Source organism: Nyctibius grandis, chromosome 2 (genome assembly GCF_013368605.1).
Source record: "Nyctibius grandis isolate bNycGra1 chromosome 2, bNycGra1.pri, whole genome shotgun sequence".
Lineage (NCBI taxonomy): Eukaryota > Metazoa > Chordata > Aves > Nyctibiiformes > Nyctibiidae > Nyctibius > Nyctibius grandis.
Window position 1 is genome coordinate 18,480,798 of NC_090659.1, and position 72,089 is coordinate 18,552,886.

At 39.8% G+C, this 72,089-nt stretch overlaps 1 protein-coding gene across 5 annotated transcripts; it reads left to right on the plus strand.

Moving 5' to 3' along the window:
* Window positions 1-8,526: 8,526 nt before the first annotated feature.
* On the plus strand, window positions 8,527-40,364 carry BACH1 (BTB domain and CNC homolog 1). 5 transcript variants are annotated; one of them, XM_068425014.1, is made up of 6 exons: window positions 8,527-8,658; window positions 17,098-17,149; window positions 24,337-24,634; window positions 28,415-29,806; window positions 31,554-31,760; window positions 36,790-40,364. In XM_068425014.1, the coding sequence occupies exons 3-6, from the start codon at window positions 24,395-24,397 to the stop codon at window positions 37,249-37,251; spliced, it is 2,301 nt and encodes a 766-aa protein (XP_068281115.1). In that variant the 5' UTR covers window positions 8,527-8,658; window positions 17,098-17,149; window positions 24,337-24,394; the 3' UTR covers window positions 37,252-40,364. The 5 variants fall into 5 exon arrangements, with proteins under 5 accessions (XP_068281115.1, XP_068281113.1, XP_068281117.1 ...); XM_068425013.1 differs by lacking the exon at window positions 8,527-8,658 and adding an exon at window positions 16,397-16,546; XM_068425012.1 differs by lacking the exon at window positions 17,098-17,149.
* The last annotated feature ends 31,725 nt before the right edge of the window (window positions 40,365-72,089 follow it).

Sequence of the window (72,089 nt, forward strand, 5' to 3'; positions counted from 1 at the left end):
ATATGTCGACAGTCAAACTGTCTTCCTGGCAAGTTTCTGTGTGATCAATACAGAAGTAGTAGGTTACAACGAGAACCTTATGCTGTGAAATTAAAACCTAGCCAAGTATTTGAATGTATGGTATTCTTTCCTGATTTTGGTATGCTTTCCAGTCTTAGCCAGTACTTCAAATACATAATTCACTTTTGCAATCATCCTGTGTAGCAAAAGCAAGACGGGTGATCATTTAAGCAAAAAGAGTAGCTTAATTAGGTACTTTTAAATCAAAATATTTATGCCACTGTCAGACATCTCCAAAAGCAAATGCAACTTTATTGTTTACCGTTCTGGTATATTTACAATAGCCTTCCGACAGCCTAAGAGTAAGTCCTTCAGAACCTTTCTACCAAAACATTTTAAAACTAATCCTTCTTCAGGCATTAGACTCAAAAGGCAAATATGCTTAGATATACTGCAATGACAATTCATTTTCATGTTTTCTTTCATAGCGCTTGAAATGTTTCTGTCTAATGCCTGAAAACCTAGCCTTTTGAATCATTTAACCAGTGTTTTTGTTATTCATCTGTCTGTCTTGGTTGCGTCTGACCTCTGGGATGATTGTAATAGAAAAAACATTCAGCTTTTCTTTCCTTTCTTCATTATGACTCAACATCCTTCTCCTCTCAGGGGTATGACTACAGTTCTTAGGGAATCGGTCCAAAGTTTCAATGTTTCAAGTATTGCAGAGATTTATGAATCTGCATGTGTGTGAGAGAGAAGCCACTTCTTTCCTACTTTCAAGGGTCTCACCCACAAATACTTTCATCATTTAAGAAAACTCAGGGTACCTCCTTCCATGGATATAATGAACATTCCCTGGGTTTTCATCTGGGGGAGGGGAGGGTTTGCAGTTTACTAGCAGAGCAACAAACTAATAATCCAGATAGCCCTGATAATGTAGCACTAAGGAGCAGAATCCTCAGTTAAAGCAGTTTAGAGTGAAAGCAAGAGAAGAGCCCAGAACCAGACACACACAGGAATAACACACTACCAGCTCTTAGTCCTCCTAAACTAAGGGTGTGCAGAGGGGCCATCCCAAGTTGCTAATTCAGGAGACTGTCAATAGACTATATTATAAATTAAAGAAAACAGATGGGCTCTTCTTTCCCTAGCACTGCAAAGGCTGTTTTCTGAAGAGATGAGTTTCTTCCCCAGCATGACCCTTTCACAGGGGAAGGGGACAGAGAAACAGTGGGGTCTGCTATGCATTTTAGTTTGTGGTCCTGTGAATGCACATCCTCAGCCCCCCAAGCATGAGGTGTTTCACCAGGTCTCCCTCCCTCTTCCCAAAACCTCATTGATTCCATGAATCTGCTTGCAGATCTGCATCTGGCTGAAACCTAACCTCCTGCTGGTTTCAGGCTTAGTGGTTTTCTGCAGCAGGGAGCTAATTCATCTAAAGCCCACACAGCTGTGATCCCACAGCATTACTTGAGACTGCAAACACTCATCACGCCCCGGATGACATACGTTGGTTTTCCCACATACACCGAGGTTTCATCCCAGGCTTCAAAAGAGCCCCTGTGTGATAATGCCCAGTCTGGACATTCATTCGCCTCCTGAACATTTCTGGTCTTTTCCCAGATCCCTCAGGTCAGGCATTGCTGTCTGCCAGTTCTACTCCAGGTTTCCAGGAAAGCAAATCCACTTTTCATGAATAAATGGTTTCCCTCTTTCAAGCTAAGTACCCAGATGGGGCTTTTTTATCTGTCCTGCTGCAATTCTGATTCTTTGGTCTTTTCATATATCTCCCTCAGCTTATGTAAGCAGACCTCTTATTTTCCACAGATAGACACTTTTAAATGTTTCCCACCTTTTTGCCATTGTTTACACATTGTTTATAACCCTTCTCACAGAATCAAAAAAAGTTCTCATTCTTTCCAAGAAAAAAAAAATCCTTTTTTTCCCTTTAAATATGACTGTTTAATTTAAGGTTGCTGTTTTTTAAAATAATATCTGAAAAAAAATCAGTATTAACTGAGTGGCCAGTTTTCATTTTAAGAAGCTTTGATGAGAATTTGGATCAAATTAGCTTTAGATTTAAGATAATCACTTTTATAATTGCATTTTAAAAGACAGTTTACTAGAGTAGGATTTACTTCTACATGAAAAGCATTTTTTCTCTTTTTTTTTATAAAGAGGGAATTTAAAAGCATTTTCCTGTGAGAAACAGTACGGTTTCTCAGAATGAACAAAAGACTTTTGTAAACAAGAAATCATGAAAAATAAGCATGTATATTCCTAAGAATTAGAACAGTCCCACACACACATACAGCAAAAGATAGTATGGAAATGAATTCTAAAAGAACGTATTTAAAGACTTTAAAAATAATTTTAAAATAAGTCAGATTTCCAGCTTGTACATATTGACATAGCCCAGAGGTTTCAGTCACTGAAATACATCACATACCATAGTAGCTCCTTGATAGCTCGATTTACAGTAAGAAAATGTTATCTAATTGTGGATTAAAAAAACAGCTTTTGTGTTTGCAAGTTCACAGGAGGGAGTGGTTCGGTTTTCATTTACCAGAGTGTAAATGGACTAGTCTTCTATATGACGCCCACAGAAGTCATATTTGACGTGCATATGTGTACAACGGGGTCTTCAGCCTCTGCCCCGTGAAGCCAGGGTGGCAGTTCCCACCAGGTGACTCCTGACACAGCTCGTGGTGCTGCCGAGGCAGAGGTACACCAGAGGCAGGCCACGAGCTCAATGAGTTGTTCCAGAGAGAACAGACCAGTCCCAGTTGGGATCTTTTCCCACTCCATCCGCCATCACCGCACGCATGTCTTGCAGATGTGCAACGCAGCTGCTGTACGTACGCATGGAAAACCTGCTGCTTCGGGGAAATACTGGAATTGCTGCACACACACACGGATGTAATTTACTGCTTATGACACTATGGCCAGTGCTTCCACGAAAGCATTGGACAGACTCAATACATGCAGTGCATTCAATCTACGCGTGTAAAACTGGTCTAGGACAACAGCATGCCTGTTACACTTGATTTACTGTCGTGATCTGTACGCTCATTTGGCTTACAACCAGAAATGCTGGATTCGTTACATATGTCTAATCAGTCTGGTACAGTGTAGGTAAGGGACCAAGGACAGAAATCCTCATCTGACACTGAAGTAAGTGTCCTGCTTAGCCAGAAAAAAATTCGACATTTCATGATGAAAGGAAGATGGGCCTTTAGCATCTATTTTTCTCAATGACTCCACAACACTTTTGCTCTAGAGGATTCTGATCCCAGCATCCTACAGAAGTAAGTATGGAGGCACATTCAATTAATGCATAGTCCTCTGAGAGTTATGCCTTGCGCCTAGCCCAGTTACCCACATTCCTGCCACAGACAAAGGCGTGAGACAGGCATCTCCAAAAGGAGTTTCATCACACCTGTCTCAGACACCTACCAGAGGAAGGGAAAAATTACCCTGTGGAGATGCCTATCTAGTTCCATTGACTGCACAGGAGCCTAGATAAGTAGCTTAGACTAGACAGCTAAAATTTAGATGGATAAAGATAGGTGAGATGAATCTTTAGCATTGGGATATGTTGCAATTTATCTCTGGAGAATTTATTGGCCAAGTTTTTATGGTATGAAACCAGCTTCAGCATAGGAAGAGAGGGCAAGGGCAGAAAAGATCGCACACAATATTAAAGATGCCTAAATGTTCCTTATTTTAGGCTGTGCCCTGTAGTCAACAAAACCAACCTCCAGAGATTAGACTGCTTTCATCTGTCTGGGCCAGTAGCCATCCATAGACCAGCCAGAGCTCAGTGAAATCAAGGCACAGGCTAGTGGTAGCTGAGGCTGGTGCATCTGGTGTGCCAGGAGCAGTAAACACCACTAGCAAAGAGACAGCTGTAGCCAGACTTCTTAGGGAAATAACAGCATTTGATACAATGGGACTTAAAATCCCATTAAAGTTGTCAATGTATCAGAAAAAAAAATCTGTTGAAAAAAAGGGACATTTTTATTTGTTTTCTTCTAATTATATTCTTATTATTTGTTATCATGCTTACTAATTCTGTGAGCATTTATCATCTCAGTGTTTATATTGTTTTATCTTTAAAACATTCATTATTCATCTGCAGGAGGACGTACTTCTTTGTTTTTCAGCTTAGCTCCCAGATCTCCTTTTTGCTGGTTTTACTTCTCCTTTTTAGGAAAAAATGGACTAACCTTTATTTTTCCTCTCTCCAGTTGTGCCTAATTTCAATGAGGAAAGTACTTATTTGGTTCTTCAGTCTGACTATGAGTGAGAAGCAACCTATTACGCCATAATTTCATTCTCTGTTGTGTGGGAAGTCAGCATTGCATCATCCCTAGGATGGAGAACAAGAGACGAAGATCCTTTCTTGGTGGGTGCGGTCCAAGATTTGGTAGCCAATCTTCAAGACAAACCAAGAGCTCCTTTCATTCTGATTTATTTCTGTTTTATTTCTTCTCTCTTCTGTTCCCCTCTTCCCCACAAAAAGCTTAAGTGTAAGACCAGAAAGAAAAAACAAACCCTCTTCATCTAGTGGTAGGTATTTTAAGTTTTCTGCTTATGCTTAACCATTGAGAACATCCTGTATCTCTGCAACTCAGTTTTTACCATCTAAAAGTTGTCTTAAAGCTGCTTTCTTCACATCTGAGTACTAGTGGATCGGGAATTACCAACATGTGTAAGAGCATTAGAACTACAAGTCATAGAAAACATACAGAGCAACTGTAGAAACTTAGATTCAGAATACATTAAAAACGGGTAGTACCCAAATCGCAAGCAAAAAGGTACTATTTGGATATCATTATCAAATAGCTGTCCTCAAATTTATTTGCCAAAAATTGCTTATGTTATTTTGTAACGAAACCCTGGTTGTACTGGGGAATATATTGACCAACTAATAACTAAAAATAATTAAATGCTGCCCTCTTAATGAGGTGAAAGGCTGTTATCGAACAGTCGTTGAAGGAAAATCTGTATTGGACTCTGTCAAAACTGAAAGCCTCAGAATTTTGTTCAATACACTCATCATGTGAATGTCAGAGAGAACCGCACCCTCCCTTCACTATGCGTGATTTTGCTGAATCCTGTGTGAGATTAAAATCATTTCAGATGCTCATTTTATAATATAGCTGTACTTAGCAAATTGGGACCACCAATAACTTCCTGCTTAATCAAAATACAGGAGTTGTATAAACAGAGGAATATCAGTTGTGTTACATATGAAGAGGACTGTCAGAGCAGTTATTTTGATTTACGAAGTACTGGATGTAACTTGTTCCTTTGGCAGAAATACAGGTGAACAGATCCATCAGAGAATTCCCAAGAAGGGGGGAATGGAGAGGCAATCCTTCCTCCTAATGGGGGATTCTTCTCACCTCAAAGGCAGCACACCTCCTTCAGAGAATGCTCACAAGATCAGTGTGTACAATGAACAAGTGAAGACCACAAGCGTATGTATTTTTAAATTAGTAACTAAATATCCAGGTTTGCTCTTAATTCAGCATGTATTTTTGCATCTTCCATTCCTTTCCTGGTCCCATTCTTTACACTGCCGCTGTTCTTCATACTCTTTCAGCACCTCTTTTGAGTTGATACCCTCTTTGCCTCATTAGCTCCAGCATGGTATAGGTGCAACATTTTGAACCAGCTGTTTGTGTGGATGATCATATGGGTACATAATCCTGTTTGCTGCAGGCCTTTCAAAGAAAGCATTGCTTGACTAATCTCATGTACAGCCAGCACAGTAGATTGTTTACTTTACTGATGTTGCTTTTATTTGTTTTGTATGATTGTCACTTACAAAAGCCAACTGTTACTCAGCTGTACTAGCCCACAATAAAGACTCTAAGAATCCAGGCACATGTAAAAGTAAAATGAAAGGTGTGTCGCTTTGGAAGGCGGCTACAGTTTATGTGCCAGGCCTACAGCAGGTGCAACAACAAGACAAACTGACTTTCACTTGGCGCAAATCTATACAAGGTGTTAACATCTATCTTGAATGTCGTCAATGGAGACAACTTTTATTTCTCAGACTTTTCCATCTGCATGCACAATTTTCAGAGTAAGTACTATGAATTCTCAGAGCCTGGAGCAGCTGGGAACCCTTGAGTAAGTAATCTGGAACTGCTACTTGGGGTATGGTTGTACATCTGCTTTTACAGTATTTCGGGTTGTCAGTTTTATTTTGGGTGCTAATGAAGATGCCTGATTAAAGAAATGGAGACAAATAAATACTAACAAAATGCACCTTACAAAACTGAGACTAAAGGACTTATAAATTATCCAAGGAAAAGTGAAGCCTATCTGTGAAATGCAGGCACTGCCCACTTAAAAAAAAAATCCTGTTCTGAACCCTCGTTTAAGCTAGCAAACAAATTAATAAAGCAGCAGGGATTTCCTGTCTGTTATGAGTTTTAATCTGGTATAATGACTTTTGAAGAAAGCTATTGAAAAGTTCCTTTCTAGTTTGCTGTGAAAACGAAACTGTTCGGTTCACTGGGCGGGGGTGGAATCAGTTCTAGATCCCTCAGACCTCCTACCTGTGTAATTTGTAACTGGCTTGCCACTGAAAGTAAATAACAGAAGAATTTCATTAGCATTACCATTGTAATGGTAAGTAACTCTGTAGAGAAGAGTAATAATACATGCAGGAGTAAAGTAATGTATAAAAATATGTTTTTAAGAATGACACTCCATGCTTTTCAAACATAAGCATTTTTCCCCATGGTTTCATCTGTTTCTGAATTATGCAAGGTCAGTCATTACACCCAAACATGAGGGGAACTCCCTCCTCTTTTATACACACCTATCATTACTAAATATTACCAGTAACATCTTTGCTCATACCTTCCCCAAAAATTCTCAGGAAGGCTAAAATGAAGTTTAGAATGTCTACTGTAAAAACAGCTTGAGAAAGTTACGTGACACTTAAATACAGTGTAAAACACTGTGTATTTATCTGCTTTAATTTATTTTATGAGACAAATGTAATCTTGTAATTCAAATGTAAACAAAATTGTTAAACTTTGTTAAAACGTCATAACAATGAAACTCCCGTTAGTATTCTTGGCAGTGCGTCTTTTGCCATCATTAATGTTTCATTCAGGATATGCAGCTTCTGGAACGAGGTTGCCTTCAGCGGTGTCCTTGAATAAAGAGCTACATGGAGTTTACCCCTCTCTGATCTGGCCAACAGAGAACTTTGTCCCTTTTAATATACAGAAGAGGAGAGGTTTTTCCCGTCTTTCAATCAGTTTCCCTTTGCATTGCCTTCAAGATGATACTGGAGAGAACAAGCTCCCCTCTGGCTACTTTTAGCAGATGGAAAGACCTTACTGCTACTCTAAGTTGCTTTGGAGAAGAGTATCTACCGAAGCCTAAAGGTACCGAAAATTCTCTGATCCTGGACAGAGTAACACACAGTAGCAGTTTCTAAGACATCCTCTTAGCTACCCGAGACTGAATTCGTACATGTAGATGGCATCACAGAAAAATACTTGTAAGGACCTGAGAACAGTATGCAAGCTACACACACAGAGCACTGGACATCCTAGCCTGCCTTTCAACCGGGATACTAGCTCAACAGTAACACCACACCATTTTCAGCTCTAGCACTGGTGCGTCTGTTGCTAGCTGAACGCTATCTCCTGACCACAACCTGCTCCACAGTATTTTTTTTGCCTTACTTGACATCTTATCTCCTCTTACATAGCATAGCACAAAGCTCGATAGCTGGTTGACAAATCATACCCACAACGAGGACAAGGTCTGTCAGCAGGACACTTCCAGCAAATCACCCTCCCATCAGCGCAGCTTGAGCTTCCAGAACGCATTTTAGACCACACAAGAGAAGCTCAGCAAGTCAGTAAATTATACCAGGATGGTACCTTTACAAAATGTTAGTTTAACATTTCCTGGCACTGATCACGTTACGGGGCAAGCCTGTTAATTGGTGGCACTTCCCACCATAGGCCTCGCACTGCATTTCTAAAAGAAGAAAGAGTTTTACCCCAGTAAAATACAAGAAGCCCGTCCCGCCCTGTCACGTCCCCGCCTCAGATGACACAGGAGGCAACGACTACCCGGCCGCGGGGCCGGCACAGCAACCAGCACCTTCCCGTCAGCAACGGCTGCCCTGTCGGGGCACCTACAGCTTCCCGCCCGCGGAGCCCCTTCCCCTCAGAGAGACAGCAGAGAGCCCCCTCAGCGCCCAGACCAGCTCCCGCGGACACCACGGCTTTTCAAGCCATCCCAGCGGGCGGGGAGGCTCCCGGCAATGCCAGAGGCGGGCAGCAGGGCCCGGCGCTGCCCCGTGGGTCGTCTACCGGCGCGGTGCCGGCGGCGGCGCGCATGCGCGCTGCGCAGCTGTGTGGGCGGCTGCGCGTCGGCGGGGAGCGCCGCGTCCAATCAGCGGGCGGGGTGTGTGCGCGGGGGGGCGGCGGGCGGGTAATGTTGTTGGGAGTCACCTGACTGTTCGCGCCGCAGTCGGGCCGCAGCCTGTGCCGGGAACGGCTGAGCCCGGGGGAGTGGGAGGAGGAGGAGGAAGAAGAAGAAGGGGGCGAGGCAGTGACAGCGCTGCCCTCCGGCCGACCGGCCCGCGGGTGAGCGGCGGCAGGCACTGAGGTGAGCCGATCCGAACCGAACTGGCCGCCGTCGGGAGCGGGCGCGCGCGCCTGTCCCGTGCCTGTTGGGCTGAAGGGGACGAGGGCAGCACCATTCGGGCGTGGGGAGGGGGGGGGTGTGGAGGAGGCTGAGGCGGGTTCACAGAGGCGGTGTTAGTCAGCCGGTCCCCTCCTCCACCCCTCCCGCCCCTGCTGCCGGCGCGGTGGCCTGTCCCGCCGCGGCGGCGGCGGGCGCTGTCGGACCCCGGGCGAGGGCTGTGAGGGCGGCGGGGTCCCGCGGGGGGGGCTGCCGCGGTCGCGGGGGCGCCAGGCCGGCGCAGGGCGGTGGCGGAGGCGCCCTGTCAGCGCTGGGCACTGGGCGGCGGCCGGCTCACCGCCTCCTCGGTGCAGTGCTTCAGGTATCCTCCCACCCGCCCTTCCCCCGAGGCCTGTGCCCAGCGCCGCCGCGGGGCTGGGCCGTCAGTCGTTACCCAGCGTCTAGTCCCCGGCTCCCGCGGGTGCCCGTGTGCCCATGCGCTCCGGTGACACAGGCGTGACTCTCACGCCGCGGTCCCTGGCCCTGTGAGAAAGGATCACCTCAGCCCCGCTGGAAATCCGTCGGTAAACCCCGCTTTGCCGAGGCGAAATGTGCAGCTGGTGCGTTCAGTGTTTGTTACCCTCGGTGGGAGCTGGGCAAGATTTATTTTAGACCGTAAACAACGAGATCCAAGACCTGTTGTTCTGTACAGTGAGATACATGGCATGCTTTGGGGCACGCTGAAAATGTAGTAATTACAAAAGAATCGTCAACTGCTTTTCTGTCAAATTATATTTACATTCTCCATTTTAGTATGGCAATATAACAGTAATCCCATACAACTGGGCCCTCTAAACGTTTGTTGAATTAAAAAAAGGAAAAGCAAACGTTCTAGCAGTAAAGTTAAGATAACTATGTACAGTTTCATCATGCAGTAACTTTTGACAGACACATTAATTTGAGGCGCTTTGGGAAGGCACTTTCAGTGTGTGAAAAATTTTTGACTGTAGTAATGGAATAATTACAATCCAGAAACACTGTAAATTAAGATTACACAGCACTCTGAATAACTCTGGTAACAGTCAGTTCTTTAATCTCAAATATTATGCCACACTGAAGAGAAAAGGGAAGAGTATATTCCTGTCAAATGTGGTGAGTCCAAATTAAAGCAACTAAGACATTCCAGATTTTATTTCGTGGTTTATGAATTTAGCTTTAAAGGTGACTTAAACAGCATAATTACTCTTGGATGCCCTAACATGTGTGAGTAAGTCCGTGTGTATGTTAGCAAGTAGTGAGGTCCAAACATGGCAGACTTGCAGAGAACAGTTGTTGCTGAAAACACAATATCCACATTGTATGCTTTTCAGAATGGCTTCCTTCGAGCTAACTCTACTGAATCCCTTGGTATTTGGACTTCAGATGTACTTTCAGACTACATTTTCCAGTTTAATTTAGTCTAAAAAGAACCTACTCTTGTTGTTGAAGTCCATCTAGTGAATTGAATGTGAAAGCACAGTAAGTGGGATGTTTGGGAAGTTTGCTTCACTAGCACACTCCCAATTCTAACCAAAATGCTAAAATGGAGGTTTAATGTCCAGCTACTGTATTTGTGAGTGTTTTAGACTCAAAAATGTGCAAGATCTTGGTGTGCCAAATATTTATTTGCTTTTAATAGGTTCCAAAACCCGTATGCTAAGGATGTTTTGGACAGTAATAAATTTATGTTAATATAAGAATTGTCTGGTATTAAAAACCATATGCTTTACCTGATCATTTGGATTGATCATTGGGTGTAGAATAGACACATCTTTGCACATGGGTTGTGTGAGTCCCACGTAACTTTGCCATATGGTTTAGGGAAACACATCTCAACAAGTCTCCTCCTTGTCATTTCATATCCCTGCCCCTCTACCTTCCCAGTTTTATAAGATGAGAAGAGGTGTTCATATAGATTCTTCATAGATTTCCTTTTAATCATAGACCTGTCCTTCTCCCTGCACTGGGTGTGCTGGTGGGAGGAGTGGTAGGTCAGTCAAAGGGTTCATGTTGGTGTCTTGAGTGCTGGCATTTTAGTTGTCCCTTGGAATTTGACCGTTGAAAGTTTCATGGGGGAGGTTTTAGGGGTAGAAAAAACTCCTGTGGTATTTATAGCGTAAGTCCTGTTTATATGCAATCCTTAGTTAAACCATAGGTAACATGTTAGTTGATGCAAATGTGGGTAGGAGCAAAACCTTAAGTGAGTGAAAAATAACTGCTGAAACAGTGTGAATTCAGCCTAGTAGGACCACAGTGGGGATAATGTATGAGGACCCACCTGCAGCTTTCCCTGCCCCCCCCCCTCCAGTTCAGAGGTTAGCAGTGTGGAGAGGAAGCAAAAGTAATAGAAAGGCTCACTTTGCTGTAACTGATCATAGGCTGTATCACAAAAGTAACTCCATCTCTAGCAGTATGCTGTATTTTTCAGTTAAGGCCCTTTTCAGGGTGGAGGGAAGTTTTGTTCTTGTCAAGTAATATGAAGCGAAACCTTAGTATTTTGTGTAAATGTGAGTTAGCAGGTCAGAGTAAGGCGCAACTGACCGGTCAGCTAGTGAAGCTTTAAAAAGGAGGGGGAAGTGCGCTATGAAGGGGAAATTGACTTTAGAAGCATTGGTGAAATACAAATAAATTGAGTTTAATCATTAGACATACATTGGAGAGCGGAGGAGGTAGCCTAGGGTATCGGTCACTCAAAATGCCTTTAAATGAGAGCCTGCGTCTTAAAGCATATTCAGTTAATCTTCAGAATCACATTGACATAATTTGTTTGTGAATTACTTCATGTGAACTGTCAAGATAATGTTTGTAGGTGTTTGTTTGGATTCCAGTCTTGGCTCATTGATTAATACTTTGATAAGGAAATAGATGGTGTCTGCTATCCCTGTTTACACTTCTTTTAAGATCAGTATTTTATATGATATCATTGCAAAAATACTTATAGCTCATCTAGTAAGGCCATGTCTCTTAACATCGTATGTCAGATAGGAAATGGTCTACAGTTTCCTGATGGGAAAACTGGAACACAGCTTTACGTGATTTGGTGGAGGTCTTTACTAGAGTTATTATTTGAAGTCTGGTCTTCTGCATCTTTTTTTCTTTATTGTATAAATATTGCCAGTTCTGATGAACCTATGCTTTTCTGTTTTCATAGAAATGTTTCTGAAGTTCTTTCTGATTTATGTCTAAAAATATTTGTAGAGTTTTCTTTCAGTTTCATGTACTGTGAAGAACAGTTGTGGAAACAAATCAGAGTTAAAAAGCTAATACCAGAAAGAAGTTTGAGTATCATTTCCAAAAAGTATTTTCTCTGTCTTGCATATATATTTGCTTCTCAATTCTTTCAGGTTGTTTCTTGTGTCCTTCTAAGTTAGAGTAAGGTACATTAGAACCACAGATGGTTAATTTAGTATTCATTATAAATATTTTGGCATGCGTACTTGTGAATGGATTCTGACAGTCATTAAACTAATTCTTGTGGTTTGTTTTAACTGTGGCAAGGAGTGGAATATGTAGCTATGAATGCAAAGGTATTTGTCCTTTAAGTAAATGTAAGAGTTGACAGTAGATGTTAGTTGTGCATGCTTTATGTTATGCCAGTTTACCCCTTATCCTAAGTGACTATTTTATTGGCTAACCTAGCTCTTGTCTAGAAAAAAAATCAGTTTCTACTAGTATATTTTTGGGTGTTGTGTTTGTGGTATTTTTTTGTTGTTAGGTGTTTTGGTTTTTTTTTTTTTTTTAGGACATCTGTGCATTGTTGTTATCTTCCCGGTGTAACTCTTGTTTGAATACCAGCAGAACTGAAGGATTGTAAGTGATGGGATTTTTCTGCAAAGGAGTCTCTGAAATCCCTTCAGTCCTATTTCATTTTTTAGCAGTGAAACAAACCAAATCCCACAACATGATTTTTGTCCCTGATCCAAAAATTAAACAATTACTGTTGTGTAAAATAATGGTAAACTGCAAAATAGTAATATTTCTTTCTGGCTTTCATATGGACTACTTTATATCACCTTCTGAGAGAAACTATTCAAACCTCTGCTCTGTAGAAAATGTCTATGATTACACGGTATTAATCCTTTACTTTTTTTTTCTTTAAAATCCCAGCTTCTGGAGTCTTGTGACCTAGTAGGAATCTCAGGTTCCACACCTCCCCCCCCCCCCCCCACCCCCGTGCCCCAAGTTCTCATATAGCTTGCAAATACTAAAAAAGTGAATATTCAGGCTTAAAAACTGGAAAACAAATTAAGACTCTGAGCACAGACTTGAAACTTGCCAGACTTCCCGTGATTCTTTTTAATTCTCACTTGTGACTTGACAAGAGTCCAAATGCTGTGGTAAGAATTATGTTGCAGAAATACAACCTAATAATTTTTACAAAGCTCATTTATGTAATTATGCTGTAAACAATATCATCCAGGTGTTTAGACTAATAAAGAATACAATTTAGAATTTTAATTATGAGTGTGCTAATCATTTGAAGATGAGACCTACTTTTTTTCTAGAGGAGAAAGCATTGTTCTTAGGAAGCAAAGCTTTTTGCTTTTTTTAATCACTTTTTTTTTATTTTAAAGTCTTTTTGAAGTAAAGAAGGGGAGAAGCAGTAAACATGAACACTAAAATGCTTGTTCATTCCTTGTCAGCATAACGTGAATCGGCAGCTATTAACTGCTGTAGGCATTCATCTGTAACGTAACTTTACTTCCTTAAAAGGAGAGGTAGCTGGGGGCAAGGACATAGATGTAAAACTTCAGGAAAAAGCCTTTGCAGTGTGTTTTGAGTAAACTGTCTCTTGTCCAAGCTGTCTTGTTTTAACAGTAGTAAATGATAGTTGTCCCTTTGTACTTTACATCTGTGGATGACAGAATTTTTTTGTAGGATAAAGTAAATGTAAATGTCCACCCTAAGGGAACTGATGCAGGTAAGTGACCTGCTGGAAGTTACTCAATAGATCAGCAAAGGTGTCAGTAGCACCCCAGAGTTTGTTTTCTCCAAGCTGTTTTTTGGGGGTCTACAATGTGGTTTCTTTTTTCCAGCTGTTCAGGAATTTAAAGTGTTCTAAGAATACAGATATATTACAGGCATAGTGATATCTGAGCAGACCTTTATTGTCTGCTAGGTGCTAAATTAATCTTGCTAGTTTTATTGTGGTGGTGATCACGACTGAAATTTCATGTGGATGTCCAAGTTCAAGCAGCTCAGATAGCAGTGACAGCAAAGATGTCCCACCTGGGTTCTGCAGCTACTGAAAGGGAGCTTCACTCTGCACTTTCTCTTGTTTCGGGAACTTTACCCATGTACAAGTAAAAGCTACTGTGATTACTACAGAGGGTTGATACCCAGTATGATACTAGCGGATGGTTGTTTACTAAGTAAGTAATGACTAAGGAACAGGGTTTTGTTTACTTTTTTAGTAAGTTGGGTAACTTTTGGGCTGGATCATTTACAGGAAATTTATGGTAGCTGAAGGTGAGATGCGTGTAAACTGAGTTGATTGTGATGGTAAAGCACATAATTGATACCTGAGTTTAGGAATAAAAAATTAGGTCTTCTTTTCAGGAATATCTGAAATGGATTTATTGACTGATGAACAATAAGTCAGAGGCTGTTGCTCTTTAAAAGAGCACTGACTTGATAGGATGTAGCTCCTGTAGCTCGTGTATTTTTGCTTGGCTCTTGCTAGTACCATTGCTATCTTCGTAGAGCTTAAAACAGAAGAATCAGTTTGGTCTGGTTTATTCCCCACTTGCTATTAACTGTGTTACTGATGATGGTAGTGAAGTACAGTCCTGTGTTTTATTCGACAGTGAGTCTTTCACAGACAATCGTTAGGTTTGGATGCTAGACTCAACTGAATCCGAATGCATGTGGGTTCCCATTGTATCGTGGTGACCATTAGATACTGGATTTTCTTTTCCAGGTCCTTAGATTTACAGACAAGAGTTTAGATTGCAAGTTTGGCAAATCAGCTGTCTTTCCTGAAAGTGCAAGCCTTCTAAATAGTAAAGGCATGACCATTATTGATTTCCACGGATTTCTGTGCTCTGATTTAGTATTTTTAAGGACACTTGAAACATTCAAACTCAGAATGTTCAAAAAGTATTTTGGTAAATGTGTACACTAATCACAGGTGTATCATTATGTAAATAGAAGCAGAAATGAGTGATTTGCACTCTCAAACCTGTATGTCAGTTTTAAGAGCCATTTTAGTATTCTTTGGCTGTTCGCCTTAAAGAGTCTCAGAGCCTATGGAGCTCATCGCTGTGACTCATTCATTCTTTCTAGTTGTGAATTTTCTTCTAACGCCACTAGTGGATCTTTCCAGCGGCAGCTGGTCCAGTGTTGAAAACACTCTATTTAGCTGTAAAGCCATACCCCTTTGTATGTTGAAATCTCACCCTTCTCAGTTTTGTTGGTGCTTGAGTATAAACTAAAGGACACTGAATTTACCTCTGTGTTAGCTGTCTTATTGTTAAGTTATTCTCTGGTGAGGTTCCTGGCAGCTGTCATAAGCAGGCGGAGACACCTCCAGCTGTTACTTTTGCCTTCTTTGTCCAGAAAGAATGATACAAGTGTAGAATAAAGCGGCTATAAATATACGGAATTGGTGTTAGTTATTAACTGTACAGCATTTGGGGGGATTTTCTCACATTGATGCAAGATATGCTGTTTAAATCTTCATTTAAAGTCTAAAGAAGTTCTTCGTATTAATTCACTGCATTGGATAATAGTATGTTTTATTTATTTAGTCAGTTTGGTTGATTTTTATGATCCTATATGTTTGGCATTCAGTATTAATAAAATATTTTAGACGGAGCATTCGTGGTTTAGAAATTCTCTATAGAAAAGCTGGAATTCTTTGGTAGTAGTCTAGTGGGCATCTGGGTAAGTGGCAGTTATTTGGGATAATTGCTGCTGATGTTAATATTTGCAGTGAGCTGAGGGGTGGTACAGTTGCTTTATTGTTCTAAGGTTTTGAATGTTGTCTTAAAGTCTGCATCTTATTGCTGTTGCTTCTGGTTAGCCTTATAACTTTCCCCTTTGAATGGGATTTCTGTTTGTTATCAGCTTTTTGCAACCACAAAAGAATTAATCATTATAGCAAATTGTGAAGTTTGGGCTCAACAACACAAAAAAGGCTCGAATTGAGTGTTCTATGTATTTTGCTGCCCTTTGCATAATGGAGAAAATTACTCCTCAGCATTAAACACTTGAGGAAGTGGTACTGTTACAGAAGCTCGTGATAAATCGGGAAAGCCAATTTATATTAATCATAAGAAAGTTTATTAACATGAATTTAGCAAGTGATAAATGAGCAAAAACAGCGCTGGACGGCCGGGGAGTCACCGCTCCACCAACGGCGCGCACCGAATCACACGGAAGACACCAATTTATTGGATAAAACATACATATTCATTAAGATGAGTAAGGGTTGTTACAATTAGTTTCTGGGAATGGGTGTAATTATGTTAATTATTTCCAGGAACCCTCATTATTCGTAAATTTCCTCCTGTTTGTGTTCTGATAGTTCCTCTTGTCGGTGTTTGCCGTTAGTCGGTTGTGTTGATAATTCCTTATCTAGTTACAAGCTCAGCATATGTTATTTAAACCTACTATCTCTACCTAACAGGATGGTCATCTAGGACCACATTTTTCTTATTACACGAATCATCCCATTTACGCCCCCCCAGTCCTTTGTTCCTGCATACGTGGCCTCCAGAATCCTCTGTGTTGTTGTTAGGTGGTCGTTATCGGTCTCCTGGTCGTTATCGGTCTCCTGGTGGTCGTTGGAATGAAGGTCGAAGTCTTCCTCAGGTGTCCTGGAGTGGACCTGGTAATTCAGTTAGTTTGCGCAAACCAACCCCCTCCCTTGAGTTGCTTAGTCATAGGGATTCCAACAAGCATATGACAGTTTCCTTGATTAAACAGTTTTTAGGACTGCTTAGCAAGCGTATAGATAAGGCAGCAGTTGTTTCTGTATATGGCATTAGTCAGCAAGCAAGTGAGCAGATGTTTACTTATCAGGATGTTTGTGGAGCAGATGTTTACTTATCAGTATGTTTGTGGTTTCTCTTAGCTAAGTTACAGTGAAGCCCTCTACACCCACATAAGATTTTATGAACAAAGTTAACCCGTTTATTACAGTACTGTGTCAAATACTGACTTTTTTGGAGTGGTTTGCTAGGAAGACCTATTGTAAAAGGCATTTACTGGTTTTATTATTATTATTTTAATAAATATACACATATATAATACATAAAACATATGTATTATTTATATAATACATTATTTCTGTATTTACATGTATTATTCAAAAGTATATATCTTCTTTGTGAAATGCAATACAAAACTCTTTCCTGTTTGTGTAATTGTCTGAATTTTCAGAAACATACTTAAACATCAAGCAGTTCTTTTGCCCTGTCACAAATGTATGGAGGTAAGCTGGTGTCTGTGTGTGCTTTTGTCAGCTTCATTGACAATTTGATGCTTCAAAGCAACTTTTCTTGTTGACCACAGGATGTTGAGTGCAGACTTTTACATGTTGCGGTGGTGCTGCTAGGCATGAAAGTTTATCTGTCTTGTGCCAGATTTATATGTGTGTGGATGAGAAACACATCACACTATTATGAATTTTATCCTGGTAATGTTTCTAGTCTTGTGCTATCTGTTCCAGGGTAATATAATCTATTATTATTTTCCTTCTGTAACTTGGCAACAACAGTTCCTTATAGGTTTACCTGGTCTCAGCCATAATTATCATCATCTTTGGAGTATATAAATTTTTTTTTGAAGTATCACATGGGGAGACTTTATGGTTTAAAGATCTGCACCAAGTGACTCTTTAAAGTAGAGGTTGTGGGGGAAGTAGAGGATCATTTAACTGCTGACTTCTTTTATTGTGAAGTCAACTAGGAGTTAAAGAGCAGTAATTGCTACCAATTGTAAGCAATCAGATGAGCAAACCTGCAGTCTAATTTTAAAGTACCTCACACTTACTATACTTCACAATTACCCCCATGTTAATAATGTAAGCTAATGCAAAACTTTAAATGCATGACAAAAATGAGCCTTGGATGAGATCTGTATTTGCCAGTGAGTCTTGATAGGCATCTTGCTCTGATGTCTACACTGTGTGCTTAAACAAATGTATATTCCTTTTTTAAATGTTGTTGTAGTGCTAATTTTCGTTAAGATAATATGTATTTTATATGTTCTTTGAAAATAAATATTTATATATCTAGTCAGTTAAAAGTGGAGATGTCTAAATTTACTGCAGGTGTGGTAATTTTACAGGTAACTGTTAGGCATAGTTTTCCTATTGAATTGTATACTAGTAGGGAGGAAAAAAAATTGAGTTACTTCACTTTGATAATGCAGAATAAAGTTTTAGAGCCAGTAGTTAGGAGAATATATTTGCTCGTAGACAAAACATTTTTTATCTCAAAATCACTGTCCGATAAAGAATGGAAACTTCATGCTAGCATGCTTCGTTGTGTTTTCAAAGCAGAACTTGATTCATTCAGATGCAAGTGTTCTTTTATGTAGTTTTTATACTAACGTGTGTTTATATACGTTCTCTACTTTTTTTTTTCCCTCCTTTCTCAAGGCTATGAGGTTGTTAGGAGTGCAGAATTTCAGGTGAGAGGAGTTTGAGGAGTGCTCTTCTACTGACAGTACTAGTTTTCTTCCTCTATCTGAGGATGTGTAGTTAGTGAGCTTTCATGTTGTTTCTTCTTTAATCCTTTCAGCCTCCATTGTAAGGACTATTTTAAGTTTTGGAAGATCTTTTTGAACTCTCCTTGTTTTTGATGGTAACTGCTGTATCAAATATCTTAAAGAATATTCTTGCATGTTTTTGTTTCTTAGCATCTTTTGCATTCAGTGATGTGGTTTGTTGACACTGACTTAGTGAACAGTGATTTAAATATACAGTCATCTGCTGATCTTTGGAATACTTTTACAAGTTATCTGTGCCTGCTTTTAGTTTTCCTTACTTAAGTGTTAATTTTAAAATAAAAATAGTGTGATAGAATAGGGGTTTTAGTCTGGTTTCCAAGGAAATAATTTGTGTTATCACTGTCTGTAGTGTCAGTTTTCCTTCTTTGTTGTTTCTTGTTGCTGCTTTCATTTGAATTGTCTGCAGGGCAGGAGCGGGGAATCTGATAGAGAATATTTGTAGAAAATTATGTGAAATGAACACCTGCACTGGGAGGAAGAAAGCCTAGAAGGGCATGTCCTTGTAGGACAGTTGCAGCATGAGCTTGTAAGTTATAAAGCTGCTTTAAAAAGCACCATTGAATTGTTGTACTCCAGCGGAGGTCTGCGAAGATGATCAGAGGACTGGAGCATCTCTCTTATGAGGAGAGGCTGAGGGAGCTGGGTCTGTTTAGCCTGGAGAAGAGAAGACTGGGAGGGGATCTTATGAACACTTACAAATACCTTGAGGGTGGGTGTCAAGAGGACAGGGCCAGACTCTATTAGCGGTGCTCAGCGACAGGACAAGGGGCAATGGGCACAGACTGAAACATGGGACGTTCCAGCTAAATATGAGGAAAAATTTCTTTACTTTGAGGGTGGCAGAGCACTGGAACAGGCTGCCCAGAGAGGTTGTGGAGTCTCCTTCTCTGGAGATACTCAAAACCTGCCTGGACACGACCCTGTGCAACATGCTCTAGGGGAACCTGCTTTGGCCAGGGGTTGGACTAGATGATCTCCAGAGGTCTGTTCCAACCCCAGCCATTCTGTGATTCTTTTTTATCCACTTCACACCTTTTCCCCTCTTTGTCCATCTATAAATGCAATTAATTTTAAGAATTTCTGAGTGTTCCAGGAGAATAATTAAAGTAGGAGAAAAATTAAACTGTTTTTGGGAGAGATGTACTACTTCTCTTCAGTGAGTCTTGTTGTTGTTGTGGATATGTATATAACAAATCTATTTGTGGACAAGTGTATTTTGTACTCACATGCCACTGTGGAAAATCTAGTCGGCTGTCATGACAAATACTATCATAAAAGTGGTATCATGCCTTTATTGCACAACTGGAAAACAGAATTAAGACATTCACAAGTTTGACCTCTGTTAGTACTTCTCTAAAGTGTTACAGCTTTTTACAGTGGTTACATTTTCCCTTTCCTGTTTGATGCTTTTTGTTTTCACCAGCATTTTCAATCTTCTGGTTCTTTTCCTTTTGATTTCTCTCTTTATCATATATGACAGTAATCAGATTTTACAGAAAAGACTGATAGAAATTTAGTGTTTGAGCATGGTGTATGTGGATTTTTTTTGGTTGTTTTTTTTAAAGGTTCTTTTAAATTTTGAAACGCTTAATGAAATACTGCATTTTATATTTTGGGTACCTCAAAAAACTTGCATCTTTTTAAATATAGTGTGGCATAACTTGGCTGACGAAAACTTCACATTAGGAAGTACAACATTCTGTCAAAGTGTTAAATTGCGTTATGCTCAAATTAAATATTTATTTTCACTTCTCAAGAAACAGAAGGCAGTGTTTCAGTGTTGAAACCTAATTTTGTTTGGCAGCAACAACATTGGAAGCTCACTATCAGTGCTTGAAGTGGGCTGCACACTGTTTTGAAAGCATGTTGTGTGCCTTGTGGAGATCAGGTGAAAAGGAGGTTGACTGTCCTCTGTGTATATGTATCCATATATATATATATCTATAAATAAACTACTGTTCCTTTTAGTCTTCCATGCTGTGAAAGTCTAATGAGCTGAATTGGATATTGGAACTGATTATTTTATAAGGGAGAACTCAAGAGCAGTGTATATGATACATGGGTTGTCTATATGAGGGTTGGGAGAATTTGGGACTTCACACGAAGAAAGAAAAAAGAAGCTTTAGAGGCCTGTCTATATCTATAGTCTCCCAAATGAGTTGTTCACCCCAAAATACATCCTTATCTTTAATACTTCCCAGTGCTCCCCACGACCCTGGATTTAGTCTTCCATTTGAGGATGTTACCCGGTGGATAGATGATGGTAAAGCTGTGGATGTGGTCTATCTCGATTTCAGTAAAGCGTTTGACACGGTCTCCCACAGCATCCTCGCAGCTAAACTGGGGAAGTGTGGTCTGGATGATCGGGTAGTGAGGTGGATTGTGAACTGGCTGAAGGAAAGAAGCCAGAGAGTGGTGGTCAATGGGACAGAGTCCAGTTGGAGGCCTGTGTCTAGCGGAGTCCCGCAAGGGTCGGTTCTGGGACCAGTTCTATTCAATATATTCATTAATGACTTGGATGAGGGATTAGAGTGCACTGTCAGCAAGTTCGCTGATGACACCAAACTGGGAGGAGTGGCTGATGCGCCGGAAGGCTGCGCAGCCATTCAGAGAGACCTGGACAGGCTGGAGAGTTGGGCGGGGAGAAATTTAATGAAATATAACAAGGGCAAGTGTAGAGTCCTGCATCTGAGCAAGAACAACCCCATGTACCAGAATAAGCTGGGGACAGACCTGTTGGAGAGCAGCGTAGGGGAAAGGGACCTGGGGGTCCTAGTGGACAACAGGATGACCATGAGCCAGCAGTGTGCCCTTGTGGCCAAGAAGGCCAATGGCATCCTGGGGTGTATTAGAAGGGGTGTGGTCAGCAGGTCGAGAGAGGTTCTCCTCCCCCTCTACTCTGCCCTGGTGAGGCCGCATCTGGAGTATTGTGTCCAGTTCTGGGCCCCTCAGTTCAAGAAGGACAGGGAACTGCTAGAGAGAGTCCAGCGCAGAGCCACGAAGATGATTAAGGGATGGAACATCTCCCTTATGAGGAGAGGCTGAGGGAGCTGGGTCTCTTTAGTTTGGAGAAGAGGAGACTGAGGGGTGACTTCATTAATGTTTATAAATATGTAAAGGGCAAGTGTCATGAGGATGGAACCAGGCTCTTCTCAGTGACATCCCTTGACAGGACAAGGGGCAATGGGTGCAAGCTGGAACACAGGAGGTTCCACATAAATATGAGGAAAAACTTCTTTACGGTGAGGGTGACCGAACACTGGAACAGGCTGCCCAGAGAGGTTGTGGAGTCTCCTTCTCTGGAGACATTCAAAACCCACCTGGATGCGTTCCTGTGTGATATGGTCTAGGCAATCCTGCCCCGGCAGGGGGATTGGACTAGATGATCTTTCGAGGTCCCTTCCAATCCCTAACATTCTGTGATTCTGTGATTCTGTGATTCTGTGATTCTGTGATTCTGTGATTCTGTGATTTTGTCCTCTGTTCCTTGTTGATGATATTTTTTTTTTTTTTTTTTTTAGTCCTTCTGGTAAGGAATAGAGAGTCATACTTTGTTACACTGCTTGTGCTGTAATATTTGGGGAATATGATAAGCTAAGGATATAGAGCAAACAAATTAGGAATACATGATTTATATTGCGCTGCTTACTTCTCATAAGCTATTATAAGAATAGAATTTTGTGAATAACTGTTTCACAGGAAATTATTTCGTAATTCCTATTTAAACTGATTGGAAATTAAATATTTCCTAAGTAAACAAATCTCTGTAGTTTTGTCATTAGGTATATAAAAACGTTTAAACTGGTGTTTTGCTCCCCAAAATAAGCCCTTTAGGGTTAACAGAGCATGGTATAGCTACTGCTTAATGGGGAAAACTCTGATTTGCGTGACTTTTTTTTCCTCTCAGAACTTTTATTTTCACAAAACAAAATCTTGTATATTTAAGCAAATGCCCCAAAACAGACTGACTTTCTTTGTTTTGCCAGATTATGATCTGTACATTTCGTTGGTAAAGTTAACCATGAAGATGAGGTGCAGTGTTCCGTGAGGGAGTGGCAAGGGCAGATAATGCTGATGCTCTGCACTTTTACCAGAGTCCAGACTGGTACTGTGCTACTACTGCCACTGGAAATGTGGATCTTTTTTCTTCTCTCTGTTCAAAAGATCACTAAAAATGCCTGTATGCCATGAAAATAACTTGAGTAGTGAGTAACTAGGAGTATAGCTGGCAGGGTGGTTAGTTTTTTGCCCTCTGTGTTTAAAAATGGCCATGCCTTCCTCCCTCCCCGTGTTGTGAAAGTTTCCCATACTTGAAAAGTGAAGGTTTGCATTGGCTACAGTTTTATTGTTGTTGGGAGTTGGCATATCATAACAACCTCTGTTGAGCAATACAATGATTGGGTAGTCCTGCGTCAGCTGAAGCGAGTCTCAGTAACTATGTTCAGTTACAGTAACTCTTGGGTAGACTAGTCCAGGGTAATGCTTCCTTTGTTAAGGTAACACTTTTCATAGTAATATATTTTCCTTTCAGGACAGTTCCAAATCTGATTATGTGGTTTCTTGATTGAGCTCTAGATGGGAAGATGCCTCTCTCCTGCCTCTCTCCTGCCTCTCTCCTGCCTCTCTCCTGCCTCTCTCCTGCCTCTCTCCTGCCTCTCTCCTGCCTCTCTCCTGCCTCTCTCCTGCCTCTCTCCTGCCTCTCTCCTGCCTCTCTCCTGCCTCTCTCCTGCCTCTCTCCTGCCTCTCTCCTGCCTCTCTCCTGCCTCTCTCCTGCCTCTCTCCTGCCTCTCTCGAAAGGCTCAATCCAGAGAAGACAGGAATTTAGAATTACAGTGTACAGATCAGACTTGGAAATGCTGTTAAACTTCCACTTTCTAGGAGGGCTGACTTCTTCCTAGTTTTTTGTGTGGCTTTTTCTTTGTTTTTGTTTGTGGGTTTTTTTGGTGTTTTGTTTAGGTTGTTTTTTTTTTCAAGTACTAGGAGTTCAGGAATAGCTTCAGGACAGTTATATATGAGCTTGTTTCAAGGTTTTAAATATATAACTTTTACTGTTGTTTATTATCCAATAAATACTGTTATTTCAGAACTTTGTTCTGTCACAAAAGTGATTCCATTGCCAGGTGATCTGAATCATGGTGATCCATTAGGAAAGCAAGCTTCTAACAAGCATGACAAGTCAAATAGTGATGAGCAGGAGGGGGGAAAAAAGGCTGCATTAGAGAATTAAGGCAGGTGGAAAACAGGAGAACTAATCTGTTTTAGAAACAAAACAAAACATCAACGTACTAGAGAGAAAATGAGAGTATTTTACCAATGCCTGATTGGTTTAGCAGGCGAACTGCTTTTGAAAGAAGATAGAACACAAATATTTTAGTCTGCACTGTGTGAATCAGTAAACAGAAGTAGCTTACATAGTAATTTGGTGAGTTTTGGTTTAATGCATCTGTTTTTTATTTCTCTTTATGTTATCATAGTGTTGGAGTCAGGATACACTGATAACTAAAAATTAAAGCCTAAATAATTTTTAGGTGTTAAGGGAAAGTTATTACTCTTAATCACTTCCTGAGGAAAAATCTGTTCTTTATCACTGAAGTTGCATGAAAAATTGTTCCCTTTTTTAGTCTATGAGACTACTAAAACAATATGTTAAGATGTACATATTAAGGTTTAGGTACTTTAAATGCTTGTAAGCATGTATTTATGCATTAACATGTATGCAATGTTGAGTATTACAGAATCACAGAATCACAGAACGTTAGGGATTGGAAGGGACCTCGAAAAACAGGCAATGCATGTTTAACAGTTTGCTTATTATGTTTTGGTATCAGTAGATTCCTGTTGGATATGACTTTCACATGTACAACTTGTTTTTTTTTCATCCTCCAGATTTGAAGAACAGAAGCATGCTTTCCACTGAGACTTACACTACCGCTTGTGATACAGAATGTCTCTAAGTGAGAAGAATAGTGTGGTTTTTGCATATGAATCTTCAGTACACAGTACTAATGTACTTCTCAGTCTTGATGATCAGAGAAAGCAAGATATTCTTTGTGATATTACTATTTTAGTGGAAGATCAGCGATTTCGGGCTCACAAGGCTGTGCTTGCAGCTTGCAGCAGTTACTTCCTTTCAAGAATTGTGGGCCAGGTGGATGCTGATCTTATCATCACTTTACCGGAAGAGGTGAGTGTCACGCTCTCCTGTATTTTACCTGCCATTGCTTCTAATCTGTTTTGTTCAGTTCTGTTTTACGATAGGCTGGTGCTTAAGTTCAGGTAAGGGATTTAAGAACTGAAGGGAAGGAATTTCTAAGTTGTAAAGCTGCCATTGGTTGAGGTAAAGGCTAGACAGATCAGAGTGTGTATCACAGGCTGAAGATAGGTGGATGCTGTCTTGGGGAATGTATAGGGAAAATCTTTTCAATGAAGTATATATTACTTTTAAAATTGTGCACCTGTTTCAAAGCATGTAAGTTTGTCAAAAAACAGGCCTTAAATGGTAAAGAACTATTGCAGACCTAGTCCTCCTATATGAAAAGAGAATACTTTTTGAGTAATAAACAAATTAAAGCTTAAAATGGTAACACCTTTAAATCAGTATTGTTAAGATTTGGTTTCATATGTTTGAGTAATACAGCCATGCTTCCTGCTTACTGTTAAGAGTTTTCCGCTCACTTCCTCATCCTTTTTGCACACTGATCATTAGCATCTTGATTTTTTTTTTTCTACTGTGTTTTATTAAGACTCAGAAAATGTATTGCAATTACTTGCTTTTTTTACCCCTAAAATACATATTCTTAAATCAGATTGAATTTAAAGGCATTCAGTGGGAATGAGATGGAACCTGACATCCGTAGGAAAGAAAATTTATTATTACGTATCTGGAGCATCTTAACACATTTAAATATTCCATCTGGTATTTAGTTAAGTTGTAAGAGGCATGAGGCAAGCAAGTAACTGGATTTTTATATGAAATGCTGTGCTTGTAGGTGAAAAGTGAAGAGCCTCGAGGTGCTCTGATTGTGCCCAAGGGTAGCAGTAATCTGAAGAGTTGGTTGTTAAATAATCAATGGCTTTCTGGGAGGTAGTTCATGGTAATTAGCTTTAGGGGTAGGAAATAACATGCAAATTCTTGGCAACTCAAGTAGAATCATTAAAGTTGGAGGAAAGGTGTGCATCAATGAATATTTATAGTGACATTGGAGATTACATTATGGACTTCTTCGTGTACAAGACTGAGTTGAGTTCGCAGAGATGATGTATTCAGAAAGCCGGTACTTCAGTAAAGTAACTAGCTCACTGGCTTTCTAACATACTGAGATAAGCACAAGGATTCTCTGTTACCAGAATCTTTCTGATTTTATAGAAAACAAAAGACTAAAAGGGATCAAGTGGCCTCTTAAAAGAGTTTCAGTGGTCTTTGCTATTCTCTATTGATCAATTAATTTCTCACAAAATTACATCACAGCATAATACCACCACATCACTTTTACTCAGCCTTCTTACTGTGTCCATGTGCTCATTTCTTCTTACACTTTTTTTTCCTAGGAGCTTAATATGTTGATAGCCTGAACGTGTCTCAGATTAAAAGAAAAGTAATGATGGGAGCTGATGTGGAAGGGAAGTAGGATGCTGGGGGACACAAAACCATGATTTGGAGTAAGAGAAGGAAATCGGTGGTGCATAAAACTTCTGACGTCGAAGAGAATTTTGCTTTGGGATGATGGAAAAAATAGGATATTGGAGGAATAAGAAATGTAGCTCAAAGTTGGAGGGGGAAGAACAGTCTCCGGTGCAAAGCAACAGTGTTTCAATGAACCCATGAAATAAACCTGAATTAGAAGGGACCAGAGTTTGTAAAGAAAGTGGAGGAACATAATAATCCCGATGTTTACTACAATGTAGACTTAAGAGGACTCGTAATTTAGCATTACTGATGTAAGAACTGAATCTACTGAAGCAACAAGCAAAAATGCTAACAGCGAATGTCATCTTTTAATGATTTGATCTGATCGCTTACTTGGTAAAAGCATTTTAAGACTTGGCAACTTGAATTTCTGGGAACTGCTAAATATTTTGAAATGAGTGGGTTTATGAAGCTGCATGTTTTAGAGACAAGCAAACACTGATCACATGGTTTGACATGTGATTTCTTCTTTTTTTTTTTTTTGTTTTGTTTTTAACCTTTTTAATCATCCAAAGTATTTGAAGTTTAAAATGAAGGACACCAGTCCACAATCTGAGACACCAAAATATATTTGGAATTAAGGACTTCATATATATTATATTGCACAGACTAACTACTGCCATCTAGATATCAGTTCTGTGTTGTTTTTCTACCAATGTTTTTACTCCATGAGTTAGACTTTCAGCCCAAATACAAATTAAGTAAATGGCTACTGCAAGAGTTGATTTTCTAGCTTAGTCAGACCAAGAGTCTTTTCTGGAGTTCTGTGTTGTTCGAGGATAGCCAGCTAGAAATGTGTAAGAGAAAGTGAAAGGAGTACAGATGTTTTTTTTTGCTCTTGATCCTTCCAGTTTTTAGCAATAAGTGTTTCTACCTTACATAGAAAGAACATACAGTTTTGAAATATTGTATTAGTTTTGTTAAGTTTCATGCATGAATATCACTTGTTTGTAAATCCACTGTAGTGATTTATTGACTGTACTAAGTTTGAAGACTTCTTGCCAGTTTATGGATAAACTGTCTTTTACATTCCCTTTCCCCACATTATTAAGGATGAATTAATGTGGTGGTGTAATCAGTAGTCTTTATCTCCAGAGCATATTTCAAATGCTGTTTTAAGAATTATTTAGATAGGTCATAAGAGTTTCCAGAGTTTTGCTAAACTGTCTCTGTGCAGATCTCTTCAACTTCCTTTCATGTGTTTTTTGTGCTCTTTAAAAAAAAAACAAAACCCACCAACCAACCACTAAAAAAACCATACAAAACAAACCCTCAACTGATTCCTAAATTGAATTGCAAGTATAATTAATTTTGTTGCTGGCAGAAGAATTCAATATAGTTAATGCACTAATATAGCACTTTATTCAGCATAAAGTCCTGTTCATTTCAATAAAGGAGGGGAGCAGAATGTGGGCTTGAGTTTGAGTAGTAATGATGGACATACTGCTTTGTCCTTCACTTGCAGAGAAAGGCTAAAGGAAGCATCATGTAATTTGTAATATGGTAATCTTGTTTACAGCTTTCTACCTAATTCCTTAGTATTTTTTTCATGTGTAGAAGATGATCTTGTTCAGTTTGTGATGATACAGTTTTTTGTATATGTCTGGATTCACTGTTAGGCAACTGTTCTGCAGTAAAAACTGAGATGATAGTGATGGAAATGTTCAATTAAAACTACCTAATCCAAAGAGGCTTTAAACTGAGAATAATTGGTTTTGGTGTACAGTTTTTGAGTACAATTCTTTTCATCTGTGGGAGGAAGAAAGGAGTAGGTGGCTATAGTAATAAATAATCATGTGTGGTCAAATTCCATTTTTTTTCAAGCTTTTTTATATCAATGATGCATAAGACTGAGCAAATAACCCTAATTGCTCTTTAAAGGAATAGTTAAATACCAGCAGCATTTTGATCTTATTCTAGAGTAATTCATGTCCAACTTGGGTTTGAAAGGTGTCTTCATAAAATTGGAATCTAGTTGCTGGTTTTCAGTATACAGCAATACTTTTCACTTGTTACTACTGTATTGTCAGAACATTTTAAGAGATTGATCACTGTGAGGAAATAATTGCCATAAAATGTATAGGATAAAATTGTATCAGAAGGTTTGTTTCAGAACGAGTGTGGCCAGGTTTCTCTGTGGAACAAATCTGCTGCTTTTGTCCTGTACTCTGTCCTGCTGGCATGGTTTGCTCACAGGTAAATTGGGGTTCTCTGTGTTTCTCTATTTAAAACCATATTGACCATACTAATATTTTTTTCTTTTTATTTTTTTAATAGGTAACACTTAAAGGATTTAGTCCTTTGCTTCAGTTTGCATACACAGCTAAACTTATTTTAAATAAAGACAACGTGTCTGAAGTTTGCAAGTGTGCTGAATTTTTGGGTGTACACAACATTGAAGAGTCTTGCTTTCAGTTTCTCAAATTCAAATTTTTAGACTTTAAATCAGATCAGCAAGAATGTCCTAGGAAGAAGTGTTGTACACAGAGCTGTCAGAAAACAAACCCTAAAATTGGCAATGTGGATGATGGAGACCTAGAAATAGATGATGAAGCAGAAGAACTTTTAGAAAAGGAATATATTCAAACTCCTGACACAAAGCTCTGTAAAGATGAAGAAAATGCTAAGTCATCACCTGCTCTCCAAGATAATGCCAATCAAGCATGTGATCCTGTACATTTAGAAAGGGGTGGTGTTTCCAGCTTATCTTCGCAATGCCCAAAGTATAGGAAATTCCAGAAAGCTTTTGGAAATGACAAAGTTCATACTTCAGAGTCCAATTCCAGTATTAAAGACATTCAGGTGCCACCAATTGCAACTTTTCTTGGGAAGGAAATACCTGATAATGATGGCATACAGAAAGCTCAGGAGTGTGTACCTATGCAGCTGGTCTCAAGATGTGAAGAGACTCAGGTAAAAATGGAAGAAGGGGAGGAAGGCACTGAGAAAAAGGAAGAGTCAAAGAGAGATTCTGTGACTCAGAATGTGTCGTGTACTGTGGAGAAAATGGATCTTGCTGCTTTCCCCCAAAACTCTGCTGCACCTCATGGACTCAGTTCTGTGTCTTTTTTACATACTTGTGAGCAATATGGTAACTTGAATTTCCGTAGTATGCAAAACAACACAGTCTTAGCTGAAAAAACTGTATCAGGTACTGGAGTTGTGAATGACAAAATTGAAAGTCAAGATGACACACCTTCAAAAGCTGATTTGTGCACCAGGGAAGCCACTAACATTACATCAGCTGGTGATCGAAGCAGTGTGGAGAGAGAGGTAGCAGAACATCTAGCACAAGGGTTCTGGAGTGATATTTACAGCACAGAAGCCTGTCAAGTACATTTACCGCCTGCAGTTCCAAAAGAGCGGTTGGAGCCAGTATATTCGGGGAAAAAATCGGAGTGTCCATGGCTAGGTATCAGGATCAGTGAAAGCCCTGAACCTTGCTCTCAACGAACTTTTACGACATTGAATTCTGTCAACTGCCCCTTTATAAGCAACCTTGGTACTGAAGGATGCTCCAACAGCTCTGAAATAAGCAGTGGAGATTATGTTCAGGGACAGCAACAAGAACAGTGTCCCTATAATTATGTGATCAGTTTGGGAGAGGATTCAGAAACTGACACTGAGGGAGACAGTGAATCCTGTTCAGCAAGAGAACAAGAATGTGAGGTAAGAACATCCTGGTGTGTATCCTTTTGCTTTCCTGTCTCTTAAGGCCACATTCAAAAACCTAATTCTGAGTCTCGGGGGTTTTTTTGTGGTTGCTTGTTTTAAAAATCTGGGAAACAACACTTTAGATAACCATTCAAAGGTTTATATGGAAGATTACTGTTAAATCAGAGAGACTTTAAGTATTTTTTGGTAGGATACTGAAGTGGTAGGTGCTTAGATATTAGATCTCTTCAAATATTTTTCTGGAACAGCTGTATCAGAAAAGGTTGTGAGTCTTAAACGAAGGCATGGGGGTTCTTTTTTAGAATTTTTTTTTTTTTCTACTTCAGTTAAACTTAAGAAAACTCTAAACTTCTTGGAACCTTTGTTTTACAGAAATTTAATATTTTTATTGGTTTTATTCTGAGTTGTGGGGAAAAGGTGAGAGAGAAATGATACTTCAGGTTTACTCTGAAATTAAAATTAAGTTTTCAGGCTGGCTTCAGAAGCTGTGTGTTTAAGACTGCTTTAGTAGCCTTCTTTAAAACTGAGATTATATTTGTTCATCCAACTGCAGAAGTTATTTAGCACTTGTTTCCTTTATGTCATTGCTTTGGTAGTGTTTTAGGCAGATGCCATACATGAGTAATCTAATCCCAAAAGATTTTACTATTTGCCTAGAATGATTTCTGTCACAGTTCTTAGAGCTGTAGAATTGCAGTGTGACTCTGTGTATGATGGATCATTTAATGTCATGAAAATTCATTTGTTTTTAAAGCATTAGTTTTTTTTCTTTTCAAGACACTTTTACTGAGACTTAAAATAGGAAGCTACTGTCAATACAGAAAGCTGGCAGGCCAAACAAAAGGCCAGAACTGGTTAAATACGTTCCTCACCTGTACATTACAAAGAAATAGGTGGCATCGTTGCTGAGTGCAATGCTCTGTCCTTTTTTTTTTCCTTGTTTGTCGCCAGTGGTAGCCAAACACAGGAAGGGGTTTCTCTGCTTTTTAAACTGAATTCACATCTTTGAACACAGCAAGGTAACATATTCTGCTACTTAATATAGTCAAATGAGAGGATTAAAATGAAGTGTCTTTAGCTGGATACATCGTAAAATGTGGCAATTATTTTGTAAAGGTAAAGATGTTCTTCAGTATTAATCAGGACTTCATGATCTGTGTACCAGAAGCTCCTGCTTCTGTAGCTCAGGTGGACAGACAGTAGCAAGAACCTGCTTCTCTGTCTTCTCCAGCATTAAGAATTACAAGACAAATATTGTAATTTCTACATTTTAAGTAAATGCCTGTTTCAGATGAACTTTTCCTGCAGAGAACTATAGGTATAAAAATGTATGCAGGATACAGTCTTAACAGCAGCTGAGGGGAAACCTTAGACTGTATTAGTGATTCTTGACACCTGTTGTGTGCACCACCTAACCATAACTTACTTTCCTCCAGTGTGTTATCTAGTTATTTGCTGCACACATGGATAGATTTCATCCTACTCTGAATATGCTTTTGGGGTCTAACGTAGATGTGCAAAGTACTCCGTTATTTTGCCTGTGCTTGAACTCATCTAGTTGAAACCCCTGGGTTTTATCCACCTCACCTGATGGCTACATTAGCTCGCTCTTGTTGCTGAGATGTGGGAAGAAAGATGAGTTGTGTGGTAAAGAATGTTTAAAATGAGAACTTGAATTTGCCTGTTGGTGTTTGTGTGTATCAGTTTCACCTTTGATTTACAACTGTATCTTACATTCTAGGTAAAACTACCATTTAATGCACAAAGGATTATCTCACTTTCCAGAAACGACTTCCAGTCATTTCTGAAAATGCATAAATTAACTCCTGAACAATTGGACTGTATTCATGATATCCGAAGACGAAGTAAAAATAGAATTGCAGCACAGCGATGTCGTAAGAGAAAACTTGACTGCATACAAAATCTTGAATCTGAAATTGAAAAATTGGTATGTATAAATATTCATTACTGTTGACTTTCGAGTCTTTTTCTAAACATGTTGACTGGGCATCTGGCAGTAGTACAAGGGTGAGGGTGGGTCACTACTTTTTCCACTCAAGCTTAGAAAACTTTATCAGTCTTAGATGACTTCTTGATAGCAGTTCTGGATTTTTTTGTGCTTTACTCTAAAATACACACATTTTTTCATTCTGTGGACTTGTTTCCATTCAAGTAAAAGTGCATCACAGCATAATTTTTGGTGAATGGTGTTTCTGAAGCCCATCAGCATTGAGCTTAATTGTACAGAATGATTCCCAAACCATCATCCCACTCTACTTTTTTTTCTACCTCCTCCCCCTTTCTTGCTTCGTGCTTTTGTTCTTCAGCTTGTGGTGTTGGTCATGATCAAGTTTACAGTTACGCAATTGTTAGTTGTGTAAGTGTTGTTCTTGTAACACATCAACGTGGGCTGGTGAACTGTTTCCCGAGTCATGAATCTTAAAAATGAGACCCTTGCAGAAAGGCGGAAGATATAGCAGAACTCAGGAAGCTGTTTGCCTTTTTAGCAGTTGTATCAAGATTGTAGCTGAAGAATTAGTGCATCCAGATTTCTGTGCAGCTATCTGTTAATACAGTTTCTGCTTCCTAAAATGCAATAAAAAGATAAATATGTAACTTAGAGAAATATGGATGGCAAGTAAATAATTGTGAGTGGCTTTTTTTCTGGTCTTTGTTTCTAGCCCTCTTATCTCAGTTTCATATTTGATCATACCGTGTGCACTAAATAGTTCAGTTGTTTAGGGTTACTGTACTCTTAATTCTTGTTTACGGAGTGTTTTAGGCTTTATATATATGAATGTGATGTCTGCATTAGCTAGGAACATAAGCAGTCATGTTGCAGCTTTCTTCTCATGACTTCAGAGTGAAAAGGAAAATAACATTAGAGCAAAGTGCCATGGGCTAGAAACTTATTTTCCTGAAGTGGTCCATGATCTTTCACTATATGCACTTCTACTTCTGCAACAAAGGAGACAGATAGAATTTGAAGGAAGGCCTGTAGTGCCATATAGCCCTCATGAGCTGACAGAGCAAGTCATTCAGTGTGCTGAATGAAGAAGGTACTCTGGGAGGGAGGGAAATCAGATGATCGTGTTAATAACAGTTACATTATTCTGACTGAAGAGAGAAGCTGCATTTCTGATGGTTCAGAACTTTCTGCCTGTTTTTGTCATCGTATTGTCATTTCTGTTTGTAACTTTGTCAATATTGTGTAGCACTTGGCGGGGGGGAACATTAGAGATTCATCTGCAAGATTAGACCTGTAGTTGACTAAGTGACTGATAATCATAGTATAATATCCTTTTTTCTGTGGAGCTGTGCTAGAACTGACTGAATGTCTGCTGTTTGGCAGATATCACTGCAAAGTCTAGACAATGAATGCTGAGAATTGTGAGGTGAGGTCTGAGTTATGAATCGCGCTCTAGGCACAAACATGTTCAGTTGCTAATTTTCTCCAGCTGTGCAGGTAAGTGTCTTCAGAACTTCCTGAAAAGACCTTGTTTGGAGCTGTTGATCATGTCTGACAGCAACTGATGTTATGCACCATCAAACTTGTGTAAGCAGTGCGCAAATACAGTAAGATCTCTCTAGGCGTAATTTCCAGGTAGGTGGAAGAAAAGAGATGTCTGTGAAAGGCGTTGTGTGCTACATCTAGGTTGCTTCGTGCTCGATGACTCCTGCCTCATTCCTGCTTCTGTGGGTCAGTCACATGTCTCAGACCTATTAGTCTTTGATCTCCCCGCAGTATCCTCTGTTATGTAGCTTTGAGAGAGGATAATACAGTGTAGCTATAGTTTGAAAACTCTTTGACAAGTAGGTAATCCTCTGTACTATAGCCTGTTAGGAAATATTACTTGGTTAAATTCCTTATCCTGATTTCCAGTATGTGCAGCATGTTGTCTTGTATTAATTTCTATTATTTGTGATGTGTTTCTTGGGAAAGTCCTATATCTGGAACAGACTAACCCTGCACATGAGTAGGGGCTGTAGACCACCTGGCTGGGGAGTAGCTTTGCTGAAAAGGACCTTGAGGGTCTGGGCAGACAGCAAGCTGAGCATGGGTCAGCAGTGTGTCCAGGCTGAAAAAAAAGGCCATCAGTGTCCTGGGCTGTATTAACAGGAGCACAGCCGGTGGTTTGAGGGCAGTGGTTGTCCTCCTATACTTAGCACATGTAAGACTGAATCTTTTTGCCCAGTTTTAACCCCTCCCAGTGCCAGAAATACATTGACAAATTGGAACAAGGTTAGGAGAAGGCCACTGGGGTGGTCAGGCCCGCAGTACTTCTCCTATGGTGAGAGGCAGAGGAAACAGGACTTCTGCTTGGAGAAGAGATGGCTGTAGGGAGACCCAATAGCCACTTGCCCATATCTGTGGGGAAGTAGCCATGTAGCCATGGGGAGTGGAAGATCTTTGGCTTCCCAGGGGGTAGTATTTTGCAGCAGGAGAAACAAGAGACATTGTCATAAATTAAAATGGGAAGTTTCAACTGGATGTAAGGAAACACTTTTTTTCCAATGGGGACAGGCAGGCAATGGAGTGGGTTACCCAGAGAGGTTGTACATGCTCTGTCCTTGGAGGGTTTTGTGACATAACCAAGCAAAGCCCTGAGCAGCCTGATCTTACCCAGAGCTGACTTTGTTTGGAGCAGGAGGTTGGACTACAGACCTCCTGAGGTACCTCCCCACCCAAGTGATTCTATAAAATTGAAAGTTTTATGTTAAGCTCTACTTATACTGAAGAAAAATGCTGTTTGGTACTGAATCTGTTATCTGGGAGACTTAAGTTCGGTCATTTCTCTTGATCTTCTCTACTGATAATGTCATTTTTGACCCCCATATAGTTTTTGCTTATTGATCTTTCAGGTGAACCTGAAAGATTCTTGTTGTTCACTAATGTTCCATATCTGAGAATGCCTGTGGGCCACTCAAGGAGATGTCAGCTTGTTAGAAACAGCTCTTTCATAGCACCTGTGAATGTTCACATTCCTTGTACTTTCTCACTTCAAAGCTTTAAAATGAGGGTACTTGTGAGGGGGAGCAAAGGACAACTGGCCTCAAGAAGCACTGCTTCGCTGAAGATTCTGTAGCTCAGGAGGAGGATGTGTCAGTGAGTGACATACTATAAGCTGTGATCCAAGAAATGTAATTGAGATCTTGTGGTATATACTATAGCAGGGAGAGGAAGAGTGTGAACTAAATAGATTCTTCACCAGAAGAATTAAAAGAGCGCTCAGTTTAATGATTGTTATGAGCTCAAAACTAGCTGGTATTACTTAGTGGTATTAGCATAATGCTGCTAAACTACAACAGTAATATTTAAATGTATTAATCTGTCAACAACTTCAGATGGGGGTGGGGAACTTACACTGGAATAACTATTTCTGAATGTTGAAGTTTGTGTTAAGCAGCAGTCCAGATAATTTCATCAGTCCATAAGACACAGCTGAGTGCCTCTACATACCCAAAATGTACATAAAGTGATTCCTGATTAGGAGATCTGGCAACAGCTGCTCCCAGTGTGCTGACAAGTACAAGTTTATTAGCAAAGCACTCTTTCTAATAATTTTAGGCAAAAAGGACTGGCGACAACTGCTTCTCTTGCAAACTGCCACTTAAAGTTAGTCGGTTCTTTCAGAAAGAAGTTGTAGAGGTCGCAGAATGAGTCTCTCCTGCAAAAGGGGATATGAGGAGGACTGAAAATAATTAAACTTTTTAAGAGTGAATTGACACAGCAATAGTGATAACATACAGTCTCTATGATTAAAATTTATTTCTTAAAAACTATTTAAAGCTTTTTATGTCTTCAAAATTCTGCCTCTTTAGTTAATTATAGAACTCAAAAAAGTGTGGCATATTTGGTTTTAGGTTTTTTTTTGTCCTTCACCTGCTTCATTATGGTCTTGCTTGTTTCCTGTCCTTCTTTGCCATTTCCTCAGTTTTCTTTATTCCAGACGTTGCTTGTTTCCATCAGTAGACCTCTCGGTTATCAATGTCCTTTCATCTTCAGCCAGTTGTATCAGAAATCTCAGAAAAAGTCATGACACTGAAGTAAAAGCCAAAAAAAAAAAAGCTAATTTTTAATGAATGGTACTTTTTCTCCTTGATATTCATTAGTGAATTGCCATCCCTTTCGCTGCCCTGTGTTTGGAAAATCCTTTTGCATTATGTAGCTAGATAGTAAGCTTTTCAGAGCAAAGACAGTCTTATTTCATGTCTGAGAGGTGTCTGCCACTCTTTAAGCATGTTAGCTGTGTAATTAAAAATCAAGCATTCAGCAGGTATTCTCCTGTTCCAATAGTAGGTTGCCTACCTAGTGGCACCTGTGTTCTCATCTTGTCAATTCACTAATCTGTCACTACTTTGTCACTCTGCTTTAAATTCTTTAACTTCCAGTGTTCTAGTCAGTGCCTTGAAACAAATTGGATTGCTGCATTTCCAGAGAAAATATTTTGTTTACAATTTTAGCATGTTTTATTTCTTTAACTTTCCTATATTTTCTGTTTACTTTAGAAACTCTTCTTAACTCCATTGTTTGTTCTACAGTGGACTTGGCACTTCTTAAGAATTTAATTTATTTTCATCTACCAGAGAAGTATCAATAGTGAAAATGTGGTGTCTGGTAGTTGTTTAAATGTGTTACCCTGTAGAATTAGTGTTTCAGGAACATTTATAGAAGTGAAGCTAGGTTTCATTTATTTAATAACTACAAATTACTGTTTTGGCTGCCAGCGTGAGTTTTGAAAAAGTTGTATGTCTGAAAAAATCACTTAAAATAGCTGAATTAATGAAACTTCAGGAGAGGTTAGGGTTGTCCTTTTGATACGCATTTGATTGTGGTGCTGTTTACCTCCTTATTGCCAGGTTACTTCTGTTTCAGCAGACCAGATTATTTGCAGTCTTGTTTTAGCTTTGATAAGAACATAAACCATAGTTTTTGTGTTAAAATGCAGACTAAAAGGCTATTTTTCTTTTTGCAGCAAAATGAGAAGGAGAACTTGCTGAAGGAAAGAAACCACATTTTGTCAACTCTGGGTGAGACAAAGCAGAATCTGACTGGACTTTGCCAGCAGGTGTGTAAGGAAGCAGCCTTGAGTCAAGAGCAAATACAAATACTTGCCAAATACTCTTCCTCAGATTGTCCACTTTCATTTTTATTCCCGGAGAGAGAACGAACAGCTCCATCTGATAGTGAGCGTGCGATACCAGCGTGTGTAGGATTAGCAGATGGTCTTTCAGGTGTTACATCTACAAATGAGCAGAGTTCTTGTTATCAGTGTGTGAAAAGTGTGTGTGATGCAACATATGATCAAGTACAAGAACTGCATCCAGTTTCTGTAAGAACATTGGAGAAAACTTCGCTTGTGGAACAGTGTGGACAGAGCAGTGGTATCACAGACTTCTGTCAGCAAATGACTGACAAATGCACTACAGATGAGTGAATCTATTATTTTCCTATTGCCAGACTCTCAACATTGCAACTCAAAGTGAGATTGAGCATTATTGTAAAGCAAGTTACTAAGTGAAAGAAAAGATGAAGCTTTATCTTTTGAGACTACATTGACAATTACATGGTCATTCTATTACCTGGCAGGCTTTGGGTTTGCTCTGTGTAGTTCTAGAGTGTAATTTGTATGTGTCAGCCTTGGAGATTTTTCTGTATGATGATGCCAAGGAGAGTTCAGGAAAGTTGTTAGGAAGTATAAACTCTGTGCACAGATGTTTATTTGTGAGGAAGCTTTCATTCAGGTATAGAGCAGCCTTCACTCTGATTTATGCCACAGTACCTAATGCCACTCTGCATCTCAAGAAAAGCCTCCTAACAGGTGTTTATGCACAATGACTTCTATACCTGGAATTCTTATATCTTTAAGATTTCTTTTTTCCTGGTAGACAAACCTTGAGAAGCGTATATAGCTCTGTAAGTGTTTATTTTGTAGATGGGTTAGGATAACATGATCGTATGAGGAGATTCTGGCAAGTGCAGTCTGGAACAGCTCGTTGCTTCCTGCTGTTCCTATCCCTGTACCAGAGCCAGCTTTTATTGAATATATGCCTTTGTCTTAGCTCTCACAGTACGTAGTTAAGACAACTGGAACAGCGGAGGTGCTGCAGCATAGGGCTCTCTTCTCTAAATTTTTTGGGAGGAATAACAACATACTGGGAAAGGCAGAAGTTTGAAACTGATGCAATTCTTTGATTAGTGTGCATTGGATCCTCTGGCATCTGGGTCCCATACGCTTGTTAAAATTCCTTGCTATATTGTGACTTACTGTCCTAGCACCTTCAAGCTAGCTGCTGTTTCTGATAAGCTGGAATCGAAGTATTGTGAAAGTTTAAGGACAGATTTTTTTTTTTTTAAGGTATTCAGGCACAAAATTCTTGGACTTCAGTGCCTAATTGCCTAAAGTAATCTACAAATGTATTTGTTCTCTGTTCACTGGGACCAGTAAAGCTCTATTTCAGAATTTTAGTCTTCAGGATACTTTTATGGCTAAACCTGTAGTACATTTTCAATGGCTTATGCTATAAGTATAAACATATAGAAAGTATAATAAGGAAGTGAGCTGGAGGGATTTCCTTTATTTACTTTGCGAAGGAGAAATTCAGCCACTAAAAATAATCGCTGTTTTTTAGATTTTTACATGGCAGTAGATGCATATTGTATACCAATGATGCTTTGTTATTTAGATGTTATTCTCACACCGGAACTAAGTATTGAACCTCACCACAGAAAACTTTGGTTTTGCTGGTTTACAAAACATGAAGAATCTTGTACAACCCAGTGGAATTCTTCATTTCCTACCTCAGAATGTATATTAGCTTTTTGTGTCTTTTGTGTGCATGTATAGTAGGCAGCAACTAAGCAGAGGACTGTTGTAAATACTGCTTCGCAGTTTTATCTTGCAGTGAGACAAAACTTGTTCTTGGCAAGGCTCTTCCCCCCTCCCCACCTTATAGGTAACATAGCATTAATAAATATATTAAGACTATTAAGCCACTTATTTAAAACAAAAATTAAAAATTTGACAGATTTCAACAGTGCTTCTCATAACCAGCACATAATACAAGTGACTACACTACCTCACCTATGGGATTGAAAGTTGGTTTAAATCTCTAGTGATATCCTTGGATTTTCATCATATATCATTACTTTAAGGGCAAAATTTATGCTAATGGAGCATAGCTTGTATAAATCACAGTCCTTGCAGTAATTGAAATTCAGAAATAAATACTATATGGCAGGCATCAGGAGAGTTCTACTACTTTGGATATGTTTTCAGGTAATTGAATTGAAATCTTTTAAATGACTATCACTTATATATGTTGATCCTGTTATATGTATTACTCATGAAGCTCTCTGGGTTTTTTCTCCAGCATCTGTATATGCCTGGTTAATTTAATCCTGCTTCCCTCCCATGCTGCCACCCTGGGCAGTGTTTTCCTCCTAAGTCTCCATTTTATTTAAAAAGCAAACCAAGAAGAAACAAAAAAAGAACAGAAAGCCCCAAACCTCTCTACTCTCCATACATAATATAACTTTTAAAGCTGGTGATACTCTGAAATGACGTGGATAATGACATTAAAGCATTGTCCTAATAGTACACATACTCTGAAATGGAATTCCTTGGGTTAAATGTTTGTTATAAAGGGGTGGAGCATATATGTAGAGAATGACTGGCTGGGAACTTAAACATATCCAGTGGCCCAAACCCGTGACACACTTGGCTATGGATGTTGGAAAACAAGGTCAGTGATAACCAAGTTCAGAGGCCGGAATATCCACCAAAGAGTTGTGCTTCACTGCTGCAGCCTGGTCATCAGCCAGGGTCTGATCCCACCCAGCAAACAATGCAGGGCTTCCAGTGCAGAAATCATGGCTGTCATTGACATATGATAAAATTCATGTCATGTTTTTAAACCTGTGATGAACTTGATGAAGTTTGAGGGTAGGTTTTTGCCTAACCAGCTGCATCTAAATAATTTTTAAAATATTTATTTAATACAGTAGACCTACAAGTTGCATGTTGACATCTATAGCCTATATCATCAACTTGCAAAAGTTAAGAATGAATGACAATTTTATGATACAGAATTCTCAGGTACATGTTTTGGAGTTTGGTGGTTTTTTGGTTTTTTTTTTCAGTAAAGAAATACTCGATTTTGCAATTGTAAAATACTTTGTTAAAGCATGTTTTAAAATACTTTGGACAGACTTATCTTAAAGCCATAAGAGTATGATGGCATACAGATTGTAAAATAAACAGATAATTGCAACAGTTGATTTTGTATCTTTCATAATTCAATATTTTCTAAGACTACAATAAAAACCACTATCCTTTCTATGAAGGCTTTTCTTTTTTGTACAAATCTTTTGCAGTGAAAGTCTTTACTGGCGCATTATTCACTTATGTAGTACTACTAAGACATTTCTGAAAACAGTGGCAAAGTAGTTTAATAGAGTTATAAGTGTATATAGTTTATAAGTTCCTGATTAATACACAGAGTAGCAAATATTACTGAGTTGGAATAAATTTCCTGTAAGTTTATTTGACTTTTTTGTGTCCTGTTCTGTTTGGATTTTCTTTTCCAGGGAACTTTGTTGGTTTATTTTTTTAATTGTTATTTAAGTATTTTAAGAGACATAAGAGGTAAATGGCTGATTAATGGCATATTGTAGGTTTGTTTGGTCTAGAAAAAACTGGGAGGTGATGATTATGTGCATAGTATAGATCAGTACATAAGACTGAGGTTTATCATGGGGGAAGTTGTAACGATACGTATGTTTATTAAGCCTCTCAAGAAGTATCTTTGTAATTGTAGATCTGTTGGGTCCTGTTAAATCAGAACTATTGCAGAAAAATTATCCTTTGAGAAGCTGCATTTATCCTAATCTTCCTCTGTACCTCCTAAACAGTAAACTGTAATACTGGATTTAGCCTTTCAGTATTGCATCTTACCTTGCTCAGAAAGCTTTTAATTAGAAGTCTGTTTTTGTAACCTGCACATTTGACGCTTTCAAGTTTGAAATTACTCGATGCCAATTACTTGATCCCACCAGCATACCCTTCCTTAGAGGTTAAAACAGTCTTTTTTTGGGGAAAATGCTGGAAAGCAAGATGATTAACTATAAGGTTCAAATTGCTGTTTATAATTGATAAAGCAGTAAAAGCCATATCTCTTTCTCCAGGACAGTTTTGTCCTTGTAACTTGTCACTTGGATTTAGTTACTATGTTGTGCGTTTCTTGACTTTAAGAACATTAGCTTGCACAAGAATGCTAGTGTGGTTCCTCTTTCAGGAAACTTAAAATCTTGATGTAAGAGTCTGTGATATGTTTAAAATTCCTCTTAATATTCAGAAAGAAACGACGGCAATGAAAGCTAAAAGGTACATATGCCAGAGATCAGTACTGTACAATTAGTTCTGCCTCTGGGTCTTTTTTAGGAAGTAAGAAATGAGGAACTGCTGATAATTGGCACCCTTTATATGAGCTCTGGGTTTTCATCTGAGCATGACTGAACCAAATGAAATTTGTTTAAAGTGAAATAGTAAAATTTCTCCAAAAGCTGAAAAGCAGGTAAAAGTATCTATTTTAACTGAAGCAGTTTTTGAACGCATTTCTTTAATACTCTTGTGACAAATGCTTCAATGTAAACAAAATAGTTAATCTTTACAGAGCAGAGTGAATGTTGTCCCTTTTTGGCAATGAAATAGAAGCTGGACAAGCTGGACCCTTATGCCTGTTCGATATTCTGTTTTGCGTATTGATTTCTTCTTTGTTTTGTTTTGTTTTTCCTTCAAAAGAGTGACCCTCGGAGACAAAGAGCTTCAATCCACTAGTGTATATAAAGGAGAATTTTAATATTGATATGTTAAGACTTATTACCCATTGAATTTTTGTGGTCAGAACTAAAGGAAAAAAAGAAGGGAAAATGAGCTGTTTTAGCAGAGGTTTGAATAAGAGAAACTTCATAGAATTGTGTTGGTTGGAAAAGACCTTTAAGATCATCAAGTCCAACCATTAACCCAGCACTGCCAAGTCCACCACTAACCCATGTCCCTAAGCACCACATCTACTCGTCTTTTAAATACCTCCAAGGATGGTGACTTCACTGCTTCCCTGGGCAGCCTGTTCCAATGCTTGATAACCCTTTCAGTGAAGAAATTTTTCCTGATATCCAATCTAAACCTCCCCTGGTTCAACTTGAGGCCATTTCCTCTTGTCCTGTCGCTTGTTACCTGGGAGAAGAGACTACCACCCTGCTCCGTACAGCCTCCTTTCAGGTAATTGTAGACAGCGATAAGGTCTCCCCTGAGCTTCCTCTTCTCCAGGCTAAACAAGCCCAGTTCTATCAGCCACTCCTCATAAGACTTGTGCTCTAGACCCTTCACTAGCTTTGTTGCCCTCCTCTGGACCTGCTCCAGCACCTCCATGTGTCTTTCTTGTAGTGAGGGGACCAAAACTGAACATAGGATTCGAGGTACGGCCTCACCAGTGCTGAGTACAGGGGGACAATTGCTTCCCTAGTCCTGCTGACCACACTATTTCTGATACAAGCCAGGATGCTGTTGGCCTTCTTGGCCACCTGGGCACACTGCTGGCTCATATTCAGCCAGCTGTCAACCAACACCTCCATGTCCTTTTCCACCAGGCAGCTTTCCAGCCACTTTTCCCTAAGCCTGTAGCGTTGCATGGGGTTGTTGTGACCCAAGTGCAGGACCTCATACTGTTAGCCTTGGCCCGTCGATTCAGCCTGTCCACACCCTTCTGCAGAGCCTTCCTACCCTCCAGCAGATCAACACTCCCGCCCAACTTGGTGTCATCTGCAAACTTACTGAGGGTGCACTCGATCCCCTAATCCAGATCACTGATAAAGATTAAAGAGAACTGGCCCCAATACTGAGCCCTGGGGAACACCACTTGTGACCGGCCACCAACTGGATTTAATTCCATTCACCACAGCTCTTTGGGCCTGGCCATCCATACAGTGGTTTTTTTACCCAGCAAAGAGTACGCCCATCCAAGCCATAAGCAGACAGTTTCTCCAGGAGAATGCTGTGGGAAATGGTGTCAAAGATTTTACTAAAGTCTAGGTAGACAATATCCACAGCCTTTCCCTCATCCCCTGAGCGGGTCACCTTGTCATAGAAGGAGATCAGGTTAGTCAAGCAGGACTTGCCTTTCATAAACCCATGCTGACTGGGCCTGATTGCCTGATTGTCCTGTATGTGCCACATGATGGCACTCGGGATGATCTGCTCCATAACCTTCCCTGGCACCGAGGTCAGACTGACAGGCCTCTAGCTCCCCGGATCCTCCTTTTGGCCTTTCTTGTAGATGGGTGTCACATTTGCTAACTTACAGTCAGCTGGGGCCTCCCCAGTTAGCCAGGACTGCTGATAAATGATGGGAAGTGGCTTGGTGAGCACTTCCGCCAGCTCCCTCAGCACCCTTGGGTGGATCCCATCTGGCCCCATAGACTTGTCTGTGTCTAAGTGATGCAGCAAGTTGCTAATCATTTCCCCTTGGATTATGGGGGCTTTACTCTTCTCCCTGTCTTCCAGCTCAGCAGGCTGGATGCCCGGAGAACAACTGGTCTCGCTACTAAAGACTGAGGCAAAGAAGGCATTGAGTACCTCAGTGTTTTCCTCATCCTTTGTCACTATGTTTCCCCCTGCATCCAAGAGAGGATGGAGGTTCTCCTTGGCCCTCCTCTTGTTACTTATGTATTTATAGAAACATTTTTTATTGTCTTTTTTGGCAGTGGCCAGATTAAGTTCTAGTTGGGCTTTGGCCCTTCCAGTTTTCTCCCTACTTAACTTCGCTGCATCTCTGTAGTCTTCCTGAGTGGCCTGCGCCTACTTCCCAAGGTCGTAAACTCTCCCTTTTTCCTGAGTTCCAGCCAAAGTTCTCTGTTCAGCCAGGCCCGTCTTTTTTCCCACTGGCTCATCTTTCGGCACATGGGGACAGCCTGCTCCTGCGCCTTAAGATTTCCCTGAAGGGTGTCCACCCTTCCTGGACCCCTCTGCCCTTCAGGACTGCCTCCCAAGGGACTCTGTCAACCAGGCTCCTAAACAGGCCGAAGGCTACCCTCCGGAAGTCCAAGGTGGCAGTTCTGCTGACCCCTCTCCTTACATCTTCAAGAATCGAAAACTCTTATCATTTCATGATCGCTGTGTCCAAGACGGCCTCCAACCATCCCATCAATCACCCACAAGTCCTCTTAATGAATATGAATATTGTAAAAGCCTATTTAAGCATGTATTATGCTTTCCAGGCCTCTTAAATTTACCTACACTGCACTTAAGCTTTTTTTATTAATATTTTTAATCTTTTTGAATTGCAAATATTAATCTGACAGATTGTGGACACAAGCAATCATTTTTTTCCCACCTTTAGATAACTGGAATGGGGCAGGGAAAGCAGTGTTCACCTCAGAGAGTGAAGCTTTAAAAATGAACAGGATGTTCAGGAACGTTTCTGTTGAGACCAAGGTGGTGTATGAAGGTCCAGGTAATGGCATTTGTTGCTGGGAAGTGTTTTGCCATGTCGTAGGTTTAAAAATAAAGAATGAAAAGTGCTTATTTTCTTGTTGAGCCAGGAAAGATTCAGGGTAGAACTTGTCAGGAGCATATGCTAGAACTGAATTTTTTTCTAGTTTAGAGAAGGTATTTTTTTTCTTTTCTATCACTTCTCCACTGTTTTGAAGAAAAGTGGAAGAAATAATATTTATAATAATTCTCATTCAGAATACAGTGCAGCTTTCTAAGGATACTATTAAAAAAAATAGCCTTCATATATTCTAGGTATTGTATGCACACATACAAATAGTCCCTATTCCAAAGAGATTTTGATTAAGGGATGTGAGAGAACCCAGTAACAGGATTTGCAAACTACAAGATAAACTATAATCTCATTTTAATTTTAGGACAGTGTTTTGACTGGCTACCTACAAAACACTTCATTAGATAGATAGGCATTCTGGGCTATGAGCAGGGATAGCATGACTGCGGGAGGGTAAAAACAGCTTTAGACTGTGACTAAACATAAATCTGTTTGGTGGTAGATTACAGTCTTGAACTGCAGTTATCAGAAAAGTGTTGTGTACATGTAGTGGTTTCTTTCCCGTGTCAGCTGGTGAAAAGCTTTTTCTGAGTGCTATAGCCAATAAAGAGCTTCCAGCTTTCTATATATCTATAGATGCATAAAAAAAGGGGATACAGATGAAAACTATTAATAAGTTTTTGTAGGTTCTAGTAGTGATTTAGGACTTCTTGCAATTTGCTCTTTTTTTGCTGCTGAAAAACTGACTTAATCAGTGATTTCATAATGTTCCAAAATTAGAAGGTCAAAATGAACATGTTTGTAATGCCTATAGAGGACATCAGAAAAGTGTCATCTGATTTTCGGATTTCAGTTGGAACCAAATTAAACAAGGAATTTCTTTCTTTGTTCTCTCAGTTTTATTAATAAACCCCAAACAAACCACCACCAAAGGAAACAAAACCAGGAAGCGTCAGATTCTGGAAGACAGAAATCAGTAATTTACAGGATCTCCTCATCAAAAAAAGACTTCCATTATTTTCTTAACAGGAAAACAGGTTTCTAGTTTTGTTTTCATGGAAATTTATCACAATTTTCACTTTTTAAAAACTCAGATTTCTGCAAAAGTATATAATTTTATGAAGAGCCCCTTTGAGAACAGAAGAACCTCAATGCCTGAATAATTTGGGATGTAAAGATTTTGTTTCTATAACTTTTTTCTTCCAAGCTGCTTATACCTGCCTGGAAATTAAGGGCTGGTGAGGGTCTTAATGTGTGTAATATAGATTCCCAAATCTCTATTTCATACAGTTGAATAAAAACTCTATTTTCAAGAGTGCTGATGTACCATTGCTTTTTCTTTTATATTTGCCCATGATGTGAACAGATGCTTTTTCATCAAAAAGCTCTATTGATTTGGGATGGGGGTGGTGGGAAGAAGGACAGCCGACTATGACTTAGTCCAACCTAGGACTCCTTACAGAGGTCCTGCTGATGCTTTAAATAAGGCCCCGAGCCTCCCTCACTGTGCTAGAATGCAAATGTTTCCGTGCATCTCTCTCCATCACTCGTCGTTTGAGAAGCCTGGATCATTTTCGTTCTACAAATACTACCTACCCCGTGGCTTCTTTTGTAATTTGAACTGTGCAGTCTGCTTTCTTCTTTAAACTACAGATGGCAGCATGATACCGCGTGCTGCCTGCATTAGTCCTGCTCAAAGGGAGAAGGAACAACTACATCAATATTTGTTGGTTTAAAAAAAAACAAAACTAGTGAAAAAGTGAATTTAAATTATTTTTTAAAAAATAATTTGGAAGATAAATTTCAATATCTAGCTTTTCAACCTGCCAATTATGTTTAACACTCACCTTATTAATTTCAACAGATTAGCGATGCAAATGCAGCATACCGATTACCGACGTTGCTATATTGAATTCAGGTCTGAATTCCAAAAGCATACATTCTGCCCATAACTTTTCATTATTGAAGTATATCATGTCTTATGGAGTTGAATTCAAGAGAGGAATGAGAACAACAGTAAAAATAATTAACAAAATACTTCCTGAGGCTTTATGCATTGTGAGTGTACCAAAGTTGGAGAGTACATTGAAGTTTGCTTTGGGGCCTGGCCTAACAGCGTTTTAGCACCTTTTTAATATTAAATGTGCTATTAGTTCAAGGAGCTCACATTACTTATTTTCTAAAAGAGAAGAGGTTTTTAAATTCTGTGCCAGCATTGGGTCTTTTAAATATAAATAGGGACAGAAATAGATTACAGTTTAAAAATCAAGCTACTATTTTCTAAATCATACAACTTTGCTTTAAGAGACTCAATCTAATAGCATCCCTAGTTTGTGGTCAAGAAATTATGATCTTGCCAGTTTGTGCATACTGCGCAGCAAGGTATTGGGAGGTAATTTCCACAAATGAAGTTGATGATTCTGTTCCCTCTTCCCCCCTTTCTTGGTGGACTCTCTTCTTCCTGGGTGCTGCTCTGAAGAAGAAAAATGCTGTTTTCAAACAAGCCAGATGGTACCAAGTGATACCAAGTGTTTGGTATAAACAAACAGAACAAACCTAGCTTTGGAAGAAAATATTTGCTTTTACACATTTTACACGGCCATCAACTGCAGCTCTTAGTTGATGCCATGTAATGCTGCCCACAAAGAAAGGGGGAAGGAGAAAGAAACAATTGAGATAAAATAGATGTCTAAATTTAATTATTTTGCTGAGAAACTATGGTAGTATCATTCACATTGATGTCAGTACGCTAGATTAAGCTTAAGAGTGTTTATTAAAGAAGAATGAAAAAGTTACAAGCTAGTGTTTCAGTTGTAGGCTGAAGCTTTGGGTAGTTCTTGGTTGCTTGTATAGATAAAATACTTGAAAACTCAGTAACACACAGATGCTAACCGTAACTTCTCCCATAGTATTTTTCCCTCATCAGCTTAAGAAAACCCAAACTTGTTAGTTCATATGTATATGGCAAAATTTTCTGCCATAATACTACCAAAAATACAGTTATCTTTTTGTATAACTTTTCCTATAGACACAGTAATACAAGTGCTTTTAGGGATATTAATTTGCTTGAAAAATGACAAGCTGAACTGGAAAACAGCTTTTTGTTTGAAGAATATGTAGAAAAGTCTTTGTTATTGATACATTAAAATGCAAATATTAAAATCAAGGGTGTACAGATGTCATAAAAAGAAAATCCTTATTTCAAAGCTGATATATTCCCCTATTACTTTACGGTTATGAGAAATTTCCAAGTATTTCAAATGCTTTCTTTTAGTAATGGAAATTACCTGTGTATAATTCCCATCTCAAAAGTAGGTTAAAAAAATACTTTATTTGAGCTGTCAAAAATTATTTCTGCCCCATCTTAAAATCAAACAGTTATGCTTCAGCCCAGAGAGTATATTTAACACTGGACTATAAAACTCTGAAAATACAGCCTCAAACATTGATGAAACCAAGCAATAAAACAAGACAGCGCATTAATCCTTCTTTACTCTTTTCCTGTAGTGTTGATCTAAAGATCTGGTATCTGACCCCAAAAATACTCTTTGTTGACTGAATTACCCTGTGGAGCTCTTAAGGGGGAAAAAATAAATGGCGGGGGAGGAAGGCTCAATACTCCAACTGAGGCACTTGCCAGGCAGTTGTTCCAATACTTTCAGAGATGCTCTTATGGCTGAGATTCTGCTTGCAGGCTCACAAATTTAGGAAATCTATCAATCAAAAAAAATGTTGTGATGAGAACTCAGCTGCTGTGCATTGTTGGGAGTTTGGGTTTGTTTCCCAAAGGAGCTGTGATTTCAGGCTGAGGCTTAGAGATCCAACAGCTGGTGTTTGAGGCTGGCATTTTGGCGTTACAACTTTTTGATGTGCAAATTCTTCCAGGGAAAATACCTCAGGGAGAAACATGATCTCACATACCATTGCAGGAGGCATCGCATTGTCGAAATTGTTCATTCATAGCCATCTTCTACAGGTGGCCTATCACTTGAAAACAGTCGTGTTAGTGCTGAACGCATTGTAGCTATCTATGCTAAGTTCATGTCTTAAAACAATCATTGGATTTTGTTCTCCCATTAGAAAACAAGTTGCAGCAGCTGGAGACATAGTCACTCCAGCTTATGCCTTTATGAATGCTTGCAAAAACACTTAAAAAGTCAAATTATTCATAAGCAATGGCGGTTTTAATTTTCCCTTTAAATCTCAAGTCAGACTGAGCGATGCTGATGAATAAGTTTAATGTCTCTCGGCACCGCAGCATCCTTTATGTTCAGAATCACTGATGGGATACTGACAGAAGTCAGCTAGATCACAGAGCTTGCTTCAATGTTGTTAGCTAGCTAATGAAGGAAAAAACCACCTTTGCACAAGGTTCCTAGCTTTGTAATGTCCTTTTGGCCTTTCTCTTCCTCTCAATTAGTGACTTGTCATACCAAAGAAGAATCCTAACCGTGTGTGTGCTGCAGGGCCGTCATGCTGCAGCATCAACAGTCAAGCCTATGAATTAGTAGGATCCAGGACTGCACTCTTCTCCCTGTTCACTGGAATGTGATTTGTGATTTATGTTGTTTTTATATATCAGAAAAATATTGTGCAAGACTTAAGAGAAGTCTTGTGCTTTTGCTGATTTTCTTGTGCTATTTTTATCCCCTCTAAAATCTATTTTGTACTATTCAGAAGTAAAACACATGAAAAAGTGATGTAATACTAGTCATGACTCCTTCCGCACAGTTGTTAAAATGACAGCTTAATCATTTCAGGTTTTTGCAACTGTAACTCCAAACTGTAAATTAGATGAGGTATGGTACATTCTTATTTTGTACTAAACAGTGGTCATCAAAATAAGTGTGTTTGTGTTATGTTCCATTATTCCCACTGTCTTTGGTGTTAGTGCTGAGCAGGCAGGGATCTAAATGGATAAACTACTGTGGCAGGACAAATTACGTGCATGGCTCAAGAGCTACAGGTTCAGCATCCCCAGCCTTCACCTCCCTCACACATAATCTGAAGCAGGGAAGCCAGCAGTCGTCGCTGTGGCCAAAATTCACGGGCTACTTTGCAATCCCTCTGCTTGTCGAGGCCAGATCTGCTCTGTAATGGCACAGAGTTATTGTCACCTCTCATCTGGTCCCCTGGTGCACATGATGTGTGGGTTTCAGCTCTTTTCTGTAGGACGCTAGTCAGAAGGACGCTAGTCAGGTAGTTTCTTCAGCTCTGCTCTGAGGCTTGAACTGCCTCATGGGTAAGCAGTGTAACGTGGCTGCAATGTAGATTATAACAAGGCTTTACAACAAAATTGCAAAATGAGTATCATGACAAGTTGAAACGTCTTGCTCACTGGGAAGGATTCCTGTTGTTGAGATTTACTGAATGAACTAAGGCTCTCTTGAAAAGCTCAGTGGATGTGCTTTCAAATTCTGTGCTCTTCCAGAGATGAAGAAACTCAAGGAATGGGGCTCACTGTGGGAACAGTAATTGCAATAAGCAGTTTGATTGCTGCACAGAAATATCCCTACCTGACTAGATGCCTAGTAAATTCGAGGGTAAATTACCTGTGATTGTGATTAATTTTGCTACTCCCATCGGTGATGCTAGCAGAGAGATTTGGTTGCCTAAAGATAGGTGTTCAGTACCATTTTACCAGGTATGTGAATCTCCCATATGTTGTAGCTGTTAGGCTCATGTGATGTCGTATATAGCTGATGGCACTCACTACTTGAAGTGGAGGCATGATTAAAAGAAGGGTTGTTATAGCACTGAATATCAAAGCACCCTTTAGACATTGCAATGGAAAGCCACTAGTCAATCTAGCAAAATTGAAAATTGGGAAAGAGAACTTTAAATGATGGTACTGAAAGCTTTTGCAGCTCTCCAGCTTCACTTAGGGAAGGCTGAAAGTAGATGTCGGTCGTATAGTTTAAGGGCTTGGTGGTGGTTTTTCTCAGAAGACTTCTCATTCCAGGAATTAGATGAACTTGGGCAATGGGAACTTCAAATTAAAAGAAGTCATTTTAAAGCTCTGGACAGCAAAGCACCCTTTATGTATTAAAAGAAAGCTAGTAGCTAACCAAGAAATACTGGGAATTATCATACTGGTGAAACAAATAGGAAACAATATTGTAGTCAGTAAATAAGTCAGAAGAATCAAAACAAGTTTGTGAAGGGAAACAAGGATTCTTAATTGAGGAAAAATGAATCAGGAAATAAGGTTAAAATTAGAGGAACCTACAAATTGCTAAAAGGAAGTAGTTCTTCTTGTGTTGTATAAATTGACATGGACTATTTTGGTGTTGCATTTTAAAGGCTCTTGTAAGGCTAACTTTGAAACCAGACTTCTTGCCTGTCCAGATGGTGAGCTTGGAAGCAGGCTTCAGTAGCTGCTGGATGGTGCCTTCTGCAGGGCTTTCATCCAAGTGTACATCCACAGGTCTGATAAGTTAGTACACCCGTAGTTCAGCATCAGGCCAAGTGGAGTTGATGGGCACATCCAGACAGCCCATAGACATCAGTATTAGTTGGATGAGGTAAGTGGATCAGAAGACTGCTGAGGTTTTAGTCACCCTGCAACTGTTCATGAAGATCCTTCTTGGCATAGTTAGAAAGACCAAAAGAAAATCTGAAAAATCATAGGGAGATATTTTGTTTAGTTAAGGTTTTATTCATTATAGTAATTGTGGGCATCAAATATTTTGAGGGTGTTAGACAATGGGATAGGATAAAACCTAATGTGAAAAGCAGATTAAGTCTCCTGGTTTTATATTTCTCAGATATTCTTCAAATATATATACATTGAATTGAATGCTTAAAAAGTAGAGTTTTGTTCTAGTTGGGGATTTTGGATAGCAGGTTAGTGTTGCTGGTTGTATGTGTTTCAAATGTTAGCAAATGGATTTTAACAACAGTGTTGCAGAACCAGTAAATATTAGCTCCATTGTATGTATTAGTAAACTAAGCCTATAAACAGGCTGATTCAGTACTTGAGGCTCCCATAGTGTCCAGACAGTGCTTGTATGTCCAATATACCTTAAAGATTGTCGTCTGGGCCTAGAAGCTGTGCTGAAGCTCTGAGTTTGACCCTCACCATTCCTATCTACAAGGTACTTGGCTGAATTTGAGCATAGTGAGACTGCGGGGAGCAATCCCACAGTTCCGTTCTTGACTTCCTCCTTCCACTCTCTGTTGGCTGTGTGCAGCATCATGGCTAGAGGAAGAAACAAAAATACAAAAAAAAAGATTGTTATAGTTTGATCTGGTTTAATGTAAGCTTTCAGATAAGAAACAGGTAGAGAGAAGGAAAGTTCATGCAGTTGTTTGAAATAGGTGAGTCCAATCCTTTAGTCTTAACAGTAAATACCACTAAAAGCCTAATTCCAAGAGTTATTTGAAGTTAAAAGGGAATGGAACAAAGATATGTTTTCTCTTTCCTCCCTCCTCTTTGCAAAGAAACCTACTTAGTAAAATAAGATTCCCAAGAAAGAGAGCCAGTGGTAATATGGAAGTGTAGATGACAGCCACAGCCAGAAAGAATCACTGAGTATTGAATATGTTTGTAATAGTAGAACTTGCATTCAAGAAAATGTCTTGTTTCAGAAGTTGAAGGTGAAAGACCCCTGCCAATTCTGACAGGAGAGAGGAAGGAGGTGACTGGTGTTAGTCTGGTTTCTTGGTGGATTGGCACCTTTTCTTTCTCCATCAAGTTGCAGATGACTGGTCTGTTTTGCTCAAGCACACTGAAGAAATTGCACGTGTTTGCATTGATTTGCATATGTGCAGCCACAGATTTTTTTTAAATATTGTATTTTATGTGAGGATAATGAAGGAAGTTACTGAAACTTTGGCATGACAAGCTATATTTTTCATCTGAATTAAGAAAAAAAAAGCAGTAGAACAGTAACAGCGTCCAAACAGCTAATAAATAACAAACTTTTAATAGCAGCTGTTGTTTGGTCCTGTTTGGGACTGCCTGATCACATGATGATTTACTGACTTCACTGATAATGCTTCCAGAAATCATAAGAAGGATGTGGGAACACTTCTGAATATTTACAGAACATTTCAACTTCTTCATTTCTCACAAACAGCAATTATAACTTCCAAAAAGCTGAAAGACCAACTTCTGTTTTGCTGTATTCTTTTTCCATTCCAATATTAAACCTGAGGATTAAAGATCTTCCTTGCTATTCACACTAGTTTTTCTTGTTTCTTTCAAAGACCAAGAGTTGTGACAGGAGCAGCTGCAAGAAAAAAATATCTCATATAGTTTTGGTGACAGTAATAGACCTCTTGCTAAATATGAAGATTATTAAGTGGAGCTGTATATGCTTTCATTAGGGAAGGTGATGGAGAAAGATCTTACCTGTTTTGGTCAGGGTTGTTTCTAAAAAGTTTATTAATCCTGAGCTACTTTCCTCAAGGGAGGGAGGAAGATCTCATCTTAATCCTTGGATTATGTGAGTAACATTTATGCTTACAAATGCACAGCATAAAAATCATGATGTCACAAGCCATACAGGAAACATTCTTTATACTCACTGAGGAATTTTTCCCTGTGTTTATTTACTGGTCTCTATTGAAAATGTCTTTTTCCTTTTGACCTTTCCCCCCTCCTTTAAATAAAACCCCAAATAATTTTTGCTATTCTATCCAGCTGTATGTGCTCCGTAAGCAAACAATCCAGATTAAGAAAAGTTTAATTCTAGCCCTCCGCCATCAAACTGAGTTGGAAATAGTTCAAAACTGTTATTGAACTTCAGGAAATTACTTTTCCATAGACTTTTCTTCTCTTTAAGTAATTTGAATAATTCAGGAACAGATTAGCCAGGGTAACCATGACTAACAATGATGTAAAGGAAAATGTTTCCAGGACTATGATGGAAAGTGCAAGGAATTTAAAATGAATTGTGAAATCAAGATTGTTGTTCTCCTAATGCAGCTGATTAAGATTTTCATGACATTAAATGACTTCAGCTCAGCTATGTGCAGTGAAAATCAACAACTATTTTGCCAGGCAACTCAGATGGTGTGGAGATTTCTGTACAAGACAGGGAACTTGACATAGGGGGAACAAATGAAGTTCACAAAAGAAGAGAGGTGACTTTCCCTTTTATCCCAGATCTCTCTTGCAATTCACAATGCCCAGTGTGCGCTTGCTTCTGGACTAATTAAATCACCCATAACATAGTGATCCTTCCCCTCATGCCAAGTCTGAGACAAAACCCTGGAATGGGGCTGTCTTGCTGTGGCAAAGTGAGATGAATTACTAGGTTGGCCTCAGGGAAAAGCAGCCTGGTGGCCTGGGAAGCCTCTAGTCCAGTGCTCGAAGGACCTGGGTCCAGAGTCTTTGCTCTGACAATGGAGGTTGCACTGGTGCTCCAGATGGCTAGTACACCCTGGGATGAGGAAAGGAGAGGTTACAGTGTCTTGTGATACCTTGCATGTCTGTTAAAGTGCTCGTTCAAAGTCCTCTGTTAGCTTCCTTAAATCCCCACTGAGGTCCTTGCAGCTGGGGCCATATAAGGTGCCCTGACAATGACACCATGCTCTCTTTCAAATACTAAATAGGTTTAAAGGGGCTTCTTTGTATGCAAGAGCACCTAACCATCTTAAAGGAGCTGCTGTATGCATTTCTCATTTAAAAAAACCCTGTCCCTACCCCAAAGACTTTACAATAAAACCAGACGTCTTTGGTAGAATTATCCTCACAAATTTATTTTTTTAATCAGTAAAGACAATTCCTAGCTTTCTACAAAGCATGTTGTTGACTCACACTTGTGTGTTGTGTGTTATTAAACCTGAGTAAGCACTGAAGCCTGTAGATGTCTCAGGTGTTCCAGGGGGAAAGGAAATCTGAATATAGCACTCTCGCATCAATGAGAAATCTGACCAAAACAGAATTACTTTCCCATCACATTAACAATGTTTTAAACGAAACACACGCAGAGGTTCTGATGGATTTTACTTCTTCACTGAAGAGAGAGAAGAGTTCAGATTCTTCTCTGTCAGAGAATATTTATGTCCTTTCCCTTTTCTCCTAAGACCTTCCTACAGGTTTGAGATGGCTCTCAGTTGCTATTACTGGGAGAATGAGAAGGAAAAGGAGAAGCAAACAGCTGTCTACCAGAGGCAGGTCAGGGTCCTCTAATCTTCCATTTTATACATACAAGATTAAAGATCTGCTTTGAGTTTTGATTAAGAATGCAAAGTTAAAAGATTAAATACCAGCAAACCGAATTAAAGAGGTTTAAGTCAATCTCAGAACTCATCAAAGTACCAAATTTTTAAGCTGTCATTACAACACAGGATTAGTGCAAATCTTCCCTGAACCCTGATTTGATGTCCTTCAGTCAACAATGTTATTCTCCCTGCAGTTTTGTGCTTCTGGCATAAAACCAGCTATTGTCTTGTATTTAGAGCTCACCTCACCTAGATCCTTCTTTGACTTTTTTTTATGGCTGTGTCCCAGTTAATCTAGGAACGCTACATTTTTTTGTGACCCACAGCAACAATATACTGCTCTGTATTATGCACTGTCAAGAAATCTATTAAAGCTTAGTAAATGTGGCTGGTTTAGAAAAAAGGTCTTAGTCACTCGGATAATTATAGACTGTTCCTATGAGTCTCAAGAAGTAAATACTTCCCACTTCCTTTGTACATTTCAACCAATTGATTCCAAGGATCCAGGAAGAAGGAAAATGTAATAAGTAACTAGAATGAGGTGAGGCTAATATGGTCGTCGCCATCAGGTACCTGAAAATGAGTTTTAAAAGTGTGTAATTGATGTTCACATCTTTTTGGAACCACAAATCATTTCAGCTGAAGTTAGTGAAAACCTGGGGCGGGGAGGGCGGAAGTCTGGAGGGTGATTACATCCAGGAATCTGCTAATGCAAATAACTACTTTGGTAATAAATTTTAAAAACTGTCATAAATGTTATTTAAAGCTCATGCTCTAATGCATTAAAGTAAAAGTTCCCTTGGTTTTCAATATAATAAATTGAGACCTTTCCATTTTTTATTTATAGAATTTGGGATGTCTCAGCTACATTAAGATTATGCTTTCCAAGGCTGTAACCACAAAGATAACTTACTAACTCTACTAAATGCAGTACTAATTAAAGCTTTAATTTGAAGTTATTCCCCCTTGTAAGATAGTGTGCCAAGTGATCTGTTTTGAAATTTTCATCTTAAGACTTACAATTTTTTGTAAGAGTTAAGAACAACAATGCAGCTTTTTGAACCCAGATTTTAACATTCGTATATACCTGTGCAGAATGTCTCATCCAAAACCATCAAACTTATATGCTAAATTACATATTTTTTGAAAAAGGCAAATTAAAATGTATTCTTTATTGAAATATAGTATCTCCAGCTGTATATTAATGACTCTTCCCTGTTTGCTCTGACTCTTGTGATCATTTCTGAGACTGTTGCCTTTATTAAGGGACATTGAAAAATATTGCTATACAGGTTATGTGAACATACTATACTGTTGCCAGTACTTAGTATCTTTCAGAAATACTCTCCATGATGACAGAATACAAGGGATAAATTCCTAGCCTTTAAAAAAAGTTGCATTTTTTTCCCTGTAATAGTTTTTCACCATCTTTTTGAAAACAACTTACTGATCTCATTTGTTTTGGACATACTATATACATCCTGAAAATACTTTCAGTCAGCAAATAAAATTCATATTAGCTAAGTTTCCTGAAAGAACTTAATATGTGCCTTTTGAGTAAAGATGGGAAAAATTGAGTGCAGAAGAAAGAGGAGAATCATGAAGGAGGAAAAACAGTTTTTGCTTACAAATTTCTTGGTGTCCTACTCCTAGCAGACTTACTGGTATTCAAGTTGCAGACAGAAATGGAAATGGGAAAGTGTGATTTGCAGCCCTCAACAATCATGGCAGGTAAGCTAGTCACAATAAACTTCATCTCCTGAAAACAATAAAGCAAATTCATCTCAGGGGTAAGCAGACACAGACTGGGCAGGGTTTGGGTAAATTTGATCATGCATTGGTAAAGCTGGGGTGCAGCTGACTCCTACCATTTTGTGTGAAGCTGTTCCTGTGGTTTGGTGGACTTTTGCTTTTTCAAAATGTAGAGTGTAGGAACAGTGATACTGACTGTACACGGGCCCATCTGGCTGTGTGTGCACTTTCTGACAGTGGCTACATCACTTTAGACACACTGTCATCCTTCCTCTGGTATTTCCTCCTGGCGATCTGCAGGTTATGGGCTTCCTGAGCCCAAGATTGTATTTGGATTTTTCTCTTAAATGGTTTAGTGTTCTTTTTTTTTTTTTAGACAAAGTGTACACTTAACACACTAGGGAGTGCCACTGATTAAGTATGCAAAAATATATATCATTCCTCTTATTTTGCTTTTACATCTTCTGCCTGACCAATTCTTCTGATACACTTAAGTGTTTGTAGTATGAAAAAGGGTAAATAACAGGTTTCTTATTCACAGTTGCCGTTTTGTCTCTTCACTTTACCTCCTAAGTTCTGCTGTATATCCATTTTCAGATACGGTAATCAGAACTGCACGCCTTGTTTAAGACATGTATTTATATATTGGTAAAGGATGCTTTCTGTTTTATTCTCTATTCCTAACCTTTTCTAAGCTTCTGCTCATTCTTTTGACCACCACTGAGCACAGAGTTGTTTCCAAAACCTGTTCACTGTGGGTCTGGTTTTTTTTTCATTAGTGATACACAGCTAGTTTAGAGCTCGTTAGTGTGTATGGTTAATTAAGGTTTTTTTCCCTATATGCATCACTGTGCTTTAACAACATTGAATTTAATATGCCTCTTTTACCATCCAGCTGCTCAGTCTCCTTCTGCAATTCTTCATAGTCCCATTTTATCTTTTTACTGTGCTGAATTATTATCATCAGCAATCCTTATCCTATAGTTCACTTTCTTTTCCAGATAATTTATGAGCGTGTTGAACAGAGAGACCATTACTGGATCCATGCAGCAACTTCCTTTATGGTGAAGGCTAATAATTTATTTCTGCTTTTTATTTCCCATCTTTTAACCTGTTATTAATCCATAAGAGGACTTGTTTCTTATGAAGAGCTCTGTTCAGGTAGTGTTACACAAACCCATTTTGAAAACCCAGACATGGTTCACTCACAGCCACATGCTTGGTGACCCCTTTGAGGAACTCTAACAGGTTTGTAACTTCCTTCCTCTGGTCACACTGGCCCTTCTCATCATATCACTTATGTGTCTTGTAATTCTTCCCCCGTTATAATCCCGATCAATCTAATCTCTACAGGCAGCAGAATTACTAAACTGCAGCTCCCTATATCTTCCCATAGCTCTTTTCAAAGGTTATCATCATTTGCCTTTTCCCTAATGCTTGTGTGGTAGGAGACATACCACACTTAACTACTTCGAGAATTTATATTTGAGATCCTTAAGACCTGAACAAAAACTGTCTTGTCCTCATCGAGTCTTACTATTTGTTTTATCTATTTATTCTACAACTCTGCAAATGCCGCTATTTAGTAACTTCTCAAGCTGACTGTATGGCTAGAAGCCGAAGCAGGCAACTCCACTCTTTCCCCTGGTGAAAGTAGGTATAAAGAACTGATCTAGCATTTCTGCTCTGGCTTTAACTTTCTTGTGTACTTCTTTTACATCTATTTCATTTCCAAGTTCTACAGACTGGCTGATTTTCCACATCTGAAAAGTCTGAAAAAAATGTTAAAAATTTTTTTCTTCAGTGTTTTTCTTATTGTGATTTTATATTTAACTAGCTAGAGTTAATGCTCCTCTCTATTTTCTTTGGTTTGACATGGCTTCCACTTCTGGAAGGATGCCTTTGTACTATTAATAGCTTTCTTTACTCTGCTGCTTGACCATGCCAGCATTTTCAGCAATTACTCAGGAGTCATTTTTGATACGTGCTGTGCTTATGTTCCAAGCCTCTCATATACTGTCTTCATATACTTTTAAAACACCTACAAGCATTTTGGCCCCTTAGGTGCTTTTAGTTTCATATCTGTGTGACATGTCATTTCAAATACATTCTTTTTTTTTTATCAGGCCTGTATGGTTGCAGCAAGAACAGATAAAAAATTTACATAGCAACTGAAACAAGCAGATGAGCAAATGTCAGAAAATCAGTCTGGGTGAGGTTAAACTCTGAACTTTTGGCAAGATCCAGATCACACTGTTATTTGGATTGGGTCCTGTCTGTAACCAGCAAAACATGTTCAATACACTCCGACACGGCTATCATGGGGAGTGCTGAAGAAACGCCTGTGTGCCTCACTCACAGAGCAACAGCCAGACTCCTGGCGCATTGGCCTGCTGAAAGGAAAGTTGCCATCTATAAAGGGTGTTCATGGACTTCCCCCCCTGCTAATTTTCTGCTTATGCTTCAGCTGGACCCTGGAAGGCACCACGGAGGTTGCAGGATTTATATCGTGGTATCTGTTGGCTTCCCTGGGTGTAGCCAGCATGGAGTGACATGGTGATGCAGATGGGGTTGGGATGCTCTGCCCTGTTTTGCTGCGGGTGCTGACCACCATCCTGCGGGTCCTGCCGCCAGCCCACCACACTGAGGGGAGGAGAGCAAGGGAAGGCACTGGCAGACACCGGGGAGAATGGGCTGAGGCTGAAGCCTGACAGTGCCCTGTGGTTTTCTGGAAACAGACAGGGAGCTGCTGGGTCCCAGTGAGGGACGTTTGTAGAGACGATCTTGTCTGTCCAGAGTCAGGGCAAAGAAATGGTGCTGCTAAGAGCAGTGGGTTGGAAAGAGCCTGTCAAAGTAGCCAAGAGGTGGGTCTTCACTTAATGGATGGCTTCGTCTTCTTGCCCAAATGATACGTATAGATGTTAAAAAGTTACACAGACTGAAAGAGAGCACGGACAAGTGCTTCGAGAACTCTCAGTGGAAGTCAACTGTACAACCACATCTAGATTAGGAAGTTTCCTAATTTCAAGTAATGGGAGGGAGTTTATTGAGAGAGTATTAGGAGAAGAACCATGTATGTTTGTGCACTCTTCTCCCCCTGGCATCTGCTGTAGCTGCTGTTGGACACAGTGTATTATATGGGCTCTTGGTCTGACCCTGTGTAGCTGCTTTTATGTTCTTACTGTTTCTGTTGTAGACATGCCACGTTGTGTGTAGGAACTTTATCATGCTTTCTTACAATTAATGATGATGCTTTGTCTGAGTATTTCAAAATCATGAGAGGAGATGTTGCTATGACTAAGGCTAAGGCATAACCGTGAGTGATGCCATAAGGCTACTTCTCTGAAGTCTGTGTCAGCTGATGCTCAGTGCTGAGGGGCAGCTGGAGGCTCAGTTTCATCCTGAGTATTCCTAAGGCAGAAAAAGCACAGTGTGGTCCGTGGGCTCCTGTATGTTTGAACACAAGAACAAAGTTAATTAATTAAGTTGAATTAAAATAAAAGTAGAATTATGGTTGTTGTGTCTATTCAGCAGTTACTATAATTTATATAGCTCTCTTCATTCATACATCTTGATGCTCCTGATAGTAATTGGCATGCTGTTTTGAAATCCTTATGTGTGAGCATTATGTGCTACATCGGGTTCTCACAAAGCTTCATCTACAATATGGAATATGAAGACACAAAAATTACAGCTTACATTTCTGCAGAATAAACTTGGCCAGTGGATGTCAGAGTCCAATACTCTCTGCCCAGTTTCTTTTAGGTATTCCACACGAAGAGGGTTTAATATCAAATCTACTTATCACATTTTATTTGTTACCCAAATTACTTAATGTCAAGTTACTTATTTGACTTCTTTGGTGTTGTATGAGATTTTAGTTTAGCAGAGTGATACAACAATGTACTGAAATCACAACACAAACATAATAAAGCAATTGCAATATACACAATACAAACCTGATTCCTGTTGCCAGTTTCTATATGCTCACCATCACCACACTAGGCATCCCCAGTCGCTGGGAAGGAATGAATACATGGGTTGAAGCCATCTCAAATAATTGTTCTCTTCAAATTTTGCATTATTAGTTATCCAGTTTTTATACTTTATGTTGAGCCATGCACGCACTCCCTGCCCCACTCTGCACTGGCTGGCTGAGGAAGTCATTGCTCTTTGTTAATTGTCTTGGGGAACCTGATGCCTCAGTGGTGCAGTTGTCTTACCTAAAACTGAGGTTGCCCTCCAGACCCCCTGGTGTTGAGATAAGTTTAGCCTTCTTTATGATACATTACTCCCTGAGCTCATTGTTGGGTTTTGGGGCAGTTTTTTGTTTGTTTGGTTGTTTTTTTTCCTTCTCCTCTGAGCTCTCCTCCACTGTGGGGTTGGTCACAGTGGTCCAGTTCAGTGATGAAAGAAAAGACCTTGAGTTCCTTTTTCAAAGAGAAGTTTACAAGTGTAGTCCTTATTAGTATATTTTGAATGTCAGAAAAACATATTAGAATTAAGCTTTTAGTTATATTGAATTATTTAAATAACTGCACGATATGTACAATTCCGCTGTTGCATTGTGCTAGCTCTTTCCAGTGCATTAGAGCCCTCAATCTTATTGGGCACTAGAGGTCTCTTATTCATTCTTTTTCAAAAGACTACCAGTTCATTTGTATTCTGAATACAGTGCCTACCACGTTGCACTTGCTTGCTACTTTATTATTAGAGGTACATCATGCGCCATAGACCAAAAAATATTAGCACAAATTAAAAGCTCTAGTTATCGAGTATTGCTCTTTCCTATACGAGCAGCGGTACAGCTTCACTAGCTGGAACAAAGCATAAAAAGCTTTTATTTTTCTTAAGAAAAAAGATATAGGACAAAGCAGCTTTTTGTTATTTATTATGCCTTTGGGAAAAGGAGTCTAAAGTTCTCTTCCTTAACTGGCAGCACAGTGCTGAGCATTTGAGCCTGGATAGACTCTTTTAGGTAATTGAGTATGTAACTATTCTTTCTGGTACATTGATAGCAAAAGAATAATTGAAGAAGTTATACTTAAAAGCATATATTTTATCTTATACATATGACTCAATTTAATTTTGGTTTATGAAAGATCTAGGGAGTTCAAAATGTGGCAATACAAAGGAGAAACACACTTGCAATAAATCCTCCAGCGTTTTGAGGTATACATTTGCTATGACTTTTATGATGTGCTTGACATTTTCCTTCTGCCCAGCAACAGTTTGTTACAGCCTTTACCACAAGAAAGACTGTCAGTGGGAGGTTATCAGATGCTAGAAGTGCTACTGCTGGAAGATGTCATCTGCAGATATTGCTTACATTTCTTCCCTTTATCTGTGTTTTCCTCTTCTGTTCACCCTGGGGGAAGATAGAAAATGGATTAAAATTGATTGAGTTAATGAGTTTTGGAAAAAGTGCTGAAATACACATTTTCCATAAAACCACAAATGAAATGCATGCTGGCTACAGTCTAACAGGAGACTCTGAAGATAGAATTGCTCAGATGCAATATGTTTCCTTGATTATCACAGGAGAAAAATCTTGCATCTCATCTGTGGCACCTTCCATTGTGAAATCTAAGAACTTCTTACAAACATTAATGACTGAAGCAGCAAAGTTTAAACGGTCACTTCAGAGTGACTTTTTGTCTTTTTAGAGGGAGCATCTGAGGTTCCCAAAACCCATAACTCTTGCTCCCACACAGGGAGCATTTGGCAAAGGTAGGGTTACTATCTAGGTCCCTTGTCACTCAGAGCTACCATCTCTGTTTCCCAGTTAATGTTTTTAATTTCTAAAGCTTGGACTGATTCACTGGTCATCTGTGCTGAAAATCTCTTTAAGTTCAGTGCCCAGCAGTGGCCCAGTCCAACCCCAGAGTGCAGCCTCCGTCCTTGGGGGGTTTCCAAGACCCAACTGAGCAAAACCATGATCAGCTTGGTCTGACCCCAGAGTTGACCCTACTTTGAGCAGGGGGTAGGTCCAGAGAACTCCCGGGTTTCCCTGCCACCCGAATCATCCATGATGCTCTGAGTGCTTTGCTGAGCTCCAGAGATGGCCATGGGAAGGCCATCCCCGTGCCTACTGGTGGTGGGTGCAGAGCTGGCTGGGTGCCATGGGCACATGGTGTCAGCACTGCTGCTCTTCTCTCTGGCTGCCTGATTTGGAGGCAAGGCCAAAAAAAAAGAGATTAGGTGAGTACTAAAGCATCCTGTCTCAGGTACAGTTGTCCTATAACAGATAGGCATAGTCCAGGGCAGGGCAACCTGGGCTGATTTTTCAGCATTGCACTATATTTACCCTCTGTTCTTATTTATGTGTCTATAAAGGGCTAATAAATTATATTTGCTTATTTTAGGAATGAAGAGTTAGTATTAAATTGCTATATAATGTATCTTTAATATGTTATTTAAAAAGAAGGGCGGAAATGAGCTCAGAATAAATGCAGGCTAGGAGTGTTTTTTCCATCCCACAAATATTTGTGTTTCTGGCTGTTTTGCCCTTCTACATCAGAGCAGGCTGAAGTTGAAAAAATGAGAGATACCAGCTTCAGCATCCCCCGAGCCCCGGGTTTGCCAAGCAGTCTGGTGGTGCCATCTCAAATCCTGCCGGGAAGGGACCCCGGCAGGAATCCCAGCGCCGAAGGCACCCAGCTGATTGCATGTGGACCGTGGGTTTATGCCACCCGTGTACCCCATCAGTGCAGGGGCTCCAGACCACAGCCCATCCATGGATGGGCACTGAGCCCCCACAGAAATGAGACCTTGCTGACTGTGTGGCAGGACAGCTGGAAGTTGAGCAGGAGGCCCCGGCAGCAGCCATATCCCTGCCAGTACCTGGGAATGAGTTTGAACATGAACTTAAAACACACATCCCTGGGCGATGCTGAACGCTCCCCTCTCAGGCTAATGGCAGTAGGGCTGCATCTCCTTCTTTGTGTGCAGAAATGGCACGATGGGCAAGGAAGCCCAACCTGGAAGAATAAGTAAGTGGGAGAGCTTCAGTGGAAGGACCAATGTTGATTAGATATATTCATTTTATCTTCTCTTAAAATTACAGATGCTACAAATCTCTGTCTGGTACCACTGACAAAAGATGACTGATCAATTAGCTGAGACCGTGCCCTGGGATGCTGATGTTGTTTGCTATTTGTAGCACTTAGAGCACTAACTTTAGAGGTTTGTATTTTTGACTCACTGAATTAGTAGCTGCATTACAAGTCTCTTCACGTTTTTCCAGTTAAACTAAATAACTGTTATTTCCTTCTCCTCCTCCCTCCCCCACCCAACTGTTGTTGTTTAATTAACCATAACGTGCTGCTCTTCAGTGGGTGTTTGTTTATAGCTAGATAAATGTCAGTAATATGCTGTAGTGTAAAGTCGTTTAACTGGGAATAGTCAGGTTCTTTTAACTACTACTACGGTTGTAAATAAGAAAAGCTGCCTTAAAATCTATTTTTTCTGATTATTTTTCTGATTATTTTAATTATTATTTTAAAAGAAATGTTGCAGTTCAAATTGGAAGTGAAACATTAATCCCAAACTGAAACCATATGTGATGAGAAAAGAAGATCATGTGAATTTCTTATGATATTTTATCAAGAGGTTTAGTTCCCTAGAAATTCAGATCACATCTGCGTTTCTCAGCTTTTTATTTTCTGTCTTTTCCCTTCTTCTTAAGTCTCTGAGAAAACATAAGTGAAATAAGTTCATGACCAGCAAAATACAAGGAACACAGATGTAGAGGGATCACTTTTTGATTTCTGATGCCTGTGTTCGGTTCCTCCAAGGTATGTGTAATATCTTGAATAACAAAGAACGTACTTTGCCAAAAGTACCATTGGAGCACTTTTAAAGCTGGTCCCTAAATGTTTTGTAATCGTTTCTCCAAAATCATCTTGATTTTAATATCATTTCATATAAGAAATGCCTGATTTCACTTTGCATGTGTGGAATAAAGTGGATAGTTAATAGATATTTGGGGTACAAGATATCCTAATATCTGCCCTTTCTTGTTCAGGAGGAGTACAATGGGCTAAGTTTGCAGTTTCCTCCCCTCCCTAAATTGTACAGACCTGGGACACAAATCTTGGGTGTACAGCTTAGTCCAACGCCTAGAATAAAGGTACTTCTGCTTAAAGGAAAAAAAAATAAGAAAAGGAAAAAAAAAAAAAGATGAGACACAGAGAGGAAGGTTGAAAACCTTGGCAAAGACAGAATGGGGCTGTAACGGTCTAGGACACTGCATGATGTTTTACCCTACAGTAAATCAATAGACTTTCCTTCTCAGGCTGCCCAAAGAGCTGCTGGCAGTCTTATCCGATCACATACACTAATCCTGCCTCCTGTGGGCTCCAAAGACTGTTTATGGCCAGGCTGAAAGCCAGGCTGAAAGTACAGGCCTAGCCTGAAGAGCACCTCCAGATACAGTGCATTTGTCAGTGTAAACCCAAAGCTACATCAGCTTACACACGGTAATGGCAGCGTGTTTCTGTCCCGCTCGGCAGTTAGGATCAGCCCCGGTGGGAGCACTGGTGGATGGGAGCTGGTTTCGAGGGGACGTGGTGCTGGGCTGGGGAGGTCTCTGCCCGAGCCTGGCAGTGGAGCTGTCCTCCATGACGGCTGTGCACCTGAGAGCACTGCCAGGACAGGGCTGGAGCTGGAAACATCTCACCGGGAAGCGTTTAGATCCTGTGCTGTACTGGTGGGCTTCGTAGCTAGGACAGGTCATGGATGAAGCACTTCCAAGTACAGGGCTTTGCAATGCTACTTTTGTTTTGTTAACTTCTTAAAAAAAAAGAATTTTCAAGGCTGAGTTTGTTCCTCTTTAGGAATGAAGGCAATTGCTATGTCTGCTTCTAAGCTGGCAGTCTGTTTCACTGTTGTTTTTTTTCTGTCTGACTTGGCAGGACCAAAGAGCTGAGGAATATGGGCACCAAAATCAATTTGTCTGAACAAGACATCTCTAATTGTGCTGTAATGCTTATCCAGACTCGTCCCCTGTCATGAAAACATGCTGAGGGCATTTCTACCTTGCTGAATGGCCACAGTGCAGCAGTCCGTAGCTGGCACAGTACTGCATGGTGCTATGGGGCCAGGCTGCCTCAGAGCTGGCTCAGGGACCCCCTGTGGTGTACTGAATTACTGAGTCTAGAACAGCTTCTGTCTTCCTAAATGACTGCTATGTTTTATGGATATTTTGTATTTTACTTAAACATAGCACGGTTCTACTAGCTGTAGATGAAATCTGGAAGAGTTATTGCCTGCACTGTCGTACCTGGGACGCTACGCTGAGATTGGATATCTATGTCTTTTTTGGGCAGAAGGCTCCCAGTCCCCATTTTATCACCAGAAGCCATAGACACTCACCATGAGGGAGAAATTCCTTTTCTTAAAAACATGAAATTTAAATGGGGGGAAAGCACAGAGAATACCAAAACCAGATGATCACTGCCATCAGATGTCACAGGAAGAAGTCATGACTTGCCCACTGTCACTCAGAAACCATGTGGTAGAGCTTGCTGCTGAAGCCAAACCTATCATGTGCTTTTCACAATATCCTTTTTATATTCTTCTTTTTTTTTTTTTGTTTTGTTTTGTTTTGTTTACATGGTTGCAGTCTGCATGTTTTGAACCTGGAGAGGAAAAGTGTATTTGTGATTTATCTTGTAACAGTACAGAGCCTGTACAAGCTATTACCTGTACACACATTTATTTTTATTGGTTGTGAAAAGTTTAGCATGTCTCACATTACAGTTGTAATAGCTGCTGAGAAGGATCATGGACCTAAAACCCTGTGAAAGGTAGAAGGGCAAGGCATGTGCACACACTGGCATATAATACACGAGGATTTCCACTGGGAGATAAGCTTTGCTTTCTACCACTTATTTCTATTGAAGCAAACTGTCGCAGGACAGAAAGAGTTGTTTTTCCTGCACCATCATTTTCTTATTGCATGAAAAAGCTCTTTTAAGAGAAACAGTTTCATCTCTAGTCATTAAGATTTTTGTACCATGAATGTGCATACGCATAGGCATGTTCATGGCCAGTGTACGTGTGTGCATGATGTGTCTTATTCAAGAACTCCCTTTCCAGAATCAGGCTATGGTTTTTCATTAAGCATATATGCAAACCCCACCAAACAACATGGGGCACAATCCAGCTGTGCAGCAATGCTGGCCCTTCCTAGGCACACCGGACTGATGATGTTCCCATCACCCTGGACATGCACACACATTTCAGGAGTGGGAAATCCTGATGTGCATCTCCAGGGGTGTCCTGGGACTACCCCTGCACCCACCCTGGAGTGAGGGTGTGTGGGAGGTGTGTAAGCAGCTGCCCAGTGCCAGCAGAGCCCTCCATCTCCTGCTGCTGCCCCAGGGCTCAGGAGCTTCAGGCATTGCTGGAAGCCTTGTGAGCATCACCTCTGGGTGCATTTCTTAATGACAGTATAGTAGGGCAACGCGTAGTAATTCCCACAAGTAGCATACGTTGGTATGACATTTAATTTGGCAGATATGTATGTGACTTTCACAAGCTCTCCTACTCCCTTGTCTCCACGGCAGTTTTTGATGCATTTTTCTTCAAGACACAGCTTCTTAAGATTTGTGGTCAGATACCAAAACTTAGTGAGCATGTTAAAACTTATTTTTCCCCAGGATTTTGTAATGGCTTCTCCCAAGGTCAGATCCTGAACTCCCTACCAGTTTTGTTATTTTTAGGAAGATTATTCTTTTGCTAGCTACCAGCAGAGCAGAGGCTGATGAATCTTTAGACTGTCTCATATGCCATATGTGAAATTTTCTAGGAAAAAGAACTCTCTGCATTTTATGAGATGAAATACTATTCCTACCCATACTATTGTTCACAGACAGAAAGCCACAAGGAAGATGGGGAAGAGGGGGGATGCTGAAAACATGGAGCAAAACCAGATCAAAGAAAGTAGGCACCTTTCTGTAGTCCTGAGATCCCCACAAACATATCAAATAAAATGTTAAGATTGTCAGTTGGGATCTTCTTGTTTTTAAAAACATGGTTGGTTAGAGCTTGCCCAGGTGTGGATCCACATAGTGTGAACCTGGGCTCTGTCACCCACAGGCAGCAGCACAAAAGCCACTGCTCTGCACGTCGCAGCTGAGGGGTGAGCAGAACTGAAGGGGAGCTTTTCTGGGAAGAAGTGTGCTTTGCAAAGTAAGCTAAAGTGGCAGGCAGCAGCCTCTCTTCAACACCTCTGGGCTGTTCTGTAGACTTCGGTAGACAGAATTTGTGCTCAAGCCAGAGCCAGGAACATTGAACTTTTCCACCGGAAAAATGTCCTCTTCGCTGGGTGGCAAAATCCCTTTTTTTTGCATGGGCTTTGAGGCCGGGCAAAAGCATTTTACATCACCTTTGCCATGTAAAATTTTACGTTGCCTTTGCCTTTTCGTATGTACAAAGCAAAATATGTGGTGCCTCTCTACAAAAGTCAATGCAGTTGCCTTTCTTAAATCACCTTAAAAACAAAGCAAAAAATAATTTGGAAGGTGTCTAAATGTCTTTACTTTTTGAAATTCTCTTCCTTATCTTTACTAAAGTTAGAGAAAAATTTATTTGAACCCAGAGTGCATTTTTGGTGACCAAACTCCAAGCAGAAAAGCGGGAAGTGATCCATTAAAGGGAGTCAGATGATAGGGTGAGGAGTGTCATATGAATAATGTTGACAGATGAGTCTTTCTTTGAGAGACATGACCTTCTAATATTTGAAGCAGAGCTTCAGTCACTGAGTAACATGATTGAATCTGTCTTTTCCCAGCATCTCTGTACCCATAAACAGGAGACATCCCCTAAATAGTGAAGTGTTCTCTCAAGTGCTGCTCGATTTTAACATAAAGGACTTCCTGTTAATTATTTTGGGAGAAAAGGAGGAGAGTTAGTGTTGTTCTGGCTATCATGGGCTAAGAACATTAGCCAGGTGGGGCTTGGGAACAGAAATAAAGTCTTGTATTAGACAAACTGTTACAGCTGGGAAATGTAAAAATGTTTTCTGACACACACACTATTCTTTGCTGAAATGAAAACAGCCAGTTTCCAAGTGAAATACAAACTGGAAACAATTGCTCTGAGCTTAACTCACTGTGTTAACGGTCAGGCTGTTTGAGAGAGAAGGTAAGAAGTAAGGAGTAAGGGAGTATTTTAGTACCAGGAAAGGTGGCTAAGGAAAGAGGAGGAGGAGGAAGGAGTTATCACTTGCAGAGCACGGAGGGGCTAAGGAATGACTGTGCTGAGCTGTGATGTCCTCTGAAATCACAGGGGTAGAGCTGCCTCTAAAGGAACCAAATTATTTTATCTTACAAGAAAGTATAGTTTCATAGTTATTTAGGTTTTTTTTAAAAAAAAACAGGCTTGGATTTCTTTTTCTTCTATTTTTTGTCTTCTCTCATCTTTCCCTTCACCTCTGTCATACCTTTCAACTACAGCAAGATGAACGATGCCTACACATTCTCCCCAGTTTTTAGAAAAGTTCTCTTCCCCTCCCACCTCTTTCCTGCCTGCATCTCTTAAAAAATTCTCCATCCTCAGAAAGGGTGTTGGCACAAGGGAGAAGCTTGGAAGAAGAAAGAAAGAAAGAAAGAAAGAAAGAAAGAAAGAAAGAAAGAAAATTTGAAAATGAAATTTCTTTGAATTTTTTTTTTTAAGAGCTGGAAAAATGTTTACTCGAAAAAGCTCGTTTTAAGAGCTAAGATAGTGCTGTTACAATTGTAGGAGTAGGGGATGAAAGGGAAGCACATGCATGTTTAGATCCACGTGTGTGCATAATGTCCACGTGTCTCACAGCTGACTCATTGCCATGTTCCATCATAGATCAAGCACATTTGGGGGTAGTATCTTAACTCACTCTTCTTCTGAGGGCTGTTCTTTTCTTAGTAGGTGAAATAATAATTATATTACATAAAGCACACATGAAATTTCTCCCTCAAACTCACTAGTCTGTTCAAATGTCAGTAGTCCCCTCTAGTCCCTCACTGCTACAGAGCTGACCCGGGCAGGTGGGGACCTCAGGCTGCCCCTCCCACAGAGCAAAGCCCTATGCGAGTGCAACCTTGAATTTGCATCTTGAATACTGTGTTCAGTTTTGGGCCCCTCACTACAAGAAAGACATTGAGATGCTGGAGCGAGTCCAAAGAAGGGCAACGAAGCTGGTGAAGGGTCTGGAGCACAAGTCTCATGAGGAGCAGCTGAGGGAACTGGGGTTGTTTAGTCCAGAGAAAAGGGTCTCAGGGGAGACCTTATCACTGTCTACAACTGCCTGAAAGGAGGTTGTAGCGAGGTGGGTGTCGGTCTCTTCTCCCAGGTTTCAAGTGATAGGACAAGAGGAAACGGACTCAAGTTGTGCCAGGGGAGGTTTAGATTGGATATCAGGAAAAAATTTCTTCACCGAAAGGGTTGTCAAACGTTGGAACAGGCTGCCCAGGGAAGTGGTGGAGTCACCATTCCTGGAGGTGTTTAAAAGACATGTAGATGTGGTGCTTAGAGACATGGTTTAGTGGTGGAGTTCATAGTGTTAGGTTAACAGTTGGACTCTATGATCTTAAAGTCCTTTCCAACCAAAACGATTCTATGATTCTATGATGATTCTATGACTGCAGCATCAGGGGGGGCACGTCTTCATGCTGCGTGCACACATGCACGCATGTGTGCATGCATGCTGCCGTCGCTCATTTTCCTTCTTGGCAGGGGAAGTGGATTGACGCATCAGGCACATCACGCTGTGAGCATTCTCTCTTTGGTCTTGTTGAATGGGTACTTCATAATTTTAAGTAAGGAGGTCTGCTAACTGGTACAATGCTCTTTAGGAGGGATTCATGTACCCCATCACCCTTGAAGAAGAGAGTACTGCTTAGTGTCAAGAAGAGTGACAATATATTTTTTTTTCAGACTTGTGCTGCTCATCTAATTGTTTAAAGAAGCACTAATCTAAACCGATGGAGCCAGCATACCCATGTGTGCCTCTATGACGTAAAGCCTACATGATACAGACTGTAGCATGTATCTGTTATCTTTGGGCATGTTAGTTATGCTTTTGTCCCTATTATTTAAGGATTTAAATTAGGAGAAGACAAATGAGTTTGGAAATTCCTATGAGACGTTGCTATTCTTAAACTTGGTTCTTGGCTCTGCCACAGATGTCTTATGTGACCTTGATCAAATTTCTCAGTACCTCTGAAATGGGTTACTCTGTGTAAATTAGTGGTAAAAGAGTTCTCGCTGCTTTCACTTGCAGTTTATATTTTAATTGGATGGGAAGTGTCATCTTCTTACTTTGGTTCTGTATTTTACTCATGAGCAGTCCTTAGCATAATGTCACCTGACTTCAGCTGAAGCCTTTGGTAGTCTTATACTACTTTTACGACTGGGGACTGGGCAGTTCAGTTTAAATGATGTAGTAAATGACAAGTGCTTGAAAACCTGGTATGAGTGACAATCACATTTTAATCCTCTTTGGAAAAGTTTTTTTTAAATGCATACTTATCTTAATAAAAAGTTGTAAATCCAAGCTTTTACCTAAGCTGGAGCAGTCTGCAGGTTCAAAGTGCCAGATTTCTAAGAGGCTGTTATCAATCAAAGTCTTTCTGATCTAGCCAAAATAAGACAGAAAATCTCAGGAGGAATCTCTCTTCCATGAAATTCATAGACCAGTTTTTCAGCCTCTGAGAGTTTATGGGAAATCACTCGCCTATCAATAATTATTACCTTTGACTTCTATGTAACTGTAGAAATCCACAGTGCCATGCTGGCTATTTTAGCGTCTTTCTTGGGTCATTTGTTGAGTTGTGAAATCAAGTTTTGTCTCACCTGTTTACATATTATCAGAAAAAACTTCTTCGAAATCTCCACTTTTGTTTCTGCACGATAGCATTGCAAACCTGTTTGATTCCTCAGTTGCTCAATAGTGAAGATCTCAAAGATCAACTTGGTACATGGAGCTAGATATGGAAAGGGCAGCATTTGAGTAAAGGTGAAGAATTCTTGGCTTGTAACAGTTCAAAAACTTACTGCATGCATCCGGCCTTGCAGCTGCAATATTTTTTGCAATCAAAATTAAGGCTGAAATGCCTTCTTTGGGAAAATGGAGATAGTTGTCTCCATGTACTGCTTTTCATAAGCAGATGGAGGTAGAGGTTATCTTCCTCTGTGACCATGCACCTTTCTTAGTTTAGGGGATTAGATTTCTGGTCCAGGCACCCTATCTCTTTTCCTTCATCTGCTATTGATCTAATCAACAACAACAAAAAAGTCACAATTTTTTCTTGTTTTTGTATCCTAAGGAAAACTCTTAGGAAACCACTAATGTTCCTTCTTCTCCCCCAGAAGGAGATGACCCTGAGACATTTAGGATTCTCTTTGACTGGAGGAATGAAAGATCAACATCTGTCAGGAACACATGGATATCTGCAGCTATGCTTTGTTGCAGAGGAACAAAGTGACCTCTCAAGACTCCTTCCAGTTCAATTTTCTGGTCTCCCTATATAGCATTGCAATATGTCTAGAAAGAGCAGAAAAGATCCTGCATATATATATATATCTCCCATTATTGTGCTCTTTTCAATAACACCGGAAAGGTCAGATTTGAAGAGAAAATCCCCATGCAACCTTTAACTACCATGTCGCTGTTGATACATTAATCTTCCATATTTTTTTTAAAGATCACAACAAAGCAAAAAGCAGCAGAATAAATGCAGGTGTACGACAGTTGCATGAGGAAACTTGGACAGATGGTTCACAAGAACAGAAACTTGAGCTC

Excerpts from the sequence above, each read along its gene's own strand:
- BACH1 (XM_068425014.1), top strand. The coding sequence starts at position 24,395 with ATGTCTCTAAGTGAGAAGAATAGTGTGGTTTTTGCATATGAATCTTCA. Across the intron at positions 24,635-28,414 it reads TCATCACTTTACCGGAAGAG|GTAACACTTAAAGGATTTAG; the intron begins GTGAGTGTCACG and ends TTTTTTTAATAG. Across the intron at positions 31,761-36,789 it reads AATCTGAAATTGAAAAATTG|CAAAATGAGAAGGAGAACTT; the intron begins GTATGTATAAAT and ends TTCTTTTTGCAG.